Below are 72,089 nucleotides of genomic sequence, written 5' to 3'. Positions count from 1 at the left end.
TAAAATTTATTGGAGATTGACAAACATAGCATTGGTCAATGATGCAATTCATGAAAGAATTAATAAGGGAAGAGAAGATTCACATGCAAATGCACTATCTTGGACATCTTTCATGATTGTGAGCCCCATCAAATATTATATGTCAAAATTGTTGACGTTGGACAAGGAAGACAACGTAATTATTTATGTTTGTTCATATTCACATAGAAGTTACATTGCCATAGATCTTTTAACATGTGGTGCTTGCTTAATATCTTTGCTAGCCAAAAATTCCGCACTAAGTAGAGATACTACTTGTGCATCCCAAAACCCTTAAACCCAAAATCTTGTTTTGAGAGTCCACCATACCTACCTATGGATTGAGTAAGATCCTTCAAGTAAGTTCTCATCGGTGCAATAATGCAATAAAAATAGCTTGTAAATGTGTTGAATTATTTATTGTAAGTGAAAATTGAGCATTGTACGAACTTGTGATGGCAAAATAATAAAGGCGACAGACTGCATAATAAAGGTTGCTATTATAAGAGGCAATATAAGGTGACATTCTTTTGCACTAAGAGATTGAGCATACAAACCAAAAAGCGCATGACAACCTCTGCTTCCCTCTGCGAAGGGCCTATCTTTTTAGTTTTATGTATTTACTTTTATGCAAGAGTCAAAGTATTCTTCCCTATTCCTTTTTATTTTTCTCCTTTTGCAAGCATCATGTGGTGAGGCAAGATCTAGGCACATATATCCAGTTGGATATGAGTGAGCATGAATTATTATTGTTGACATCACCCTTGAGGTGAATATGTTGGGAGGCGAAACTATAAGCCCCTATCTTTCTATGTGTCCGGTTGAAACGTTTTGCTCATGTGTATGAGGTGAGTATTAGCAATCATGGAAGACTATATGATGTTTGAGTATGTGGACTTGCCAAAAGGCTCCGGTATGAGACCCTTTCCTGAAAAGATGATGAATTGTAGTTGCAAAGTTGACTGAGAACATATTTTGTTGGTTTTCAATAGAGTTTATGCTTTTACTTCGATGTCGTGATGAATTGTTGCTTGTTCATGAGAAGTTATATGATAAGGTTATGTGATAAAGTTTGTTGCTGTTATAATAATAAGCATTATGCTTCTATGTCCCTATTTTGTTTTTATCGCAACACTCTCATAATAAGCATGAAAGCATGTGGGCATGTTTTTCGATATCGATTATTCACTTGAGGACAAGCGAGGTCTAAGCTTGAGGGAGTTGATACATCCATTTTGCATCGTGTTTTCCTACTGTTATTTACAACGTTTTTATGCATAATAATGCTTTGTGGAGTGATTCTAATGCCTTTTCTCTCATAATATGACAGGTTTACGCAAAGAGGGAGAATGCCGGCAGCTGGAATTCTGGACCTGAAAAAGCTATGTCAAAGTTACCTATTCTGCACATCTCCAAATGAGCTTAAAATTTACGGAGAGTTGTTTTGGAATATATAAAAAATACTGGAGCAAATAACTACCGGAGGGGGCCACCTGGTGAGCACAAGACACCAGGGCGTGCCAGGCCCCCCAGGCGTGCCCTGGTGGGTTGTGCTCAGCCCAGGCCACCTCCGGTGCCCATCTTCTAGTATATAGGTCATTTTTACCTAGAAAAAAATAAGGAGAGGACTTTCGGGAAGGAGCGCCTCCGTCTCGAGGCGGAACTTGGGCAGGAGCACTTTTTCCCTCCAGCGAAGCGATTCTGTCGGCAGAACTTCCCTCCCAGATGGGGAAATCGAAGCCATCGTCATCACCAACAACCCTCTCATCTATGGGAGGCCAATCTCCATCAATATCTTCAACAGCTCCATCTCCTCTCAAACTCTAGTTCATATCTTGTGTTCAATCTTTGTACCGGAACCTCAGACTGGTACTTGTGGGTGACTAGTAGTGTTGATTACATCTTGTCGTTGATTACTATATGGTTTATTTGGTGGAAGATTATATGTTTAGATACATTATGCTATTTAATACCCCTCTGATCTTGAGCATGACTATCATTTGTGAGTAGTACTTTTTTTCTTGAGGTCACGGGAGAAATCTTGTTGCAAGTAATCATGTGAACTTGATATGTGTTCAATATTTTGATGATATGTATTTTGCGATTCCCTTAGTGGTGTCATGTGAACGTCGACTACATGTGACTTCACCATCTTTGGGCCTAAGGGAAGGCATTGCAGAGTAGTTATTAGATGATGGGTTGTTAGAGTGACAGAATCTTAAACCCTAGTTTATGCGCTACTTCATAAGGGACCAGTTTGAGATCCAAAAGTTTTCTATGGTTAAATTTTATCTTAATACTTTTCTGATAGTTGCGGATGCTTGCGAGGGGGTTAATCATAAGTAGGAGGTTTGTTCAAGTAAGAACAACACCTAAGCACCGGTCCACCCACATATCAAATTATCAAAGTAGCAAACACAAATCAAACCAACATGATGAAAGTGACTAGATGAAATTCCCGTGTACCCTCAAGAATGCTTTGTCTATATAAGAGAGCGTTTTGGCCTGTCCTTTGATACGTCTCCAACGTATCTATAATTTATGAAGTATTCATGCCATGTTTACAACAATTTTGTATGGTTTTGGTATGATTTGATTAGAACTAACCCAGACTGACGCTGTCTGTAGCAAAACTACCGTGGTGTCATTTTTTGTGCAGAAATAAAAGTTCCCGGAATGGGCTGAAAATTTATGGTGATTTTTTATGGACCAAAAGAGAACCCTGAAGCACAAGAGTTGGACCAAAAGAGTCCTGAGGCGATGACAAGGTAGGGGGAGCGCCCTACCCCCCAGGAGGGTGCTCCTACCTTCACTACTAGGAAAAGGCCTACTAGTGGCGCACCAGTTTTGCCTACTAATACCGCACTACTGGTGCGCCACTAGTACCACGCCACTAGTATTTTTTACTAATGGCGCACCAGGCAGTGCACCATTAGTATAGGCCACGGTGCGCCATTAGTATGCCTCCCAGGGGGCCATATTTACCCATGTGCTTTGCCATACTAATGGCGCACTGCGGGGTGATGCGCCATTAGTATCCTTTGGCATACTAATGGCGCACGTTGGGGTGATGCGCCATTAGTATTCTTTGGCATACTAATGGCGCACGTCTGTGTGATGCGCCATTAGTATCCTTTGGCATACTAATGGCGCACGTTGGGGTGATGCGCCATTAGTATGTATATTAGGGATTTTTTTCTTTTCTGACATTTGCACAGATTACAAAATATATTATTGGACAGAATATAAACAGCACCACACAACAACAGCAGATTCATCGAATACAATAGAAGATTAGTCTTCGAATACAATTCATCATATTAGTCTCCGAATTCAAAAGACCGAACAAAGATAGAACATTACAAGTCTCGAGACCGCGAGTAGCGAGTTTGTCTTCACATTACAAGTCGATATCGATCATCTAAACTACCATCACATAGAAGAGATCTGCGGTCATCATGATGAGCATCATCGCGATGAAACTGGTCTTCATCTGGTTCCTCCAACGCTCCCTCCCCTCTCCCGCTAGATAGCGCGCGTATCTAGATTCCGCCTCCGCCCTAGTGGTGTACCCTTTGTAACTGTTACCGCTGAAACGGTGAACCTGTCTCCGACACTCCTCCCAGTCGTCGTAGACTCCGGGAACCTTACCCTTGTACACGACATACGACGGCATCTCTATGCACTAGCCAAACAACAGACAATACATAAGCAATATATAAGTATGTAACAAAAGGATCGGAAGAGAAAAGCAAGACATTAATAGCACGATTCATGGTCCTACTAATAAATAGCATCGATTACATCTAAGTTGAACGACTGTCCAAACCAAAGAGACATACAAGTTCATTAAAGTTTAATTACAACATGAGCTAATCAATGTTTCAGAACTACACATAGCATCACTACTTTCGACTCGACTCATGGGACCGGAGCGTGGATGAAGCCGCCGTCTGTCGTGATGGTCATGAAGTCGCGGGCGTTGTCAGCCTGCATTTGTAGCGTTGTGTCTATCTCACTGTTGGACGGTTGAAATTTGAGGTAGAACTGCCCCGAGGTACGAAGGACATCTTGATGGATGATTTCTGCAAACTCCGACTGGATGCGAAAGAATTCTTGTCGGATGTCCGCGTCCTGGATTGCCGCCAAGCTTGCGGCCCAATCTTTGAGATTATTTGGTAGCAGAAGGTGATTATGGTCCCGTACGATCGCCCGCATGTGATGGAGGGCGTAGTAGGCATCCTTCTGACCGCCAGGCGGCTGCTTGACGCAGGGGAACGTCGTATTGTGGGTGAACACGTGCCTGCCGTACCTACGAGCTGGCCTCTTAAAGGTGCCTCCAGATGCGGCGTAGCCGGGGAGAGCATCATCAAGAACTTTCTTGATATTTGTGTAGTCTATCTTGGAGTCACGGTCCGGGTCGAAATACGTGGCCATGGAATATTTCGGGCTTAAGAGGATGAGTGTGCAATGTGTGTCACTGCACAGAACACGGAATGTTAGAAAAAAAGAACGATCGAAATCTAAGAAATCATATGTTACGGGGCGGTTAGGAGATGACTTACTCGGGAAAGTAAGGCACGAGGAAGTTATCCTTATCTGGGTTTGCCAGAATGACGCCTTCGAGGTGTGAACTCGCGACTTGCCGGTCCCCAGCGCTGCCCAAGATCTTGGCACGCATGTAGAAGGGGTCGACTATCACAATGTCCGGGGTCTTGTCTCTAATGATCCGCATCTGCATACTCAGCGAAAATAGCCGAACGAAGGTGTAGTGCAGCGGATGAAGGTTAAGCATAGCAAAGATGTCATCAAACCGCAGGACGATCGTACCCCCGACGGCGCTATCCACAAAGCCCTTGCCCTCTGGCACCTTGGCCACGAAAACCGGGTATGCCACATCATTCTCTCTGAGACGCTGCTTCTCCAAAGAAAGAACACTGTCATGCAGACTCCGCATAGCACCGGTTGCAGCATTGAGCATATTTGTCGGTAGCATCGCCCTACCCGCCACATGCACCCTCCTCGAGATATCCTTAGGTGAAGGTGGCCCGTCCTGAGCACGGATCGTACTCGGTGCCGGCTGGCTCGCACTGGCGCCCTTGTTAGTCTTTCGTTTCCGTCCCTTCTTCCTGATCTGCTGTAATGGGATCGAGTTCTGCTCACAGACCGCCTTCTTGAGCGTGTTGGGGCTGATAATATTTCGCACCTCAGCTATCTGAGGCTCGGTGAAGGCGGCAGCTGGAGGCGTCTCCTGAGAACTGAACGCCAGACGACGCCTGTTGCAATTGGGTTTCTCCGCCGTACCAGCTAGATCGCGGTCGTCTTTTTCAGGGTTGGGTTCTTGAGAAGGAGGCCCGCAGAACTCGTCACCGTACCCATGTTCGGCAAAGTACTTATCGACGTTGGAAAATGTACCGCCGTCGTTGTCGTCGTCGTCCGGATCCTGTGCCATATGCATGTCCGGATCCTGTGCCATAGGGATGTCCGGCATGTCCGGTAGCGTTGCGGCGTTCTTGCCATGGCTTGGCGCTGGCACGACTGGCGGTCTTGTCTGTGGGGTGGTGTCCCCCGCCCCCAAACGAATCTGGCTCTTCGGCCAAAGCAGGGGCCAGCTTACGCAGGCGCTGAGGGTCATCACATCATCTTCGTCGGCCCCAGCGGGTCGAATCGGAGGTAACAACTCGTCGCAGCCTGGCAGCACCCGAACCAGTTCAACCCTATACAAGCTGGGTGGCATCGGATTACCGTGGAACACGCGGTTGCCCGGTTGAACGATTCTGCCCTTGGCGACATCGACCAACTCGCCGCCCACGAAGTGCAGGAGAGTGCAAGGAACGTCGGCGGCGCCCTGCGAAAACATGTAGGGCGTCAGGGATGCCCAGTCAAAGGCAAGGAGATGAAGTCATCGGCCGAGAGGCTTAGTTACCGTGATGCCGTCGAGCTCGGCTAATGTCGAGGCACCGCCAACGGCGGGCGTGCAACTGACGGAGGGGCCGCTTGCTGGCGAGGTGCCGGCCGGCGTACACCCGGGTGCATTAAGCTCCAATGCCCGTGCCGGCGCCGGAGACACGAATACCGCCTCCGCCGGAGACACCAATGGCGCCGCCTGCGCGTTGTGCGAGTTGCTGGCCGTGAAGCTGGGAACCGGGGGAGGCCCCTGTTGGCCGCCCGCAATCCACGTCGTCAGCCCCTGAATCAAGGTAGGCACTATGGCGGTGAGCGTCGTTCCCAGTTGTTGTTGCACTTGCTCTTGGACAATCTCCGGAATCCGCGCCACTTGTGCCTTGAGTTCTTGAACCTCGCGCGACTGGCTTTCCGAGCTGGTCTTTTTCTCCTTTCGCCCACCAGCGGTATAGTATGACGACCATTTTGTGGACAAGCCTTTGCCGGCCACACGACCAGCTGACGACGGCTTACTGAGCTTATCCTTGTTTTTCATTACGTTCAACGCCCTATTTAAAGGGGTGTCAAAAGGGGAGCTCTGAGACGACCCCGCGCTACTGCTTTCAGCCTCCTGCGGAAGGAATGTGAACCATTTAGAAATTTGGCTTCATTAATTAGAATGCAACCATATGGAGCTAATTACGCGGGGGTGTATTCCTTACCAGAACAAGCTCAAGCGCCCTGGTCTTCGGATCCGTGGTAAGCTCCTTTGTTACCGGGTCCTCCTTGTACCGGGCCCTGACAAAGTTCCTGGTCTGCTTGTCACGTAATTTCTCGAAGCGGGGCGGTAGGCCTTGCTCGGCACGCTCCGCGTCCTCCTTGTCCCATATAGGCTCCGCCACTCTGTAACCGCCGGGACCGAGTTGGTGGACCCCTAAGTTCAACTCCCGCATTTCTTTCCCCCACTGACTTGATTCGGAGGTTGCGCTGCTCTCGCACTTGATCTTGAACTCCTTGTAGTCATCTTCGCTCATCAAAGGATATTTCGCCTTGATCTTCTCATAACTATCACCTTTTTCAATCATTGCCTTCACCGTGCTTCTCCATGTAGACAGGGCCGTGCTCATCCTCGTGAGGGCGGCACTGTTCACTTTATTCCCTGAGAGGCGTGTGTTTGCAAACTCAGCGGGGAACTTGTATCGTTCGTGCAGCTTCGTGAAGAGGAGGCTGCGCAAATTCCCTCGGTCCTTATGCCTTAGGTTCTCGGTGTTGATCGAGACGGTGCTCCGGAGAATGCACCCGAGCTGAACCGAGTACCCCTTGACTACTTGTTTGGGCGCCGTTGGATGCCCGTCGGAGTTCACTTCAGTAAATTCCTCCTTGACGGTGCCGAGCACGTTCGGGCGCCGGTCCTTCCGTTGCCTCTTCGGTTGGCTGCCATCTGTGCGTGCGCCGCCATCATCAGTGGTGGCATCCTCGGCGGCACCATCAGTGGTGTCATCCCCGACCCCACTAGGGGTTGTGTAGTCAGGATCGGTGTCTTCCGCGGCATCGTCCCGATAGCGGTGAGGTTCTTCCTCCAGCTCCTGGGACAGCTCCCAGAATTGCTTGCCGCCCGAACCGCCGGCCTCATCGTTGTGGGCCATGTTTCGCTCTAAATAGGAAAAAAGTTTGGTCAAAAAGTTGGTTATTGTCAAGGAACAAGATCATGGTCTCATCATTTAGGGTTTGTCGACACCGAGAGGCATCCTAAAAGCTAAGCTTTTATCATTTAGGGTTTGTCGACGCCAAGGCACCCTAAAAGCCTAAGCTTTCATCATTTGGGCCTAATCACTTGGCTCTATTGCCACCTATGGTTTAATGCAGCAAGAATAAAGGGGCAATTGATCCTACTTAATTAAGTACTAAGATACCCCGGCCCATGCATTAGTCGCAAGTACCCCATATGTCCTATTTTTAGCAAAGTCATGCTAAAATTCACGGAAAATTTCAGCATGACCTTTGCTGAAAATAGGACATATGGAGTACCCGAATTTGCCGGAACGGAAGTTAATCGACATTCCGGCAAACTCAAGGGCCTCTCGGGGTACCTGCAAAATCATCACGACACGATGGTCGGAGACAAAACCCAGCAAACTAGCACCACAATGTGCCTCTACTTCATATGGATGAAAGGCCACAATGTGCCTCTACTAGCACCACAATCTTAGTTAACTTCTGGGGACATCAGAAAGTTAACATCCGCCTGATTATTATGAGGACTTCACTGCCACTGTTTACTCAAACTTAAGTTAGTAATTAAAAATATAAAATAGGATAACCCAGTGACAGGACTGTTGGTTGATGTCACAAAAAAGTTGCTAGTCTCAACATGTTCTACAGTTGTTAAAATTATCTTACTGTATTTAGAACAAACTAACACCACAGAGTCTACTAATTCAGGTAGAAGCCATCATTCATTACAAATTTGAATATATGATATTCCAGAAAATAATCTGTCTACAAAATGAGATACATCCCGTTTGAACTACCAAAACTGTAACCAACGTTATTACCTAATTATGAAAAAAGTGCAGTACATATAAATTATTTCATCACTGAGAGGAGATAACCAAAAGTTTCCAAGCAATATGATTAAGAAAATGGGATTTAGGCATCCAAATGCCACAAAAGACCAAATCACATTTTTAAACCAAGTTACACAAAGAAAATGCACCTAAGCACCAAGAGGAACTGTTACAACTCCATAAGGTATATCCAAGTCACTGCTGCTCATATTCAAAAAACCTAACTCCAATATAACCAGAAAGATTTTAAAACATTATATCTCCCTGCTGACACGAACTGAAAGCGTAACAAAAATACCATCTTCTTTTGTTGATGCATTGGTGTTTCAGAGCAGAGGTAAGAAAACCGGAGACCATATATGTAGTTTCTAACATATGCAAGATTACTTAAAAATTGGAGAGCCATGTCGTTTCTACTGGACCTAAATAGAGCTAGCTGCTGGTGTTGAACAATAAACAGCCACACCACACACTAAGACAAGTAACTGAAATGACTCTCTTTGTATTGTAGTAGAAGAAGAAACAAGAGAGAGATGCAAGATAGTAGTATATATAGGTGAGTCAACCTATTATTCTAGGCAGCTGCCTTGCTGGTGATTCGGTGTCGTCGCAACTGGATCCCTCCCACTCGACCTGCGATCTTCTACAAGGAAAAAGTAGCAGCTCAGTCAACCACCATATAATTATACAAGGAAAAAATGTTACTTGGCACAAGTGTAAACGAGAAGCTTGAGGTAGCAGCAGATTGAAGTGATAAAGTGCAAAGGAGAAGCTTGAGCTAGTAAACAATTTCTGAATGTTATAAAGTGGGGAAAGTAAAATAAAATTCATGACTAGTCATGGCAGTAGAAAAGAGATGAGATTTCACAAAACCAGAGCCAAGCATAGTCCAGAATGTCAAATTTTCAGTTAGTTAATTATTACAGTCCTTTGCTAAAAGAGATGATCCGTCCAAGAAATTTAATACTAGATGCATGCAGTCTGTTGAGGATCTTTTAGTGAATGACTAACAACAAGTAGCCGAGCTTGCCCAAGAAAGATTAGATTCAGAAGTGCTGGCTGCTGCTAGTGAATGGAGCTGACAGTTATACAGTGTCAATTGACAGTAAGTAGAGTGAGATGATCAAACGTTTGTGCTGAATAGCAGTGGCAGTGTAATGTTAACTAAATACAGTTGGCAGTGTATAGAGTGTTAATTGACAGTGGCTTGTCCTGGATATAACTCATTTTCTAGGTTTACCTTGGGTAGATAGCCCATGAATGCGGAACAGATACTTACATTCATGCCGTGAGATAAACTTATTTTCAGGTATAAACCATGGACAATTACCCGATGATACAGTGCATTTTTCTTCAGTGTATGTCCAGTGCATTTTTCTTCTTCTTTCGTTGAGTAGCATAAATTAGACCTATCATTGTGTAAGATGCAGGAGTACTTCTTATACTCTGTGGCATTGCCATACTTAGCCAAGAGTCCCCATTTCTTATATTCTGTGAGATGCAGTCATCTTTTACTCCAGTTCTTATAGTATTTTGGAGTACATTGCCTGTTATGCTGCTTGCAAGGTTAGCATAGGTTCAGAAATGGGGACTAAAAAACAGTGATTTAATTCTCCAATTCAATTTTCATTTTCAAGTTTAAATTTGAATTTCAACAGTAGTGATTTTACACCCAGTTCAACAGTGATTTTACCTCGATTTCAACGGTAATTTCAGCAGCAGAGTCGGGGGCGGGGACTAAAAAAATCTTAACCCTAACAGCATAGTGGAGCGCGTGGAAGACGAGGTGGGGCGGCGGGTAGACGGGCACCTTGGCGTGCAGGCGCTCGAGGGCGACGAACTGGCGCTCGAGGGCGGCGGGTAGACGGGCACCTCCCCGGAGAGCGCCTCCAGCCACGTCTCCTCCACGAGCAGCTCCGGACTCGGCGAGGCGGAGGTTGCGGCGCGCGCGGGCGAGGGCGAGGTTGGTGTCGGCCCTGCGGCGCTGCTCCGGCGAGAGTGGGGTGGGGTCGGAGGGGAGGAAGGGGAGGATGGGGAGAGGGAGGCGGCAGGGGCGCGGATTGGGAGCGGACGGAGAGGAACTGGCGCGAGGGAGAGGGACGAAGGGGAACTGGCGAGGGAGAGGGAGGAATTAGCTATAGGGGGGAAACTTACTAATGGCGCACCCAGAAGCGGTGCGCCATTAGAATGTTTTTTTATATAGCAATGGCGCACCCACGATCGGTGCGACCATTAGTAAACTTTTTTTATATAGCAATGGCGCACCAGCCAGAGGTGCGCCATTAGTAATCTTTTTATTATTATTATTTTTGTTGCATCTAATAATTTTTTAGAAAATGAATATGAATATGAAACAGTAATAATTTTTTATAAAAACAGTAATAATTTTTTTTAAAATATAATCAAATTTGTTATTTGAAAATATTTATGAATATGAAAAAAATCATCAAATTTATTATTTGAAAATATAATCAAATTTGTTTTTTTGCAATTTTAGTTGCATTCATTTGTGACGGTGGAGCGGGCCGGGGAGGGTGCGGGGGGTGCTCGGCGGCGAGGGGGACCGGATCTGGCGAGGTGGGATAGCGATCGAGATGGAGGGGGATCGAGATCGAGTGTCCATGAAATTTAAAAATATTCATGAGTTCAAAAAGTGCCCATGAAATACAATCGAGAAATGAAGGCTACAATTTAAATACAATCGATCTTAGCTAGCTATCTGTTCACAATCTTCTTGCCCTTATTTTTCGTAAATGGAGTTCTTCTCTTGAACGGACGTCCTTTAGGTAGGGTGGTCCTGCTTCTTCTTGTGGTGTATGCTGATACTTCATCGTCGTCGTCATGTTCCATCTTCGGGTCGCCGTACTTGTCGAAGTCTTGCTCATTGGCGACTCCATCCATTCCGATGATCTTCCTTTTGCCTCTCCTCACGACAACACGACTGGGCTTTGACGGGTCGGTAATGAAGAAGCATTGGTCCACTTGGGAAGCCAGTACCCATGGCTCATTTTTCGCGGTGACGTTCGCGCCTGCGGTCTTGGATTTGGCTTCGGGTATAACCATGGTGGTGAAATACCGGTCTTCTTTTATGACGCTCTTGGCCCATCTGACACGGAACATCGGGACCTTCTCTCCAGCGTAGCTCAGCTCCCAGATCTCCTCGATCCTTCCGTAGTATCTGTCCTTGTCGTTACCGGTGTAGGATTCCATCGTTACCCCGGAGTTCTGATAACCATCGCTCTTCATGTCCTTGTCCTCGGTGTAGAATGTGTAGCCGTTGATATCGTACGCCTCATACGTCATCAGGTTGTGCTCGGCGCCCTGTGACAAGGCGAATATGAGTTGTTCTTCCGCGGAAGAATCCTCATGTAAAGGGTACGACAGAAGCTTCTGCTTGAACCAACGCGTGAAACATGAGTTGTGCTCTTTGATTATATCTCCGTCCGTCCTCTGTTGGCCTCGGTCATTGTACGTCTTCTCAATAAAGGTTTTGTGCTCTACCACCCAAGGATCGACCACGTCTATGTGTTGTAGCGCGACTAGGTTTGCTCTTTCAAAGTCGGCGAGTCGACCATCGAAGTCGACATGCATTTCGCGGCGACCCTCACGGTGACCCCATCCAGCGAGCCTGCCGAGGTGCCTGTTGACGGGCAGACCAACGGGGTTCTCGATGCCTAGATAATTCGTGCAGTAGGAGATGCACTCTTCGGTCAGAAAGCCCCTGGCTATGCTTCCCTCTGGACGTGACATGTTGCGAACGTATCCTTTGATGACACCATTCATCCTTTCGAACGGCATCATGCTGTGCAGGAACGTCGGCCCGAGTTGGATGATATCCTCCACGATATGGACCAGCAGATGCACCATAACGTCGAAGAATGCGGGCGGGAAGTACATCTCAAGCTCGCATAGTATCACCACGATCTCTTCCTGTAGCCTTCTGAGTTGCCTCACGCCAACCGACTTCCGAGAGATGACGTCGAAAAAGTTGCATAGGCCAAATAGCGTTTCACGGACGTGCGCGTCCATGATCCCACGGATTGCAACTGGAAGTATCTGCGTCATCAGCACGTGACAGTCGTGAGACTTCATCCCGCTGAACTTCTGCTTCGCTGAGTCTAGGTATCTGCTTATCTTCCCCGCGTAACCGTAAGGAAGTTTTACTCCTACGAGGCAGGTGAAAAATTGATCGATCTCCTCCTGACTTAGAGTGAAGCACGCGGGAGGGAAGTCATTTCCGGTCTTCTTGGCCTTTTTGCCTTTGCGACGACTTTCCGTGTCCTGCTTCGCCTCATCATCATCATCATCATTAGCGTGAAGCTCCTCCCTGATGCCCATTGATTTCAAGTCTGCCCTTGCTTTCGGCCCATCTTTGGTCCTCTCTGGCATGTTGAGCAGGGTACCAAGCAGACTCTCGCACACGTTCTTTGTGATATGCATGACATCAAGGCTGTGAGGCACACGGTGGATCTTCCAGTACGGCAAGTCCCAGAAAACAGACCTCGTTTTCCATACCTTCAGCAGCGGCTCTGGCGCCTTTCGCTTCTTTCCCGGCTCTGGCGCCTTTTGCTTCTTTCCCGGCAGTGGGCAATCTTTCCAATTTTTCAACAGCTCGTCTATTTCCTCGCCGCTCCTCGTACGCGGGCGTCTTCGGGGTTCGGTTTCACCATCGAACAGATCCTTGCGTTTCCTCCACGGGTCATCGTCGCGAAGCCACCTTCGATGTCCCATGAACACGGTTTTCGAAGACCCGGGATCTCTATCTAGCTGGCGATACGTTGTGTCATCCATGCACCTGACGCATCCAGAAAATCCGTGGACCACCTGCCCCGCGAGATATCCGTAACCGAGATAGTCGTGCACCGTCGTGAGCAGTGCGGCTCTCATAGGGAAATATTCTTTCTCTGCGGCGTCCCACGTATTGGCTGGCGTTTTCCACAGCGTGTCTAGCTCCTCTTTCAGCAGCCCCAGATACAGATTGATGTCGTTCCCTGGTTGTTTCGGCCCTTCAATTAGCATACTCATGTGAATGTACTTCCTCTTCATGCACAACCAGGGGGGAAGGTTGTACATCCACACAAACACAGGCCAGGTGCTATGTGTGCTTCTCTGGCTACCAAACGGATTGACTCCATCGGTGCTCGCGCCCAGCACGATGTTCCTTGGATCCTTCCCAAATTCTCGGTGTTCGAAGTTCAACGCTTGCCACTGGCTCCCATCCTTAGGGTGACTCAGCATCTTGTCTTTTTTATTTATCTCCGGATCATTTGCGTCATCTTCTCGCTTCTTCTCCTCCCTATCCGCGTGCCAACGCAGGAGCTTTGCTACCTTAGGGTCCGCGAAATACCGCTGCAGACGAGGAGTGATCGGAAAGTACCACACCACTTTTCGAGGAGCTTTCTTCCTCTTCTTGTATCGAGTGACGCCGCACACCGGACATATGGTAGACTCCGCGTGCTCGTCCCGATAAATGATGCAATTGTTCATGCACACATGGTATTTCACGTGCGGTAAATCCAGAGGACACACGATTTTCTTCGCCTCCTCGAAACTGGTCGGGCACTTGTTCCCCTTGGGAAGACGTTCGTGCCAGAATGACATGTTCTCGTCGAAGCATGCGTCGGTCATTTTGTGTTTTACCTTCATCTCCAGAGCCATGAGCGTTACTTTCAGGCGGGTATCCTCGGGCCTGCATCCTTCATACAATGGAGTAACCGCGTCTATCTCCAGTTGATCCAGCTTGGCTTTCTCTCGGGCGGCAGCTCTTGCGTTATCCGTCTGCTTGAGAAGCAGCTCTTGAATATGAGGGTCCTGCACCCAGCCCATCGATGGTCCATCGTCGTCTGCTCCGCCGGCATCTTCATCTTCATGATCATGCCCTTCGTCTGCTCCCGCATCTTCCTCATCATCATGTCCGGCATCTTCTACATGATGACTGTGTACAGCATCACCGTCGTGATCATGTCCTGGAGATTCTTCGTCTTCTCGCCCGCCCGAGACGCGGTGGTTGTCTTGCTGCCCTTCCTCATTTCTTGCCCGGCCCCCATGGACGACTTCATAGTCATCTTCATCACCTTGCCACCGATAACCATCCATGAAACCACGCAAGAGCAGGTGGTCCCGCACCTGCCCGGAATCCGGGTCCGCAATAAGGCTCTTCAGCTTGCATCTTCGACACGGACATCTTATCTCCGTCTCGTTCTTTTCAAGCATCTCGGCCTTCGCGGAGCTCAAAAACCTATTCACGATGCCTTCGGTCATCGTGCGGACCATGGTCGCCTGCGGGGTAGAGCAAAACGATATTTTAGAACCAAGAAAAAATTTGGCATGACTTTCCCTAAAAATAGGACCAAAAAGAATGCATAGTGCCAAAATTCTCGCCGAAACGGAAATGAATCAACATTCCGGCAAAATATTGGCAACTATCGCATTTCAAATACCGGTACCTGGAAACACAAACATAGATGCAACACCACAAACATATGCAACACCACAAACATACATAGATCTAGCTAGGCCATAAAAAGTGCATGTGCACGTTGTTGGAGGGAGAACAACATAAAGATAGCTTCCCCCTTACTTACCTATCAAAAAAAGGTAATTTAACCACTTAATTTGGATGAATTTATGGTGCAAATGAGGTGAGGAGGAGGAGGCAGCCGAGACAAGCTTGGAGGAGGAGGTGGAGAGAATGAAGTGGGGAAAGTGACTGGGTAGGTGTGGCTGTCCAAAATATCTAGCTCGTCCCAGGTTACTAATGGCGCACCACCAACAAATGCGCCATTAGTAACCCTGGTTACTAATGGCGCACCTGCTGGTGGTGCGCCATTAGTAGTTTTGCAAAAAAAATAACACTAATGGCGCACCAGGGAACAGTGCGCCATTACTAGTTTAAACTAGTAATGGCGCACTGTTCCCTGGTGCGCCATTAGTAGTTTCGCAAAAAAAAAAATAAAAATATAGTAGTGGCGCACTATGAGGCTGGTGCGCCATTACTAGTTAGAACTAGTAATGGCGCACTGTGCCCTGGTGCGCCATTAGTATGTTTGGAAAAAAAAATTGTTACTAATGGTGCACCTTGCGTCTGGTGCGCCATTAGTGTCTTCCACACTAATGGCGCACCAGACCGTGGTGCGCCACTGCTATATAGTAGTGGCGCACCACATGTCTGGTGCGCCATTAGTGGCCATTCCATCTATAGCCCTTTTCCTAGTAGTGCTTGTCGCTGCCTCGTGGACCCCCTTGACATGAGACCGGTGCCAAAAATTCCTATAAATACCGAAACCGCCAAAAATAAACCTAGATCGGGAGTTCCGCCGCCGCAAGCCTCTGTATCCACAAAAAATCAATCTAGACCCTCTCCGACACCTTATCGGATGGGGCCATCATCACCGGAGGCCATGGAGGAGGATCCCGGAGGGGGCCATCATCACCATGGAGGCCAAGGACCAGAGGTGTAACGCCCCGAGAATCTTGCTACAGTAATCTCCCCCTGATGGTGGCCATGTCTTCGTGATTACTAAGCAAGTTTCCGCTTGTTTGAAAATCAAATTCAAATTCAAATTTAATTTGCAGGTGAAATTTAAAGTTTCACTGATATGGTTGCAAAATAGTCCATCATTTAGCAACTAATCCATAACAAATAATTGTTAAGGAAAACTACATCACCACAATGCTAAATGGACTATAGCAATTAAAACAATACCAATTCAACCCATTTAATCACTTTTCCAATTATGAAAAATTCAAATGAACTCCTATGTCTCCCAAACTTTTCGTGTCGGTACAAAAGACTGCAATATAATTAAATGCCCAAGCTCCATAATTTTACAAAGTCATTTGATGGCTTATTTAATTGCAAATAGTGGTTGTTTTAAATGTCAGTAAAAGAAAAGGAAAAGTAGAGGGGAGAGAGAGAAATCCCCTGCCCCACTTGGGCCGCGGCCCACTGGAGTCGGCCCACTCCCCCGTCCTTGTCGTGTTCTCTCCCCGCGCACTGCTCTACCGACCGCGCCCGAACAGGGGCGCGTCCCCGCCGAACCCACCTCGCCGGCGCCGCCCCGAAGGGATATGGGCGACGCCTCGGCCTCCCCCTGCCACCTCTCCCACTCGCCTCTCCCAGATCCACTCCCCTCTCTCCCTCGCTCGCGCTCGCTATTTCTCCCTAATTCCCGAGCGCACCCGCCGCCGTCCTCCATCGTCACCACGGCCACCGTCACCTCTCCGCCGCCTCGCCGTGCCACAACGATGCGCCGTCCTTGGCTACTCCCTCTGCACCCACCGGAGCGAGACGGGAGCCACCACCGCGAGCCCGACGACCCCCTCTTCCTCCTGCGACCGTCTTCGTCTCCGGCGCCAATTCGCCGCCGTTCGTCGTCCCCGCGCCTCGCCAACACGTTCGTCGTCTCCGCCATTGTCTTCCTCGTCGACCGGTGGCCACAGCTGGAGCTCGGAGGCACTGCTGCTCCGGTTCCCCTTCGTCCACATCTCCGGTTGCCGCCGCTCATCCCCGGCTCCGGCGACGTCTCTGCTGCTCCTAAACCACCACGGGCCATCGTGTGAGCCACTCGGTGAGCCTCTCTTCCTCCCTCATCTATCTGGCCGTCCTTGCACGCGCTAGGTCCGGCGATGCCACCACAACCACTCGACGCGCGGTCGAGTGGCTGTTCGAATGCGCCTAGCCGCACCTCTTTCCGTGCCCCGTACGCGTTTTCGGCCAACTCCGGCAACGCACCGCCGCGGGTAGGCTCGCCGGCGTTACTCCGGCTGCCGTGCTGACCTGGCGCCGACGTGGCCCTATGGGGGCCACCCTAGTGAGGCTACCAGGGGCCTCCGGCGCCCCAGTTGACCACGTTGACTCTGGTCAATGCAGTTACTTTGCATGACATGTGGGCCCCCTTTGTTAATTTGTCTAATTAAACTTTTTATAAATAAAAATAATTAGTTAAACTAAATAGTCACTGACTAATGGGGTCCACACCTCTAACTAGTACTGTTAGTCATTTTAATCCACTGTTAGTGCCACAGTCGCTGACATGTGGGACCCACTGGTCAGTTTGACCAGTAAGCTAGTCTGTTGACCTGCTGATGTCATGCTGACACTCTGCTGATGTCATAATTCAATTTCTGTTAATTTAAATAATTTCTGGAAATGCTAAAATCTTTAGAAATTTGTAGTAAATAAACTGCAGCTCAGATGACAATGTTTTCTACATGAAAGTTGCTCAGAAAAACGAGGCGAACCCGAATACGCTACTAACATATCTGTCACATGCCTCTAACTATATGAACATGGAATATTCCCCCTCCGGTCATTTGTCTGACACAGGTCCGGAACCGGTAAAACATTCCTGGTTGAATTCCCCCTTCACCTATATCATGTAGCCATACGTTAGGTCACACCCCGCACATCATATTGCCATGTTATGCGTTGTGATGCTATGTTTGCTTTATATTTATTGTTTCTTCCCCATCTTCTCTCCGGTAGACCCCGAGACCGATGCTGCCTCTGTGATCGACTACGTCGACGACGACCCTTCTTCCTTTTCAGCAGAGCTTCCAGGCAAGCCCCCCTTTGATAATTCCGATATCGCCTATTCCATTCTCTCATGCTTGCATTAGATTTTGCTATTGTTATTGTTTGCTCCTATTCTGATGCATAGCCTGCTTTTGTAACCTGCTCATTGTACCTTAACTGCTTATCCAAAACTGCTTAGTATAGGCTGGTTAGTGATCCATCAGTGACCCCCACCTTGTCCTTGTTGCCCCTGCTTCATCATCGAAGACCCGTTCAACGGGATCGAAGACCAGAGCCCGACACCTCACATCACTTCACGCCCCTTTTGTTGCTCGACTCCGTAGAGTTACCATCGAGTGCCGAGGGTGGAACCTCATACATCACTCCTGATGAGATCTCTGTAGTGTAGCTATTCGGTCGTGGTCATCGAGGGTGATTTCCAACTTAACCACTTCCGATACCACTCTGCCGTGCAACCCATCAAGTGTGAACCTCGAGGGTGGATCCTCTTACATTAAACTTGATGATTACATCGAGTGGAATTCATCGGGGGTGCTTCCTCGGGTTTTCCCGTTGATGTTGGGACACACGGATACTTGAACTTTACAACTGTTACTTGGAAAGGCGGGTCGACCCTGAGGGGTACCCGCGAGTGATGTGGAGACGGGTTGACCTGGAGGGTGCCCGCGAGATAATTACGAGGCGTGGCCGGGCATTCCTAGCCCTTGCCGCAAGTCCTCGAGACGGGGCAACAGGGTCACATCTTTCGTGAGTCTCTGCTTGTTACCGCGCATTCCTAATCCATTACGATTTGGATATTTGATCCGAGGGGCCTCTGGCCTGATAGCACTAACCATCACGTGGGCATAGGATGGGCGTTCTGCATCGTATGCATCAGCCGAAGCTTATTAGACGTCAGCGACTGAGCGGCGCGCGCCGGCTTGGACTGGTAAGCACCTGCCTTTTTTAACGAGGTAGCTAGGTCTGCTCACCGGTCGCCCTCGCAATGTGCAGGAGTTCCCGGGGCGATGGCCCAAGACCCCTGGGGGCATAGGTTTAGTACGGCGTGCTGACCTCTCTATTAAGCCTAGGTCGGGTTGCGGTGTATTATTTGGCCGAGGCCGGGCATGAGCTAGGAAAGTGTGTCCGGCCGGAGTTAATCGAGCGTGGTGGGTAAGTTGGTGCACCCCTGCAGGGAAGAAACCATCTGTCGATAGCCTGTCCTACGGTAATGGACACTTGGAGTTGTATCCCGATCGATACAACTAGAACTGGATACTTGAGGTGATAACTGGATAGTATGACTCTGGGATTGCTTTCTCGCAGGGTCTCGAGAAAGGATCTATGGCCGAGGTTGATAACACTACTACTACTTTACTTTATGCTACTCTTATGTCTCTTCTGATGCTGCAAGATGCTAGAGCTGCTTGAAGATGCTAGTCTTCGATAGGCTAGGCTTTCCCTTTCTCTTCTGGTATTCTGCAGTTCAGTCCACATATACTACCCGTTTCATTGACATCGATGCATATGTAGTGTAGATCCTTGCTTGCGAGTACTTTGGATGAGTACTCATGGTTGCTTTGGTCCCCCTTTTTCCACCTCTTTCCATTCTTCCTGGATGCTCCAACTAGATGGTGGAGCCCAGGATCCAGATGCCACCTTCTACAACGACTGCTACTACACTGAGGGTGGCTACTACTACGTGGAGTCCGCCGACGACCAGGAGTAGTTAGGAGGCTCCCAGGCAGGAGGCCTTGCCTTTTCGATCGATGTTGCTTTTGTGCTAGCCTTCTTAAGGCAAACTTGTCTAACTTATGTCTGTACTCAGATATTGTTGCTTCCGCTGACTGTTGTGTATTCGAGCTTATGTATTCGAGCCCTTGAGGCCCCTGGCTTGTAATATAAAGCTTGTATTATTTTAATTTGTGTCTAGAGTTGTGTTGTGATATCTTCCCGTGAGTCCTTGATCTTGATCATACACATTTGCGTGTATGATTAGTGTACGATTGAATCGAGGGCGTCACAAGTTGGTATCAGAGCCGACTGCCTGTAGGTAGCCCCTTTCCAACTCTTTGGCCGAAGTCGAGTCTAGTGACTACAAAAACTTTTACTAACTTGGCTGTGTGGCTTACGGGCCCACGTGGCCAATTGGGTGGTATTAGGATCTTTTAATCCTAGCCTATACTCTGGGATTCTAAACTCTCTTCTATTCCGGTTAAATGATTTTATTCACTCTAACATTAGGTTCTCGTAACCATTTCCTCTCGGAGAGCCCTTCATTCTAGATGATCGCTTGGTGCACCAGAAGATTTCGAAGATCCTCTCCGATGTTTTTCCCAAGACCCTTGTGCCCTTCGCCGTTGTAATTCCCTACCACCGATAAATCCCCATGGATAGCTACATACACTTGCCGTCCATACCTTCATTTCCAATTGCTCTTGTTACTACAAGATATCCTGAAATACTTTGCGATTTTTCTGAGAATCCTTTGCGCCTACTGCCTTGCAACTCCTTTTCCGTCTGAATACCCCTACGAATAATTCCTCACACTTACCGGGGATTCGTTCATCCCCAGTTGATCATATGTCTCACAAAATTCTTCGAATGCAATTCAATCTCCCGAAGGTCCTCTGTAGCCTAGTGCTCCCGAAAGTCTTGTCTGCCTGCATTATGGTTAAATCCATATGTCCGGCAATATTCATTAACATCCTTTGTCATTGTCATCCTGAGCCTATTGATTCAATATGCTGCGTTGCTCACAATCATCAGTCGAACCCTGAAATTTGACCTTCCTACTCATACGTCATTTTGGACATGAGTTGGATCTCGGCCAATCATGTTGTAATTGATTGTCCACCTAGTCCCCTTCTACTTGAACGCCGAAATATTCAGCTATTTCTATAATATGATGCCTCTTTGCATTCTTTCCTTCTTTTGATTGAGTACTGATACTCACATCAGATCCATTGAGGACCGCTGAATCCTTTGTTGGATTATTATCCGGCAATGTCCTTCATATTCAAAACTTTGTGCGCTCTTCCCCTGATACATATTGCCTTCGATAAATTGTATTCTCTGCTTTGTCAACCTTGCTCTGCTCTCGAGCTTGAGTTATTTACTCCTGAAGTTCGTGGTATATGTTCCTAAGATGCCCCAATGGGTTGAACCTATGTTTTCCCTAATCCGTGTGAACTCGAAAGTTATGCGATTCATACTCTTCTGGTGCTTCACCAGATAAAATTTTAGCACTACAATTTCTTTGAAAAATGAGCAGTGAATGAAAGGTTATGCACTGAAGAAGTGGGAGTCGATCTTGAAACCTTGTGTTCATGCCCATGGACCCGATGTAGAACTTATCATGGAAGCTGCTCGTAAAAATAATTATTTCTTTGGTACAAGCTCATCTTGTATCTATGAATTGATCCTTTGCAATCATGGTTCCGACCATATTTCCTCCTTGATTCCATTTACCAGATAAGTTAAAATACTTATCCTCTGCAAATCATTCCCCCCGTCCAACCTCTACTCCGATTTACCTTCCGGCATTACACCTAGTACCTGATATTGGGAAGTTTTATACCCCATCACATCATTCCTAGCCTGATCGGCTAATTTTTTTATCGTGCCAACTTTTAACTGTGCTACCTGGTCCTTATGCCCGGAGCAACTTCCGACGATGAGCGAAGCTTACATCGATCTTCTTTATCTTATCATTTCACCTCGAACAACAAGCTTTATTTCGAGCTTGTGTCGTATCCGTGGTTCCAATAGCCTTTCGCTTCATCCTTCCTGTTGCTTGATGTCGTCGCTCCTTGATGGCATCTTCGTAGAGCCTCTCGACAAATGTGTCATGATCAGCATCAACATTTTGACTTCTGTTGAGATGACAATTGAATTCATGGTGAGAAATACCATCCTTGACCTTCGATGATTTGATTTATCATCGACAACCCCCCTTGTCTTCTTTCCAACACATGTTTGATCATGTCTTGGTTATACCTTGGACTCCTTGCTATTCCTGCAATTGTTCCTTGAGTATTTCTTGTGATCTTCAACTCCAACCCCTACTTGTAACACCATGTTAATGCTACCTCGAAGCATGCTGAGGTATTCCGAATATCAACAAAAACATTGGAAGCGCATTGCCTAATGTTTCTTGATCTATTATCCAAACACCGTTGTATGGGTAATATCATGATTCTTCCCTCGCCCCTTTATCTAAATGTTTTTTGGTCTTGCTGGCCTATCATGTATATCGTGCTCCGCCTTTCCTTGGAAGGATATACTTCCAATTCTGGAGTGTAAACACATTTTCCTTTCCATTGGTTGGTTAATCTTCTTTTGATCTATATGATATAAGTAGAAACAATTCCTTGCTTATAAACAAAAACACCTCGAGGTACAATTTGTCAGTAAGACCTTGTTACTATTGTTGATGACATTCCGGTAACCACCAATGGACGAGAACTTTGCCTATTGGTCCGCCTCGTTAAACGAGCAGGAAAATAGTTCTCTCAGTCCCTCGCCCTTGGTACCAATGTTGTTGACAACATAACTAACGGTCTATCATCTGACATGCCTTGCTATCGGCCCCCTTTCTACTTTTAACCCACATGGTGGGCTCATAACCCACAGTTCCACAGGATCGGAACCTGACTCTCCTGTATATCCTTTATTCTGAAGTATCATTTGCTCTTGGCTTTGTGTGTTGTCACGAGCCACCGTCCGAGAGATGATCTATTCCCGATGCTCTGAACCCCCTTCTCACACTCTGTTCAGGCATCGATCGTTTGTCCATTCGCTTGAAACTTCCTGTTGTAACTTCATATTTTGCTCTCGATGTTTTCTTAAGTTTCAACTCGAGAGATACTTCTGCCACATTCCCTGAATTGTTCTCCAGATAATTAACCCTATAAGGGTCAGTTCTCCCGAAGTTACTCTTTACTTCCGCACTTAAATCTCGGGACGAGATTTCTTGTAGTGGAGGAGATTTGTAACGCCCCGAGAATCTTGCTACAGTAATCTCCCCCTGATGGTGGCCATGTCATCGTGATTACTAAGCAAGTTTCCGCTTGTTTGAAAATCAAATTCAAATTCAAATTTAATTTGCAGGTGAAATTTAAAGTTTCACTGATATGGTTGCAAAATAGTCCACCATTTAGCAACTAATCCATAACAAATAATTGTTAAGGAAAACTACATCACCACAATGCTAAATGGACTATAGCAATTAAAACAATACCAATTCAGCCCATTTAATCACTTTTCCTATTATGAAAAATTCAAATGAACTCCTATGTCTCCCAAACTTTTCGTGTCAGTACAAAAGACTGCAATATATTTAAATGCCCAAGCTCCATAATTTTACAAAGTCATTTGATGGCTTATTTAATTGCAAATAGTGGTTGTTTTAAATGTCAGTAAAAGAAAAGGAAAAGTAGAGGGGAGAGAGAGAAAGCCCCTGCCCCACTTGGGCTGCGGCCCACTGGAGTCGGCCCGCTCCCCCGTCCTTGTCGTGTTCTCTCTCCGCGCACTGCTCCACGACCGCGCCCGAATAGGGGCGCGTCCCCGCCGAACCCACCTCGCCGGCGCCGCCCCGAGGGGGTAAAGGCGATGCCTCGGCCTCCCCCTGCCACCTCTCCCACTCGCCTCTCCCAGATCCACTCCCCTCTCTCCCTCGCTCGCGCTCGCTCTTTCTCCCTAATGCCCGAGCGCGCCCGCCCCCGTCCTCCGTCGTCACTGTGGCCACCGTCACCTCTCCGCCGCCTCGCCGTGCCACAATGACGCGCCTTCCTTGGCTACTCCCTCTACACCCACTAGAGCGAGACGGGAGCCACCACCGCGAGCCCGACGACCCCTTCTTCCTGCTGCGGCCATCTTCGTCTCCGGCGCCGATTCGCCGCCGTTGGTCCTCCCCGCGCCTCGCCAACGTGTCCATCGTGTTCCTCGTTGATCGGTGGCTGCAGCTGGAGCTCGGAGGCACTGCTGCACCGGTTCCCCTTCGTCCACATCTCCGGTCGCCGCCGCTCATCCCCGGCTCCGGCGACGTCTCTGCTGCTCCTAAACCACCACGCGCCATCGTGTGAGCCACTCGGTGAGCCTCTCTTCCTCCCTCATCTCTCTGGCCATTCTCGCACGCGCTAGCTACTTTCCTCACGCGCGCCCGAACGCAGCGCCGCGGAGCTCGTCGCCGGCGAGTCTCCGGTGACCAAATGGTCACGGGCGTATGCCCGTTAGCCTCACCGCGTCGCGCAGCACGCGCCTAGCCCTTTCGCCTGAGCAGTAGCGCGCTGTAGCACCTTTTCTGCCGTCGACCGTAACCGCTCTGCCGCGGCCCTCATCGTCTGCAACGTTTCCGGCCAGGTCCGGCGATGCCACCACAACCACTCGACGCGCGGTCGAGTGGCCATTCGAACGCGCCTAGCCGCACCTCTTTCCGTGCCCCGTACGCGTTTTCCGGCTAACTCCGGCAACACACCGTCGCGGGTAGGCTCGCCGGCGTTGCTTCGGCCGCCGTGCTGACCTGGCGCTGATGTGGCCCTATGGGGGCCACCCCAGTGAGGCTACCAGGGGCCCCCGGCGCCCGAGTTGACCACGTTGACTCTGGTCAACGCAGTTACTGTGCATGACATATGGGCCCCCTTTGTTAATTAGGCTAATTAAACATTTTTATAAATAAAAATAATTAGTTAAACTAAATAGTCACTGACTAATGGGGCCCACACCTCTAACTAGTATGTTAGTCATTTCAATCCACTATTAGTGCCACAGTCAGTGACATGTGGGCCCCACTAGTCTGTTTGACCAGTAAGCCAGTCTGTTGGCCTGCTGATGTCATGCTGACACTCTGTTGACTTCATAATTCCATTTCTGTTAATTTAAATAATTTCTGGAAATGCTAAAATATTTAGAAATTCGTAGTAAATAAACCGTAGCTCAGATGACAATGTTTTCTACATAAAAGTTGCTCAGAAAAACAAGGCGAACCCGAATACGCTACCCACATATCTGTCACATGCCTCTAACTATCTGGACATGGAACATTCCCTCTCCTGTCATCTATCTGACACAAGTCCGGAACCGGTAAAACATTCCCGGTTGAATTCCCCCTTCACCTATATCATGTAGCCATACGTTAGGTCACACCCGACACATCATATTGCCATGTTATGCTTTGTGATGCTATGTTTGCTTTATTTTTATTGTTTCTTTCCCCTCTTCTCTCCGGTAGTCCCCGAGACCGATGCTGCCCCTGTGATCGACTACGTCGACGACGACCCTTCTTCCTTTTCAGCAGAGCTTCCAGGCAAGCCCCCCCTTTGATCATTCCGATATCGCCCATTCCATTCTCTCATGCTTGCATTAGATTTTGCTATTGTTATTGTTTGCTCCTATTCTGATGCATAGCCTGCTTTTGTAACCTGCTCATTGTACCTTAACTGCTTATCCAAAACTGCTTAGTATAGGCTGGTTAGTGATCCATCAGTGACCCCCACCTTGTCCTTGTTGCCCCTGCTTCATCACCGAAGACCCGTTCAACGGGATCGAAGACCAGAGCCCAACACCTCACATCACTTCACGCCCCGTTTGTTGCTCGACTCTGCAGAGTTACCATCGAGTGCCGAGGGTGGAACCTCATACATCACTCCTGATGAGATCTCTGTAGTGTAGCTATTCGGTCGTGGTCATTGAGGGTGATTTCCTCCTTAACCACTTCTGATACCACTTTGTCGTGCAACCCATCAAGTGTGAACCTCGAGGGTGGATCCTCTTACGTTCACGTTGATGATTACATCGAGTGGAATTCACCGGGGGTGCTTCCTTGGGTTTTCCCCTTGATGTTTGGACACATGGATACTTGAACTTTACAACTGTTACTTGGAAAGGCGGGTCGACCCTGAGGGGTACCCGCGAGTGATGTGGAGGCGGGTTGACCTGGAGGGTGCCCGCGAGATAATTATGAGGCGTGGCTGGGCATTCCTAGCCATTGCCGCAAGTCCTTGAGACGGGGCAACGGGGTCACATCTTTCATGAGTCTCTGCTTGTTACCGCGTGTTCATAATCCACTACGATTTGGATATTTGATCCGAGGGGCCTCTGGCCTGATATCACTAACCATCATGTGGGCATAGTATGGGCGTTCTGCGTCGTATGCATCAGCCGAAGCTTATTAGACGTCCGCGACTGAGCGGCGCCTGCCGGCTTGGACTGGTAAGCACCTGCCTTTTTTAAGGAGGTAGCTAGGTCTGCTCACTGGCTGCCCTCGCAACGTGCAGGAGTTCCCGGGGTGATGGCTCAAGACCCCTGGGGGCATAGGTTTAGTCCGGCGTGCTGACCTCTCTATTAAGCCTAGGTCGGGTTGTGGCGTATTGTTTGGCCGAGGCCGGACATGACCCAGGAAAGTGTGTCCGGCCAGAGTTAATCGAGCGTGGTGGGTAAGTTGGTGCACCCCTGCAGGGAAGAAAACATCCACTACTAGGAAAAGGCCTACTAATGGCGCACCTAATTTGGCCATTAATGGCGCATTAGTGGTGCGCCATTAGTAGCACGCCATTAGTATATTTTACTAATGGCGCACCACTGGTGCGCCATTAGTATCTGGTATACTAATGGCGCACCCCAGATGCGCCATTAGTATATACAACAGTGCGCCATTAGTATGCCTCCCAGGGGGCCATGTATACCCAGGTGCTTTGGCATACTAATGGCGCACAACAACAGGATGCGCCATTAGTAACTTCGGCATACTAATGGCGCACTGTTTAGTGATGCGCCATCAGTATCCTTTGGCATACAAATGGCGCACTATGATGTGATGCGCCATTAGTATGAATATTAGGTTTTTTTTATTTTTTAATTTTCTGTTTTTTGCACAGGTTACAAAATGTATAATTGGACAAAATATAGACAGCACACATCAACAACAGATTCATCGAATACAATAGAAGATTAGTCTCTGAATACAATTCATCATTTTAGTCTCCGAATACAATTCATCATATTAGTCTCCGAATTGAAAAGACCGAACAAAGATAGAACATTATATTACAAGTCTCGAGACCGCGAGTTTGTCTTCACATTACAAGTCGATATCGATCATCTAAACTACCATCACATAGAAGAGAGCTGCGGTCATCACGATGAGCATCATCACGATGAAACTCGTCTTCATCCGGTTCCTCCAACGCTCCCTCCCCTCTCCCGCTAGATAGCGGGCGTATCTAGATTCGGCCTCGGCCCTAGTGGCGTACCCTTTGTAACTGTTACCGCTGAATCGGTGAACCTGTCTCCGACACTCCTCCCAGTCGTCGTAGACTCCGGGAACCTTACCCTTGTACACGACATACCACGGCATCGCTATGCAGTAGCCAAACGAAACGTTAGTACCAATTCACAGACAATACATAAGCAATATATAAGTATGCAACAGAACGATCGGAAGAGAAAAGCAAGACATTAATAGCATCGATTACATCTAAGTTGAAGGACTCTCGAAACCAAAGAGACATACTACAAGTTCATTAAAGTTTAATTACAACATGAGCCAATCGATGTTTCAGAACTAGACACAGCATCACTGCTTTCGACTCGACTCAAGGGACCGGAGCGTGGATGAAGCCGCCGTCTATCGTGGGAGTCATGAAACAACGGGCGTTGTCAGCCTGCATTTGTAGGATTGTGTCGATGTCACTGTTGGACGGTTGATTTCTGAGGTAGAACTGCCCCGAGGTACGAAGGACATCTTGATGGATGATTTCCGCAAACTCCGACTGGATGCGAAAGAATTCTTGTCTGATGTCCGCGTCCTGGATTGCCGACACGCTCGCGGCCCAATCTTTGAGTCTACTCGGTAGCAGTAGTTGATGATGGTCCCGTACGATCGCCCGCATGTGATGGATGGCGTAGTAGGCACCCTTCTGACCGCCAGGCGGCTGCTTGACGCAGCAGAACGTCGTATTGTGGGAGAACACGTGCTTGCCGTACTTACGAATAGGCCTGGTGAAGGTGCCTCCAGATTTGACGTAGCCGGGGAGAACATCATCAAGAACCTTCTTGACATTTGTGTAGTCTACGTTCGACTGACGGTCCGGGTCGAAATACGTGGCCATGGAATATTTGGGGCTTAGGAGGATGAGCGTGCAATGTGTGTCACTGCAGAAAACACGGAATGTTAAAAGAAAAACGATCGAAATCTAAGAATTCATATGTTACGGGGCGGTTGAGGGGAGGACTTACTCGGGAAAGTAAGGCACGAGGAAGTTGTCCTTATCTTGGTTTGCCAGAATGACGCCTTCGAGGTAAGAACTCGCGACTTGCCGGTCCCCAGCGCTGCCCAAGATCTTGGCACGCATGTAGAAGGGGTCGACTATCACGATGTCCGGGGTCTTGTCGCGAATGATCCGCATCTCCATACTCAGCGAAAATAGCCGAACGAAGGTGTAGTGCAGCGGATGAAGGTTCAACATAGCGTGGATGTCATCAAACCGCAGGACGATCGTACCCCCGATGGAGTTATCCACAAAGCCCTTGCCCTCTGGCACCTTGGCCGCGAAAACCGGGTATGCCACATCCTTCTCTCGGAGACGCCGCTTCTCCAAAGAAAGAACACTGTCATGCAGACTCCGCATAGCACCGGTTGCAGCATCGAGCATATTTCTCGGTAGCATCGGCCTACCCGCCACATGCACCCTCCTCGAGATATCCGCAGTTGAAGGTGGCCCGTCCTGAGCACGGATCGTACTCGGTGCCGGCTGGCCCGCACCCTTGTTAGTCTTTCTTTTGCGTGCCTTCTTCTTGATCTCCTGTAATGGGACCGAGTTCTGCTCACAGACCGCCTTCTTGAGTGTGTTGGGGCTGATCATATTTCGCACCTCGCCTATCTGAGGCTCGGTGAAGTCGGCAGCTGGAGGCGTCTCCTGAGAGCTGAACTGCAGACGACGCCTGTTGCAACTTGGCTTCTCCGCGGTACCAGCTAGATCGCACACGTCTTTTGTTGGGTTGGGTTCTTGAGAAGGAGGCCCCATGAAGTCGCCACCGTCCCATGATCGGCAAAGTACTGATCGACGTTGGCAAATGTATCGTCGTCGTCGTCGTTCTGATCCTGTGCCATATGCATGTTTGGATCCAGTGGCATAGGGATGTCCGGCACCGTTGCGGCGGTCTTGCCATGGGGCCGACTTGGCGCCGGCACGACTGGCGGTGTTGTCTTTGGGGTGGTGTCCCCCGCCCCCAAACGAATCTGGCTCTTCGGCCAAAGCAGGGGCCAGCTCAGGCAGGCGCTGAGGTTCATCACGTCATCATCGTCGGCCCCGATGGGTCGAATCGGAGGTAACACCTCGTCGCAGCCTGGCAGCACCCGAACCAGTTGAACCCTAAACAAGTTGGGTGGCATCTGGGTACCGTGGAACAAGGGGTTGCCCGGTTGAACGATTTTGCCCTTGGCGACATCGACCAACTCGTTGTTCACGAAGTGCAGGAGAGTGCACGGAACGTCGGCGGCGCCCTGCGAAAACATGTAGGGCGTTAGGGATGCCCAGTCAAAGGCAAGGAGATGAAGTCCTCGGCCGAGAGAGGCTTAATTAGTTACCGTGATGATGGCGTCGAGCTCGGCTAATGTCGAGGCACCGCCAACGGCGGGCGTGCAGTTGACGGAGGGGCCGCTTGCTGCAGAGGTGCCGGCCGGCGTACACCCGGGTGCATTAAGCTCCCGTGCCGGCGTCGGAGACACCAATGCCGGCTCCGCCGGAGACACCAATGGCCCCGCCATCGCGTTCTGCGAGTTGCTGGCCGTGAAGCTAGGAATCGGGGGCGGCCCCTGTTGGCCGCCCGCAATCCACGCACTAATCCCCTGGATCAAGGTAGGCACAATGGCGGTGATCGTCGCTCCGAGTTGTTGTTGCACTTGCTCTTGGACAATCTCCGGAATCCGCGCCACCTGTGCCCTGAGTTCTTGAACCTCGCGCGCCTGGCTTTCCGAGCTGGTCTTTTTCTCCTTTCGCCCAGCAGTGTCATAGTATGACGACCATTTTGTCGACAAGCCTTTGCCGGCCACACGACCAGCTGACGTCGGCTTACTGAGCTTATCCTTGTTCTTCATTACATTCAACGCCCTATTTAGAGTGGTGTCCCAAGGGTTGCTCTTAGTCGACCCCGCGCTACTGCTTTCAGTCGCCTGCGGAAGGAATGTGAACCATTTAGAAATTTGGCTTCATTAATTAGAATGCAACCATATGGAGCTAATTACGAGGGGGTGTATTCCTTACCAGAACAAGCTCAAGCGCCCTGGTCTTCGGATCCGTGGTAAGCTCCTTTGTTTTCGGGTCCTTCTTGTACCGGGCCCTGACAAAGTTCCTGGTCTGCTTGTCACCGTATTTATCGAAGAGGGGCGGTAGGCCTTGCTCGGCACGGTCCGCCTCCTCCTTGTCCCATATAGGCTCCGCCACTCTGTAACCGCCGGGACCGAGTGTGTGTTCCCCTAAGTTCAGCTCCCGCATTTCTTTCCCCCACTTACTTGATTCGGAGTTTGCGGTGCTCGAGCAATTGATCTTGAAGTCGTTGTAGTCATCTTCGGTGATCGAAGGATTTTTCTCCTTGATCTTCTCATAACTCTCACCTTTCTCGATCATTCTCTTCACATTGCTTTTCCAAGTAGACAGGGCCTTGCTCATCTTCGTGAGGGCAGCATTGTTCACTTTATTCCCTTTGAGGCTTGTGTTTTCAAATTCAGCGGGGAACTTGTATCGTTCGTGCAGCTTCGTGAAGAGGAGGTTGCGCAAATTCCCTCGGTCAGGATGCCTCAGGTTCTCGGTGTTGATCGAGACGGTGCTCCGGAGAATGCACCCGAGCTGAAGCGAGTACCCCTTGACTATTCGTTCGGGCGCCGTTGGATTCCCGTCGGAGTCCACTTCAGTAACTTCCTCCTTGAGGGTGCGGAGCACGGTCGGGCGCCGGTCCTTCCGTTGCCTCTTCGGTTGGCTGCCATCTGTGCGTGCGCCGCCATCATCAGTGGTGGCATCCTCGGCGGCACCATCAGTGGTGGCATCAGTGGGGTCATCCTCGGCGGTACCATCAGTGGTCTCAGGATCGGTGGGGAAGGCGGCGTCCTCATACAAGTGAGGTTGTTCCTCCATCTCCTGGGACAGCTTCCAGAATGGCTTGACGCTCGAACCCCCGGCCTCATCGTTGTTGGCCATGTTTCTCTCTAAATAGGAACAAAGTTTGGTCAAAAAGTTGGTTATTGTCAAGGAACAAGATCATGGTCTCATCATTTAGGGTTTGTCGACACCGAGGCATCCTAAAAGCTAAGCTTTTATCATTGAGGGTTTTTCGACGCCGAGGCACCCTAAAAGCCTAAGCTTTCATCATTTCGGTTTTTATCGACACCGAGGCACCCTAAAAGCCATGCATTAGTCACAAGTACGCCGGGGCACTTGATCCTACTTAATTAACTACTAAGATACCCCGGCCCATGCATTAGTCACAAGTACCCCATATGTCCTATTTTTAGCAAAGTCATGCTAAAATTCACGGAAAATTTCAGCATGACCTTTGCTGAAAATAGGACATATGGAGTACCCGAATTTGCCGGAACGGAAGTTAATCGACATTCCGGCAAACTCAAGGGCCTCTCGGGTGGACAAGGCAAAAAAGGCCTCCATCACAACATGGAAAATACATTGGCATGTGAAGAGGTGAAACAATATATGCATCTCCAAGCAGTATCATTCAACATTTTGGACAAAACACTACAAGCAACATGAGACACTGAAAACAATTGCTACCAATGAATCTACACTTCTATAACAAAATAAATCAGAAACTTAGTCTGTCATCATTAGGCAGCCACAGCCACTGGACACGCAAAATAAACGGCGCCCACGGTCATTCTATCAACACTTAAAATTTTGAGGAATGTCAAACTGCTGTACATGACTAGAACACATAGTAACAGAGCTTTGTGAACCCAACACTTATGTAACATGATTCAGACTATTGCAGCACAATGGAATTTTAAGTGTTGATCTCACCATACTATGTGCTGGATATGATCTCAACTAGTACTGCTGCAGATCACTTGGCTCCTTCTCCTTCTGGCTAAACTAGGATGGCTTGTGTGACAGCAAGTAACCAGTTTAGCGGCTAAATATTACTCCCTCCGTCCACAAATATAATATGTTCATGGTCATTCTACCAGAAGTTCAGTTATGGTGTCCAGATGGGGGTATATCTGAGCCATTTTCTTATGCATGTCCCTGTTTTTGTGTCGCCAGATAATGATTTGGTCCCGATGTAGTGATTCTTTCTGCTTTCACCGATTCTTGTGTGGTTTCTGGTCATATTTGGTTCTTTGACAATTGGCTTCTCCCTGTTATTCTTTTTTTTGGGATTGGCGGTAAGTGCAGTTGATGGAGATGACGAATAAGGCTCATTTAGCGGTGTACCGAGATCAGATACCATCACTTGTTTTTGTGGTATGGGTTATGGTTACTGTTGGCAGTGATGTACATTCAAGTTGGCCAGTTGTCAATATTTTGTCTACTGTTGTCCAGCACAGCAACTGCTAACTGGCCTCAAATTTGCTTTCTGCTGATGATCATATTAATGCTTATAGAAGCCCATACGTGGAAAATCACAATATTGTCATACACCTGCATTTACTTCTTATAACCTCTTGTTGCGAAAATACCATACCACCTTCTATAAATGGGCCAACTCCGAGCCTCTTGCTAAATAGAGCTACTTCTGAGTACAAATGATCGTTTCCTCAACAAAATTTGAACTGATCTTTTCCTTTTTGAGAATTTTTATTCTTGCTCACTGGCATCCATGTATAGATAAAATATATGTTGATAGTTCGGTTATGATATTAGTTCTTTCGGTAAAATCATGTTCTGGTGGATACAAAGGACTGTTTTGCAAGTTTATATTTTACCTATTTCTTAACATTTTGTTGGTTTTGCAGTATGTCAACCAGTTCTGTTGTTTGAGAAATAGTACTGCAGCTGCACTTATTCTTGTCTTCTGTTCTTCCTTTTTCTTGAATTGCTATGCTGATTCTGCTGTTCCTAAGTCCCTTGGATAGTATTTGAAACTATCTTATTTGGTGCTGGGTCAGTTTGCTTGTTTCAATTGCTATTTGACTTGATAATTTCATTCTTTTCTACCCTACTCTTTATCTACTTATCAGTTTGTACTTTTGGTTACTCTTTACTGGTTTCAATTTAAGGGACGTATAGGGCAAGTTCAGATGTCAAGATTACTGATTCTTTCGTGTCATGTTCATGAATGGCTGTGATGATATAAGTTGGTACTTGACAAACAGAATGGGGTTTGTAGCATTTTCACAGAGTATAGAATGCTGTAGAGTAGGCCGGGTGGCGGGGTACCTGGAGGAAGGCGGGGAGGAGCGCGAACTTGTCGACGGGGCTGGCCACGGGCGCGGCGCCGAGGAGACGAGGACGACGGGGCGGCGGGGCTGCGGCGTCGGGAGAGGAGAGGGCGGCGTCGCGGCGTCGGGGCAGAGATGAGGACGACGGGGCGGCGTCGAGGCGGCGGGGCAGCGGCGTCGGGAGAGGAGAGGGTGGCGTCGCGGCGGAGACGAGGACGACGGGGCGGCGGGGCGGCGGTGTCGGGAGAGGAGAGGGCGGCGTCGGGGCGTCGGGGCGCGGAGACGAGGACGACGGGGCGGCGTCGAGGCGGCGGGGCAGCGGCGTCGGGAGAGGAGAGGGGAAGGGGATCGAGGGCAAGGGCGAGGGAGAGAGAGGGGATAGGTTTGGGCCAGGGATAGGAGAGGGGAAGGGGATCGAGGGCCGGGCGAGGGCACAATACTAATGGCGCACCACCCCTCGGTGCGCCATAAGTACATCCATACTAATGGCGCACCTCACCCTGGTGCGCCATTAGTATTTTTTTTTGATTTATGCTCGAGCCAACAGGTTATCTTCCACCTGACCTGGTCCACACCAAGTTCCCTCTACTAGCTCGACTGGTCAGCAGCCAGTTCTCACACCAGGAGGTCCTGGGTTTGATTCCTAGGCTCCACAATTTTTTTTATGCATTTAAAATGCTGTTTCATATTTATTTGTGTTTAAATATGTTCAAACTTGTTTAAATTCTAACAGTAATATTTTTTTATAAGACAGTAATAATTTTTTAAAAAATATCATCAAACAGTAATGCCGGTGGAGCGGGGGAGGGTGCGCGGGGTGCGGGGGGCCGGTGGACCGGGGGGTGCTCGACGGCGAGGGGGACCGGATCTGGCGAGGTGGGATAGCGATCGAGATGGAGGGGGGTCGAGATCGAGTGTCCATGAAATTTAAAAATATTCATGATAGTTCAAAAAGTGCCCATGAAATACAATCGAGAAATGAAGGCTACGATTTAAATACAATCGATCTTAGCTAGCTATCTGTTCACAATCTTCTTGCCCTTCTTTTTCGCAAATGGAGTTCTTCTGTGGAACGGACGTCCTTTAGGTAGGGTGGTCCTGCTTCTTCTTGTGGTGTATGCTGCTACTTCATCATCGTCGTCATGTTCGATTCTCGGGTCGCCGTACTTGTCGAAGTCTTGCTCATTGGCTACTCCATCCATTCCGATGATCTTCCTTTTGCCTCTCCTCACGACAACACGACTGGGCTTTGACGGGTCGGTAATGAAGAAGCATTGGTCCACTTGGGAAGCCAGTACCCATGGCTCATTTTTCGCGGTGACGTTTGCGCCTGCGGTCTTGGATTTGGCTTCGGGTATAACCATGGTGGTGAAATACCGGTCTTCTTTTAGGACGCTCTTGGCCCATCTGACACGGAACATCGGGACCTTCTCTCCAGCGTAGCTCAGCTCCCAGATCTCCTCGATCCTTCCGTAGTATCTGTCCTTGTCGTTACCGGTGTAGGATTCCATCGTTACCCCGGAGTTCTGATAACCATCGCTCTTCATGTCCTTGGCCTCGGTGTAGAATGTGTAGCCGTTGATATCGTACGCCTCATAGGTCATCAGGTTGTGCTCGGCGCCCTGTGACAAGGCGAATATGAGTTGTTCTTCCGCGGAAGAATCCTCATGTAAAGGGTACGACAGAAGCTTCTGCTTGAACCAACGCGTGAAACATGAGTTGTGCTCTTTGAGTATATCTCCGTCCGTCCTCTGTTGGCCTCGGTCATTGTACGTCTTCTTAATAAAGGTTTTGTGCTCTACCACCCAAGGATCGACCACGTCTATGTGTTGTAGCGCGACTAGGTTTGCTCTTTCAAAGTCGGCGAGTCGACCCTCGAAGTCGACATGCATTTCGCGGCGACCCTCACGGTGACCCCATCCAGCGAGCCTGCCGAGGTGCCTGTTGACGGGCAGACCAACGGGGTTCTCGATGCCTAGATAATTCGTGCAGTAGGAGATGCACTCTTCGGTCAGAAAGCCCCTGGCTATGCTTCCCTCTGGACGTGACATGTTGCGAACGTATCCTTTGATGACACCATTCATCCTTTCGAACGGCATCATGCTGTGCAGGAACGTCGGCCCGAGTTGGATGATATCGTCCACGATATGGACCAGCAGATGCACCATAACGTCGAAGAATGCGGGCGGGAAGTACATCTCAAGCTCGCATAGTATCACCACGATCTCTTCCTGTAGCCTTCTGAGTTGCCTCACGCCAACAGACTTCCGAGAGATGACGTCGAAAAAGTTGCATAGGCCAAATAGCGTTTCACGGACGTGCGCGTCCATGATCCCACGGATTGCAACTGGAAGTATCTGCGTCATCAGCACGTGACAGTCGTGAGACTTCATCCCGCTGAACTTCAGCTTCGCTAGGTCTAGGTATCTGCTTATCTTCCCCGCGTAACCGTAAGGAAGTTTTACTCCTACGAGGCAGGTGAAAAACTGCTCGATCTCCTCCTGACTTAGAGTGAAGCACGCGGGAGGGTAGTCATTTCCGGTCTTCTTGGCCTTTTTGCCTTTGCGACGACTTTCCGTGTCCTGCTTCGCCTCATCATCATCATCATCATCATCATCATATATAGCGTGAAGCTCCTGCCTGATGCCCATTGATTTCAAGTCTGCCCTTGCTTTCGGCCCATCTTTGGTCCTCTCTGGCATGTTGAGCAGGGTACCAAGCAGACTCTCGCACACGTTCTTCGTGATATGCATGACATCAAGGCTGTGAGGCACACGGTGGATCTTCCAGTACGGCAAGTCCCAGAAAACAGACCTCGTTTTCCATACCTTCAGCAGCGGCTCTGGCGCCTTTCGCTTCTTTCCCGGCTCTGGCGCCTTTTGCTTCTTTCCCGGCAGTGGGCAGTCTTTCCAATTTTTCAACAGCTCGTCTATTTCCTCGCCGCTCCTCGTACGCGGGCGTCCTCGGGGTTCGGTTTCACCATCGAATAGATCCTTGCGTTTTCTCCACGGGTCATCGTCGCGAAGCCACCTTCGATGTCCCATGAACACGGTTTTCGAAGACCCGGGATCTCTATCTAGCTGGCGATACGTTGTGTCATCCATGCACCTGACGCATCCAGAAAATCCGTGGACCACCTGCCCCGCGACATATCCGTAACCGAGATAGTCGTGCACCGTCGTGAGCAGCGCGGCTCTCATAGGGAAATATTCTTTCTCTGCGGCGTCCCACGTATTGGCTGGCGTTTTCCACAGCGTGTCAAGCTCCTCTTTCAGCAGCCCCAGATACAGATTGATGTCGTTCCCTGGTTGTTTCGGTCCTTCAATTAGCATACTCATGTGAATGTACTTCCTCTTCATGCACAACCAGGGGGGAAGGTTGTACATCCACACAAACACAGGCCAGGTGCTATGTGTGCTTCTCTGGCTGCCAAACGGATTGACTCCATCGGTGCTCGCGCCCAGCACGATGTTCCTTGGATCGTTCCCAAATTCTAGGTCTTCGAAGTTCAACGCTTGCCACTGGCTCGCATCCTTAGGGTGACTCAGCATCTTGTCTTTTTTATCTATCTCCGGATCATTTGCGTCATCTTCTCGCTTCTTCTCCTCCCTATCCGCGTGCCAACGCAGGAGCTTTGCTACCTTAGGGTCCGCGAAATACCGCTGCAGACGAGGAGTGATCGGAAAGTACCACACCACTTTTCGAGGAGCTTTCTTCCTCTTCTTGTATCGAGTGACGCCGCACACCGGACATATGGTAGACTCCGCGTGCTCGTCCCGATAAATGATGCAATTGTTCATGCACACATGGTATTTCACGTGCGGTAAATCCAGAGGACACACGATTTTCTTCGCCTCCTCCAAACTGGTCGGGCACTTGTTCCCCTTGGGAAGACGTTCGTGCCAGAATGACATGTTCTCGTCGAAGCATGCGTCGGTCATTTTGTGTTTTACCTTCATCTCCAGAGCCATGAGCGTTACTTTCAGGCGGGTATCCTCGGGCCTGCATCCTTCATACAATGGAGTAACCGCGTCTAACTCAAGTTGATCCATCTTGGCTTTCTCTCGGGCGGCAGCTCTTGCGTTATCCGTCTGCTTGAGAAGCAGCTCTTGAATATGAGGGTCCTGCACCCAGCCCATCGATGGTCCAGCGTCGTCTGCTCCGCCGGCATCATCATCTTCATGATCATGCCCGTCGTCTGCTCCGGCATCTTCCTCATCATCATGTCCTGCATCTTCTACATGATGACTGTGTACAGCATCACCGTCGTGATCATCTCCTGGGGATTCTTCGTCTTCTCGCCCGCCCGAGCCGCGGTGGTTGTCTTGCTGCCCTTCCTCATTTCTTGCCCGGCCCCCATGGACGACTTCGTAGTCATCTTCATCACCTTGCCACCGATAGCCATCCATGAAACCACGCAAGAGCAGGTGGTCCCGCACCTGCCAGGATTCCGGGTCCGCAATAAGGCTCTTCAGCTTGCATCTTCGACACGGACATCTTATCTCCGTCTCGTTCTTTTGAAGCATCTCGGCCTTCGCGGACCTCAAAAACCTATTCACGATGCCTTCGGTCATCATGCGGACCATGGTCGCCTGCGGGGTAGAGCAAAACGATATTTTAGAACCAAGAAAAAATTTGGCATGACTTTCCCTAAAAATAGGACCAAAAAGAATGCTTAATGCCAAAATTCTCGCCGAAACGGAAATGAATCAACATTCCGGCAAAATATTGGCAACTATCGCATTTCAAATACCGGTACACCTCCAAACACAAACACATATGCAACACCACAAACATATGCAACACCACGAACATACATAGATCTAGCTAGGCCATAAAAAGTGCATGTGCACATTGTTGTAGGGAGAACAACATAAATATAGCTTCCCCCCTTACTTACCTATCAAAACAAGGTAATTTAACCACTTAAATTGAATGAATCTATGGTGGAAATGAGGTGAAAAAGAGGAGGCACCCGAGACAAGGAGGAGGTGGAGAGAATGAAGTGGGGAGAAAGTGAGTGTGGGTAGGAGAGGCTGTCCAAAATATCTTGTTGCTGCCCACTTACTAATGGCGCACCAACTCTAAATGCGCCATTAGTAATCCAGGTTACTAATGGCGCACCTTCTGGTGGTGCGCCATTAGTATGTTTGGACAGGCGCACTAGTTAAAAAATTTTTTGATACTAATGGCGCACCCAGGGCCAGGTGCGCCATTACTAGTTACAACTAGTAATGGCGCACTGTGTCTGGATGCGCCATTAGTATGTTTGGACAGGCGCACTAGTTAAAAAAAATTTGATACTAATGGCGCACCCTGGGCCAGGTGCGCCATTACTAGTTACAACTAGTAATGGCGCACTGTGTCTGGATGCGCCATTAGTATGTTTGGACAGGCGCACTAGTTAAAAAAAACTTTTTTGATACTAATGGCGCACCCTGGGCCAGGTGCGCCATTACTAGTTACAACTATTAATGGCGCACTGTGTCTGGATGCGCCATTAGTATGTTTGGACATGCGCACTAGTTAAATTTTTTTTTGATACTAATGGCGCACCCTGCGCCAGGTGCGCCATCAGTAGTTTCAACTCTAATGGCGTATCAGAAGGTGGTGCGCCATTAGTATATACTAATGGCGCACCGCTTGCCTGGTGCGCCATTAGTGTCAATCCCATCTATAGCCCTTTTTCTAGTAGTGATCTGTCGATAGCCTGTCCTACGGTAATGGACACTTGGAGTTGTATCCCGATCGATACAACTAGAACTGGATACTTGAGGTGATAACTGGATAGTATGGCTCTAGGATTGCTTTCTCGCAGGGAGTCGAGAAAGGATCTCTGGCCGAGGTTGATAACACTACTACTACTTTACTTTATGCTACTCTTATCTCTCTTCTGATGCTGCAAGATGCTTGGAGCTGCTTGAAGATGCTAGTCTTCAATAGGCTAGGCTTTCCCCTTCTCTTCTGGCATTCTGTAGTTCAGTCCACATATACTACCCGTTTCATTGACACCGATGCATATGTAGTGTAGATCCTTGCTTGCGAGTACTTTGGATGAGTACTCACGGTTGCTTTGATCCCCCTTTTTCCACCTCTTTCCATTCTTCCCGGATGCTGCAACCAGATGGTGGAGCCCAGGATCCATACGCCACCTTCGACGACGACTGCTACTACACCGAGGGTGTCTACTACTACGTGGAGGCCGCCGACGACCAGGAGTAGTTAGGAGGCTCCCAAGCAGGAGGCCTTGCCTTTTCGATCGATGTTGCTTTTGTGCTAGCCTTCTTAAGGCAAAGTTGTCTAACTTATGTCTGTACTCAGATATTGTTGCTTCCGCTGACTGTTGAGTATTCGAGCTTATGTATTCGAGCCCTCGAGGTCCCTGGCTTGTAATATAAAGCTTGTATTATTTTAATTTGTGTCTAGAGTTGTGTTGTGATATCTTCCCGTGAGTCCTTGATCTTGATCATACACATTTGCGTGTATGATTAGTGTATGATTGAACCGAGGGCGTCACAAGAGGGAGAACCTCTCCCCATCTAGGGGGGTGGGAGGCCATGGAGGAGGAAGCACAAGGGGGAGACTATCTCCCCCTCTCTCTCGGTGGCGCCGGAGTGCCGCCGGGGGAACAATCGCCGCGGTGATCGTCTTCATCAACTTCACCATCTTCATCACCTTCCTCATCTCTTTTACGTGATCCACTCTCCCGCACCCCGCTGTAATCCCCTACTTGAACATGGTGCTTTATGCCACATATTATGATCCAATGCTGTGTTGCCATCCTATGATGTTTTGAGTAGATTTCTTTTGTCTTTTGGGTTGATTGATGATCTAGGTTGGTTTGAGTTGTATGTTTTATTTTGGTGCTGTCCTATGGTGCCTTCCGAGCCGCACACATGTGAAGGATTCCTCTTTTAGGGTGTTGCAATACGTTCACGATTCGCTTATAGTGGGTTGCTTGAGTGACAGAAGCATAAACCCGAGTAAGGCGGTTGTTGCGTATGGGACAAAGGGGACTTGATACTCTAATGCTATGGTTGGGTTTTACCTTAATGATCTTTAGTAGTTGCGGATGCTTGCTAGAGTTCCAATCATAAGTGCATATGATCCAAGAAGAGAAAGTATGTTAGCTTATGCCTCTCCCTCATATGAAATTGCAATGACGACTACCGATCTTGTTAACAATTGCCTCGGATAATTCCGCACACCGACCCATCATTATTCCACACTTGCTATCTACAATATATAGTATAACTTCATGTTATCAACACCTATTTTTATATTTTATTTCTCCAATATCATGCAAAGTTATCCTCTTCATACCCACAACGTAGTTTTATTTCTTGTTTGTAGATGGAAATAAACGTTCGGTGTACGTAGAGTCGTATCAGTGGCAGATAGGACTTGAGAGAATATTGATCTTACCTTTAGCTCCTTGTGGGTTCGACACTCCATACTTATCACTTCCACCTTTGGAAATTGCTACGATGATTCCTTGCACTTGGGGATTATCAAGCTCTTTTCCGGCGTCGTTGCCTGGGAGCAATAGCGTGGGGTTGATATTCTCGTGTGTGCTTGTTTGATTTCTTCACTAAGTAGATTTTGTTTTCCCTTTTGTTTTTGTTTTCTTTAGTTGTGGGTGAAACATACAAAAAAATAAAAGAATGAAATATACAAAAAAAATTGCTTGCCCCTTATGCCTAAAAAACTTTTTCAAAAAGGGAAGTGATTGGAAGGTTATGCATTGGAGAAGTGAGGGTCGACCTTGAACACTTGTGTTCATGCTCATGGAAACAATGTAGAATTTTTCATGGAAGTTTCTCAAAAATAATCATCCCCTAGTATATATCCATTGTATTATAAAAATAATGTGCCAAGATTTGGTTTTAGGATGTCTAGATTGCTTGTTTGCTATATTTGGTGCAAAAACAGAAACTTTGGCTGTAGTGCGTGAATTTACATTTTTTACTGGAATGGCAAAAGCTTCGAAAACTTTTTGCAAAGTACTTCTATACAATTTTTTTAGATTGTCCTATTTTTTTTAGAATTTTTGGAGTTACAGAAGTATATGAAGTTTCCAGATTACTACACACTGTCCTATTTTTGGCAGATTTTGTTTTTCTATGTCTTGTTCACTTATTTTGATGAATCTATGGGTAGTATCGGGGGGTATGAACCATGGTGAAGTTGGAATAGAGTAGATATAATGCTAATATGAAATTGGAATGAGTTTACAACAGTACCTAAAGGTAGTGATTTGCTTTATTATACTAACGGATCTCATGAGGGTTTTGTTAAGTTTTGTGTGGATGAACTGTTCGAAGATCAAGGAGTTATCAATATGAGAAGAATAAAGAGAGGCAAGAGTTCAAGCTTGGGGATGCCCAAGGCACCCCAAGTAAATATTTTCCAAGGATACTGAACCATCTAAGCTTGGGGATGCCCCGGTTGGCATCCCATCTTTCTTCCTCAACAATTATCGGTATACCTCGGTTTTTGTTTTGTTGACACGATATGCGTATTTTTTGTTTATTTTTCTTTTCTTTTCCTTTATGCACCATGCTAGTATGAGATAGTCCCTCATTGATTTATAGAATGCTTTATGTTCTTCACTTAAATCTTTTTAGTATGGCTTTATAGAATGCTCTTTGTGCTTCACTTAAATCTTTTCAGTATGACTTTATAGAATGCTTCGTGTGCTTCACTTATATATTTTGAGCTTGGATGACATATCAATCTATATTAATTTTAGAATGATCTATGAACTTCACTTATAAATTTTAGAGTATGAACAAAATTATCATTGGAATTGGGCTTGGAAAAGTATCATTAAAATGACATGCCTAGCTAAAAAGGCATTAAAGAAAGGCGCTTGTTGGGAGACAACCCAATATTTACCCCTACTATTTTTGTGTGTTCTCATGATTATGATACTTTAGTAATTATGTTTTATAGCTTTTGTTTCAATAAAGTGCCAAGTAAGACCTTTGGGATGATCTATGGTGATAGTTGATTTGATCTTACTGAAAAACAGAAAATTTTACGCTCATTGCCAGAATTTTAAAAAATCACAAAAGCGTGATTTTGATCTTATTTTTTTACACAAGATTGATATACAAATTTCTTAGGTTGTCCTAAATTTTCAGGATTTTTGGAGTAGCATAACTTTGATTGCTGTTCATATCATTACAGACTATTCTGTTTCTGACAGATTCTATTTTCAATGCATAGTTTGCTTGTTTTCTAGTTTCTATGGCTTATATTGCTCAATATAAATTGAAGAAATGATATGGTACAGTAGGCATTGTGCGAGAAAAATTATGAATCTTATCTTGACAGTACCAAATTGAATGATTTGCTCTTTATCATACTAACCCATCTCACGAAGTTCCGTTAAGTTTTGTTGATTGAAGTTTTCAAGTTTTGGGTGAGATATCGATAGGAGGAGAATAAGGAGTGGAAAGACCCTAAGCTTAGGGATGCCCAAGGCACCCCAAGGTAATATTCAAGGAAGACTCAAGCGCCTAAGCTTGGGGATGCCCCGGAAGTCATCCCCTCTTTCGTCTTCAAAACCATTGATATACCTTACTCGGAGCTATATTTTTATTCGTCACATGATATGTGTTTTGCTTGGAGCGTATTTTCATTTTAGTTGACCTTGGAATAAAATCATTGGATCTGAAATCTTGAATGAGAGAGAGTCCTCCCATGGCTATTTAACTATTTTACTACTCATTGATCTTCACTTATATCTTTATGGAGTAGTTTTGTCATTTACTCTCGTGCTTCACTTATATCCTATGAGTAAAGGGTTGAATGAATTGAATATCATAAATCTAAAATTATATATGCTTCATATGCTTATCCCATGGGGAGTAATGAATTCACGTATAAGAAGTATAGGTGGTAAAATTTATTGAAAGTTAGCAAACTCAACATTGGTCGCTTGAACAATTCATGAATGAATATTGAAGGAAGAGAGATTTCACATATAAATATACTATCTTGTGTTGGGAACGTAGTAATTTCAAAAACATTCCTACGCACACACAGGATCATGGTGATGCATAGCAACGAGAGGGGAGAGTGTTGTCTACGTACCCTCGTAGACCGTAAGCGGAAGCGTTTATCAACGCGGTTAATGTAGTCATACGTCTTCATGATCCGACCGATCCAAGTACCGAACGCACGGCACCTCCAAGTTCTGCACACGTTCAGCTTGATGACGTCCTCGCCTTCTTGATCCAGCAAGACGGGTGAAGTAGTAGATCAGTTCCGGCAGCACGACGGCGTGGTGACGGTGTTGGTGAAGAACAATCTCCGCAGGGCTTCGCCTAAGCACTACGAAAACTATGACGGAGGATAAACTAGAGGGGACGGGGTTGCCGGCACACGGCTTGGTGTTTCTTGATGTGTCTTGGGTGCTAGCCCTACCCCTCTATTTATAAGTTGAGGCTTGGGGTCGAAACTTGGAGTAAAAGCCTCCACAAAGTCGGTTTCACCCGAAAGGCAAGAGTCCTTCTCGGACTCCAGGGCCAGACGCCAGGGTTCCCGGCGTCTGGACCTAGACGCCAGGGACCCTGGCGTCTGGCCCCTGGACTCCGCAAAACTTCCTTTTGCGCTTTCCAAAAACCTCGTGGGCTTTCCCCTTTGCCCCAGATAAAGTGTTCTCGTGCCCAAACATTTCGGGAAACATCCGGAACCCCTTCCGATGGATTCCGGAACCCTTTTGGAGATCAAACAGTACTATCCAGATATCAATCTTTACTTCCGGACCATTCCGGAGTTCCTCGTCATATCCGTGATCTCATCCAAAACTCCAAACAACATTCGGTCACCAACATATATAACTCATAACAACATATTGGCTACTACATATTCTGCGAAGATCTTTATCGGTCGAACCGCATAACAACATACGTTGTTCCCTTTGTCATCGGTATGTTACTTGCCCGAGATTTGATCGTCGGTATCTCAATACCTAGTTCAATCTCGTTACCGGCAAGCCTCTTTACTCGTTCTGTAATACATCATCCCGCAACTAACTCATTAGTTACAATGCTTGCAAGGCTTATAGTGATGTGCATTACCGAGTGGGCCCAGAGATACCTCTCCGACAATCGGAGTGACAAATCCTAATCTCGAAATACGCCAACCCAACAAGTACCTTTGGAGACACCTGTACAGCACCTTTATAATCACCGAGTTACGTTGTGACATTTGGTAGCACACAAAGTGTTCCTCCGGTAAACGGGAGTTGCATAATCTCATAGTCATAGGAACATGTATAAGTCATGAAGAAAGCAATAGTAGAATACTAAACGATCAAGTGCTAAGCTAACGGAATGGGTCAAGTCAATCACATCATTCTCCTAATGATGTGATCCCGTTAATCAAATGACAACTCATGTCTATGGCTAGGAAACATAACCATGTTTGATCAACGAGCTAGTCAAGTAGAGCCATACTAGTGACACTCTGTTTGTCTATGTATCCACACATGTATTATGTTTCCGGTTAATACAATTCTAGCATGAATAATAAACATTTATCATGAAATAAGGAAATAAATAATAACTTTATTATTGCCTCTAGGGCATATTTCCTTCAGTCTCCCACTTGCACTAGAGTCAATAATCTAGTTCACATCGCCATGTGATTTAACATCAATAGTTCACATCTTTATGTGGTTAACACCCACAGTTGGCATCGACATGTGACCAACACCCAAAGGGTTTACTAGAGTCAGTAATCTAGTTCACATCGCTATGTGATTAACACCCGAAGAGTACTAAGGTGTGATCATGTTTTGCTTCTGAGATAATTTTAGTCAACGGGTCTGTCACATTCAGATCCGCAAGTATTTTGCAAATTTCTATGTCCACAGTGCTCTGCACGGAGCTACTTTAGCTAATTGCTCCCACTTTCAATATGTATCCAGATTGAGACTTAGAGTCATCTGGATCAGTATCAAAAACTTGCATCGACGTAACCTTTTACGACGAACCTTTTGTCACCTCCATAACCGAGAAATATTTCCTTATTCCACTAAGGATAATTTTTGACCGCTGTCCAGTGATCTACTCCTAGATCACTATTGTACCCTCTTGCCAAACTCTTGGTGAGGTACACAATAAGTCTGGTACATAGCATAGCATACTTTATAGAACCTATGACTGAGGCATAGGGAATGACTTTTCATTCTCTTTCTATTTTCTGCTGTGGTCGGGTTTTGATTCTTACTCAACTTCACACCTTGCAGCACAGGCAAGAACTCTTTCTTTGACTGTTCCATTTTGAACTACTTCAAAAACTTGTCAAGGTATGTACTCATTGAAAAAATTTATTAGGCGTCTTGATCTATCTCTATAGATCTTGATGCTTAATATGTAAGCAGCTTCACTGAGGTCTTTCTTTGAAAAACTCCTTTCAAACACTCCTTTATGCTTTACAGATAATTCTACATCATTTCCGATCAACAATATGTCATTCACATATACTTATCAAAAAGGCTGTAGTGCTCCCACTCACTTTCTTGTAAATACAGGCTTCACCACAAGTCTGTATAAAACTATATGCTTTGATCAATTCATCAAAGCGTATATTCCAACTCCGAGATGCTTGCACCAGTCCATAGATGGATCGCTGGAACTTGCACACTTTGTTAGCAACTTTAGGATCGACAAAACCTTCTGGTTGCATCATATACAACTCTTCTTCCAGAAATCCATTCAGGAATGCAGTCTTTACATCCATTTGCCAAATTTCATTATCATAAAATGCGGCAATTGCTAACATGATTCAGACGGACTTAAGCATCGCTAAGGATGAAAAGGTCTCATCGTAGTCAACTCCTTGAACTTGTCGAAAACCTTTCGCAACAAGTCGAGCTTTGTAGACAGCAACATTACCGTCAACGTCTGTCTTCTTCTTGAAGATCCATTTATTTTCGATGGCTTGCCGATCATTGGGCAAGTCAACCAAAGTCCACTCTTTGTTCTCATACATGGATCCCATCTCAGATTTCATGGCCTCAAGCCATTTTTGCGGAATCTGGGCTCATCATCGCTTCCTCATAGTTCGTAGGTTCGTCATGGTCAAGTAATATGACCTCTAGAATAGGATTACCATACCACTCTGGTGCGGATCTCACTCTGGTTGACCTACGAGGTTTGGTAGTAGCTTGATCTGAAGTTACATGATCATCATCATTAGCTTCCTCACTAATTTGTGTAGGAGTCACAGGAACAGATTTCTGTGATGAACTACTTTCCAATTTAGGGAGCAGGTACAGTTACCTCATCAAGTTCTACTTTCCTCCCACTCACTTCTTTTGAGAGATACTCCTTCTCTAGAAAGGATCCACTCTTAGCAATGAATGTCTTGCCTTCGGATCTGTGATAGAAGGTGTACCCAACTGTCTCCTTTGGGTATCCTATGAAGACACAATTCTCCGATTTGGGTTTGAGCTTATCAGGATGAAAACTTTTTCACATAAGCATCGCAACCCCAAACTTTAAGAAACGACAGCTTAGGTTTGTTGCTAAACCACAGTTCATATGGTGTCGTCTCAACGGATTTAGATGGTGCCCTTTTTAACGTGAATGCAGTTGTCTCTAATGCATAACCCCAAAACGATAGTGGTAAATCGGTAAGAAATATCATAGATTGCACTATATCCAATAAAGTACGATTATGACATTCGGACACACCATTATGCTGTGGTGTTCCAGGTGGCACGAATTTGTGAAACTATTCCACATTGTTTTAATTGAAGACCAAACTCGTTCAAATATTCATCTCCACGATCAGATCGTAGAAACTTTATTTTCTTGTTACGATGATTTTCCACTATACTCTGAAATTATATGAACTTTTCAAATGTTTCAGACTTATGTTTCATCAAGTAGATATACCCATATCTGCTCAAATCATCTATGGAGGTTAGAAAATAACGATACCCGCCGCGAGCCTCAATATTCATCGGACCACATACATCAGTATGTATGATTTCCAACAAATCTGTTGCTCGCTCCATTGTTCCGGAGAACGGCATTTTAGTCATCTTGCCCAAGAGGCATGGTTCGCAAGCATCAAGTGATTCCAAAATCCCATCAGCATGGAGTTTGTTCATGCGCTTTACACCAATATGACCTAAACGGCAGTGCCACAAATAAGTTGCACTATCATTATTAACTTTGCATCTTTTGGTTTCAATATTATGAATATGTGTATCACTACGGTCGAGATCCAACAAACCATTTTCATTGGGTGTGTAACCATATAAGGTTTTATTCATGTAAACAGAACAACAATTATTCTCTAACTTAAATGAATAACCGTATTGCAATAAACATGATCAAATCATATTCATGCTCAACGCAAACACTAAATAACACTTATTTAGGTTCAACACTAATCCCGAAAGTATAGGGAGTGTGCGATGATGATCATATCAATCTTGGAACTACTTCCAACACACATCGTCACCTCGCCCTTAACTAGTTTCTGTTCATTCTGCAACTCCCGTTTTGAGTTACTAATCTTAGCAACTGAACTAGTATCAAATACTGCGGGGTTGCTATAAACACTAGTAAGGTACACATCAATAACATATATATCGAATATACCTTTGTTCACTTTGCCATCCTTCTTATCCGCCAAATACTTGGGGCAGTTCCGCTTCCAGTGACTAGTTCCTTTGCAGTAGAAGCACTTAGTCTCAGGCTTAGGTCCAGACTTGGGCTTCTTCACTTGAGCAGCAACTTGCTTGCCGTTCTTTTTGAAGTTCCCCTTCTTCCCTTTGCCCTTTTCTTGAAACTAGTGGTCTTGTTAACCATCAATACTTGATGTTTTTCTTGATTTCTACCTTCGTTGATTTCACCATCATGAAGAGCTTGGGAATCATTTCCGTTTTCCCTTGCATATTATAGTTCATCACGAAGTTCTAGCAACTTGGTGATAGTGACTAGAGAACTCTGTCAATCACTATCTTATCTAGAAGATTAACTCCCACTTGATTCAAGTGATTGTAGTACTCAGACAATCTGAGCATATGCTTACTGGTTGAGCTATTCTCCTCCATCTTGTAGGCAAAGTAATGTCAGAGGTCTCATACCTCTCGACACGAGCATGAGTATGAAATACCAATTTCAACTCTTAGAACATCTTATATGCTCCATGGCGTTCAAAACATTTTTGAAGTCCCGGTTCTAAGCCGTAAGGCATGGTGCACTAAACTATCAAGTAGTCATCATACCGAGCTTTTGTCAAAATGTTCAAAACGTCTGCATCTGCTCCTGCAATAGTTCTGTCACGTAGCGGTGCATCAAGTTCATAATTCTTCTGTGCAGCAATGAGGATAAACCTCAGATCACGGACCAAGTCCGCATCATTGCTACTATCATCTTTCAACATATTTTTCTCTAGGAACATATCAAAATAATAACGGGGAGCAACATCGCGAGCTATTGATCTACAACATAGTTATGCAAATACTATCAGGACTAAGTTCATGATAAATTAAAGTTCAATTAATCATATTACTTAAGAACTCCCACTTAGATAGACATCCCTCTAATCATCTAAGTGATCACGTGATCCATATCAACTAAACCATGTCCGATCATCACGTGAGATGGAGTAGTTTTCAATGGTGAACATCACTATGTTGATCATATCTACTATATGATTCACACTCGACCTTTCGGTCTCCAGTGTTCCGAGGCCATATCTGCATATGCTAGGCTCATCAAGTTTAACCTAAGTATTCTGCATGTGCAACTATTTTGCACCCATTGTATTTGAACGTAGAGCTTATCACACCCGATCATCACATGGTGTCTCAACACGAAGAACTTTCGCAACAATGCATACTCAGGGAGAACACTTATACCTTGAAATTTAGTGAGAGATCATCTTATAATGCTACCATCGATCTAAGCAAAATAAGATGCATAAAAGATAAACATCATATGCAATCAAAATATGTGACATGATATGGCCATGATCATCTTGCGCCTTTGATCTCCATCTCCAAAGTACCGTCATGATTTCTATCGTTACCGGCATGACACCATGATCTCCATCATCTTGATCTATATCAATGTGTCGTCACATGGTCGTCTCGCCAACTATTGCTCTTGCAACTATTGCTATCGCATAGCGATAAAGTAAAGCAATTATTTGGCGCTTGCATCTTATGTAATAAAGAGACAACCATAAGGCTTCTGCCAGTTGCCGATAACTTCAACAAAACATGATCATCTCATACAACAACTTATATCTCATCACGTCTTGACCATATCACATCACAACAAGCCCCGCAAAAAGAAGTTAGACGTCCTCTACTTTGTTGTTGCAAGTTTTACGTGGCTGCTACGGGCTGAGCAAGAACCGTTCTTACCTACGCATCAAAACCACAACGATAGTTCGTCAAGTTAGTGCTGTTTTAACCTTCTCAAGGACCGGGCGTAGCCACACTCGGTTCAACTAAAGTTGGAGAAACTGACACCCGCCAGCCACCTGTGTGCAAAGCACGTCGGTAGAACCAGTCTCGCGTTAGCGTACGCGTAATGTCGGTCCGGGCCGCTTCATCCAGCAATACTGCCGAACCAAAGTGTGACATGCTGGTAAGCAGTATGACTTGTATCGCCCACAACTCACTTGTGTTCTACTCGTGCATATAACATCTACGCATAAAACCAGGCTCTCATACCATTGTTGGGGAACGTAGTAATTTCAAAAAAATTCCTACGCGCACACAGGATCATGGTGATGCATAGCAACGAGAGGGGAGAGTGTTGTCTACGTACCCTCGTAGACCGTAAGAGGAAGCGTTTATCAACGCGTTTGATGTAGTCGTACGTCTTCATGATCCGACCGATCCAAGTACCGAACGCACGGCAGCTTCGAGTTCTGCACACGTTCAGCTCGATGACGTCCTCGCCTTCTTGATCCAACAAGACGGGCGAAGTAGTAGATGAGTTCCGGCAGCATGACGGCGTGGTGACGGTGTTGGTGAAGAACAATCTCCGCAGGGCTTCGCCTAAGCACGACGAAAACTATGACGGAGGATAAACAAGAGGGGACGGGGTTGCCAGCACACGGCTTGGTGTTTCTTGATGTGTCTTGGGTGCTAGCCCTACCCCTCTATTTATATGTTGAGCCTTGGGGTCGAAACTTGGAGTAAAAGCCTCCACAAAGTCGGTTTCACCCAAAAGGCAAGAGTCCTTCTCGGACTCCGGGGCCAGACGCCAGGGTTCCCGGCATCTGGACCTAGACGCCAGGGACCCTGGCGTCTGGCCCCTAGACTCCGCAAAACTTCCTTTTGCACTTTCCAAAAACCTCGTGGGCTTTCCCCTTTGGCCCAGATAAAGTGTTCTCGTGCCCAAACATTTCAGGAAACATCCGGAACCCCTTTCGATGGATTCCAGAACCCTTCCGGAGATCAAACACTACTATCCACATATCAATCTTTACTTCTGGACCATTCCGGAGTTCCTCGTCATATCCGTGATCTCATCCAAAACTCCGAACAACATTCAGTCACCAACATACATAAATCATAAATACTATATCATCAACGAACGTTAAGCGTGCGGACCCTACGGGTTCGAGAACTATGTAGACATGACCGAGACACTTCTCTGGTCAATAACCAATAGCGGAACCTGGATGCCCATATTAGCTCCTACATATTCTACGAAGATCTTTATCGGTCGAACCGCATAACAACATACGTTGTTCCCTTTGTCATCGGTATGTTACTTGCCCGAGATTTGATCGTCGGTATCTCAATACCTAGTTCAATCTCGTTACCGGCAAGTCTCTTTACTCGTTCTGTAATACATCATCCCGCAACTAACTCATTAGTTACAATGCTTGCAAGGCTTATAGTGATGTGCATTACCGAGTGGGCCCAGAGATACCTCTCCGACAATCGGAGTGACAAATCCTAATCTCGAAATACGCCAACCCAACAAGTACCTTTGGAGACACCTGTAGAGCACCTTTATAATCACCCAGTTACGTTGTGACGTTTGGTAGCACACAAAGTGTTCCTCCGGTAAACGGGAGTTGCATAATCTCATAGTCATAGGAGCATGTATAAGTCATGAAGAAAACAATAGCAGAATACTAAACGATCAAGTGCTAAGCTAACGGAATGGGTCAAGTCAATCACATCATTCTCCTAATGATGTGATCCCAATAATCAAATGACAACTCGTGTCTATGGCTAGGAAACATAACCATCTTTGATCAACGAGCTAGTCAAGTAGAGGCATACTAGTGACACTCTGTTTGTCTATGTATCCACACATGTATTATGTTTCCGGTTAATACAATTCTAGCATGAATAATAAACATTTATCATGAAATAAGGAAATGAATAATAACTTTATTATTGCCTCTAGGGCATATTTCCTTCATCTTGGACATCTTCTATGATTGTGAGCCCAATTAATTATTTTCAAACTTGAGCAAATTAGTTGAAGTTGGACAAGGAAGACAACTTAATGAGTTATGTTTGGGTATATTTGTATAGAAGTTATATTGCTATAGATCCTCCAATATGTGGTGCTTTCTTAGGATCTTTTGCTAGCCAAAATTTTGTACTAAGTAGAGATACTACTTGTGCATCCAAAACCCTTAAACTCCGTTTCTTGCCATGAGTGTCCACCATATCTACCTATGGATTGAATAAGATCGTTCAAGTAAGTTGTCCTCGGTGCAAAAAGCAATAAAAAATTGCTCCTAAATATGTATGATATTTTATTGTAAGGGAAAATAAGCGTTGTACGAACTTGTGACGGTAAAGAAATAAAAGCGAAGGACTGGATAATAAAGGTTGCTATCACAAAGGGCAATACAACGTGACGTTCCTTTGCATTAAGGGTTTGCACATCCAAAATTAAAAAGCGCATGACAATCTCTGCTTCGCTCTGTGAAGGGCCTATCTTTTACTTTCATGTATTTACTTTTATGCAAGTGTCAATAGTATTCCTTCTTATTTCAACCTCAATTATTCTTTAGTTGGCAAGCGTCATGTGGTGGGGAAAGATCCAAGCATATATGGCCATTCAAATATATTTGATCATGAATTATTATTATTGACAATTATCTACATGATAAATAAGTTGGGAGGCGAAACATTAAGCCCCTATCTTCCTCTGTGTTTGATGGATGCTGTATTTTCTAAAAATATGCTTTGAGTGTTAGCAATCATGGAAGACTATATGATAGTTGAGCATGTGAAATTTGCTAAATCAAAGCTCTTACATAGACCCTTCCTGAAAATAAGATGAATTGCAATTGTTTGGTGACTGAAAGCCTAGTTTGTTAGTTTTCAAGAAACTTTATGGTCTATACTTTAACATGTGGATAGCTTGTTACTTGATCATGAGAAGTTTTATGAGATGAGCTACTGTTTATGATACAGAATAATGCTAGAAAAAGTGTTTGGAACAATCATTGATCCAATTTATGCACTATGCTAACATTCACACTTCATAAATTATTTCTTTTATCATTTACCTACTCGAGGATGAGCAGGAATTAAGCTTGGGGATGCTGATATGTCTCCGACGTATCTATAATTTATGAAGTATTCATGCCATGTTTACAACAATTTTATATGGTTTTGGTATGATTTGATTAGAACTAACCCAGACTGACGCTGTTTTCAGCAGAATTACCGTGGTGTTGTTTTTTCTGCAGAAATAAAAGTTCTTGGAATGGGCTTTTTAGGTGATTTTTGATGGACCAAAAGAGAACCCCCGAAGCACAAGAGTTGGAAAAGAAGAGTCCCGAGGCCATGACAAGGTAGGGGGCCACCCTACCCCCCGGGAGGGTGCTCCTACCTTGTCGCTGCCTCGTGGACCCCCTTAACGTGAGACTGACCCCAACAATTCCTATAAATACCGAAACCCCTAGAAATAAACCTAGATAGGGATTTCCGCCGTCGAAAGCCTCTTTATCCACGAAAATTGATCTAGGCCCTCTCCGGCACCTTGCCGGAGGGGGCCATCATCACCGGAGGCCATGGAGGAGGATCCCGGAGGGGGCCCTCATCACCATGGAGGCCAAGGACCAGAGGGAGAACCTCTCCCCATCTAGGGGGAGGCCATGGTGGAGGAAGCACAAGGGGGAGACTCTCTTCCCCTCTCTCTTGGTGACGCCGGAGTGCCGCCGGGGGAACAATCGCCGCGGTGATCGTCTTCATCAACAACACCATCAGCATCACCTTTCTCATCTCTTTTACGTGGTCCACTCTCCCGCACCCCGCTGTAATCCCCTACTTGAACATGGTGCTTTATGCCACATATTTTGATCGAATGATGTGTTGCCATCCTATGATGTTTTGAGTAGATTTCTTTTGTCATGTGGGTTGATTGATGATCTAGGTTGGTTTGAGTTGTATGTTTTATTTTGGTGCTGTCCTATGGTGCCTTCCGTGCCGCGCACACGTGAAGGATTCCCGCTATAGAGTGTTGCAATACGTTCATGATTCGCTTATAGTGGGTTGCTTGAGTGACATAAGCATAAACCCGAGTAAGGGGGTTGTTGCGTATGGGATAAAGGGGTGATACTTTAATGCTATGGTTGGGTTTTACCTTAATGATCTTTAGTAGTTGCGGATGCTTGCTAGAGTTCCAATCATAAGTGCATATGATCCAAGAAGAGAAAGTATGTTAGCTTATGCCTCTTCCTCATATGAAATAGCAATGACGACTACCAACTTCGTTAACAATTGCCTCCGATAATTCTGCACACCAACCCATCATTATTCCACACTCGCTATCTATAATATAGTAATATATTCTAACTTTATGTTAACATCGCCTATTTTTATATTTTAGTTCTCCGATATCATGCAAAGTTATCCTCTTCATACCCACAACGTAGTTTTATTTCTCGTTTCTAGATGGAAGCAAATGTTCGGTGTACGTAGAGTCATATCAGTGGCAGATAGGACTTGAGAGAATATTGATCTTACCTTTAGCTCCTTGTGGGTTTGACACTCCATACTTATCACTTCCACCTTTAGAAATTGCTACGATGATTCCATGCACTTGGGGATTATTATCCTTTGCCACAAAAGGATTGGGTACCTTGCTGCACTTTACTTACCATTACCGTTACTTGCGTGTTGCAAATTATCTTGCTATCAAACTATCTATTACAGACTATTTCAGTGCTTGAAGAAAATACCTTGCTGGAAACCACTTGTCATTTCCTTCTGCTCCTCGTTGAGTTAGACACCCTTACTTATCTAAAGGGCTACAATTGATCCCCTATACTTGTGGGTCATCACACAACTATCCATATGCATATACTCAAAATAGGCTTTCGCCCTGCTTTATATATAGCAACACCATAACAAAGTACACGGTCGAACGATACAATATGGTGGGGATGCCCCTTACAAAGCAGATCAAAAGATAAACGAGAAACTAGAACAAGCCTAACACCTAGATGAGGTCCGACCAAGGACACCTGAGCACCACGACGACACCCCCAAGAGGGTGATCCACGACGACACGCCGCTGCCGAGTTCACAGACTAGAGTTTACACTCGGAGCCCTGCCACAAGGACGAGATCCATGACGATGTCTTCAAGAAGAAAGCGACACCCACAAGCGCTGCTACTTCTTGAGCTTGCGTTGATTTTTGCCTTGAAGAGGAAAGGGTGATGCAGCAAAGTAGAGATAAGTATTTCCCTCAGTTAAGAACCAAGGTATCAATCCAGTAGGAGGCACAAGCAAGTCCCCAATATATGCACCTGCACAAACTAACAAACATTTCCACTCAACGCGAAAAAGGGGTTGTCAATCCCTTCACGGTCACTTGCAAGAGTGAGATCTAATAGAGATAGATATAAAAGATAAGTAAAAGGCAAAATAAATTGCAGCAAAGTATTTTTGGGTTTTTGGTTTTACAGATCTGAAAATATATGATGGAAATAGACCCGGGGGCCATAGGTTTCACTTGAGGCTTCTCTCTTGAAGAAAACATACGGTGGGTAAACAAATTACTATTGAGCAATTGATAGAAAAGTGCAAAGTTATGACGATATCTAAGGAAATGATCCTGAATATAGGCATCACGTCTGTGACAAGTAGACCGACTCCTGCCTGCATCTACAACTATTACTCCACACATCGACCGCTATCCAGCATGCATCTAGAATATTAAGTTCATAAGAACGGAGTAGCGCCTTAAGCAAGATGACATGATGTAGAGGGATAAACTCAAGCAATATGATATAAAACCCATCTTTTTATCCTTAACGACAACAATACAATACGTGCCTCCCTATCCCTACTGTGACTTGGTGAGGACACCGCAAGATTGAACCCATCACAAAGCACCTCTCCCATTGCAAGAAAAACCAATCTAGTAGGCCAAACCAAATCGATAGATCAGAGAGAAATACAAAGCTATCTTAATCATGTGTAAAAGAGTTCAGAAAATACTCAAATAATATTCATAGATAATGTGATCATAAATCCACAATTCATCAGATCTCAACAAACGCACCGCAAAAGAAGATTACATCGAATAGATCTCCAAGAAAATTGAGGAAAACATTTTATTGAAGATTAAAGAGAGAGAGAAGAAGCCATCTGGCTACTAGCTATGGACCCTTAGGTCTATGGTAAACTACTCACGCATCATCAAAAGGGCAGCAAGTTTGGTGTAGAGGCCCTCCGTGATCGAATCCCCCTCCGGCGGAGTGCCGGAAAAGGCCCCAAGATGGGATCTCACGAGAATAGAAGCTTGCGGCGGTGGAAAAGTATTTTTGGTGTGCCTTCTGACGTAAGGGGAATATTTGGGAATTTATAGTGCTAGAGTTAGGGTTAGGAGAGCCAGAAGGGCCCCACAAGCCTAGGGGGCTTGTGGCCTCATCGTGGGTCGTCTGTCCTCCTCCCGAAGCTTCCTAGGTGTCTTTTGGTCCAAGAAAAATCATCGTAAAGTTTTATTCCGTTTGGACTCCGTTTGGTATTGATTTTCTGTAAAAGACAAAAACATGAAAAAAAACAGCAACTGGCACTGGGCAACTAGGTTAATAGGTTAGTACCAAAAATGTTATAAAATAGCATATGAATGCATATAAAACATCCAAAATAGATAATATTATAACATGGTACAATAAAAAATTATAGATACGTTGGAGACGTATCAGGCGCCACCGGCGCCGGCGTCAGAAATGCAAAGCTTTCTCTCGAACCTCGCCACCACCCTTTGAGGGATCCCAGTCACCACCGCAATTAGGGTCGGCTCATCCACACCAGATCTGGGCACTGCCAGAACAACCAGAGCCTCCTACCACTACATCTCTCGCTGCCGACACGACCAAGAGGTGTAGCCACCACTGCCGCCATGGAGCCTGACGGAAAGCCAGCCGTGGAGCCCGCTGTCTAGGACCACCTCCCTAGCATCCAAGTCCCAAGGCACTACCAACCATCCACATCATGACCACCCAACCACGGTAGTAGAAGCGAAGGATGTCGTCTTTCACCCCTAGCCCGGTGATACGTCTCCAACGTATCTATATTTTTTGATTGGTCCATGCTATTATATTATCAATCTTGGATGTTTTATCTACACTTTCAAGCAATTATATATCATTTTTTGGGACTAAAACTATTAACTTAGTGCCCAATGCCAGTTGTTGTTTTTTTCTTGTTTTTGGTTTTGCAGAATATCAGTACCAAACGAATTCCAAATGCCACGAAACTTTTTGGAGACTTTTTCTAGCAGTAAGGGACCCTGGAAGCTTCGGGGGGGCGAGAGGATGGAGCCATGGCCCACGAGGCACCAGGGCATGCCTAGGGGGTGGGGTGCGTCCTGGTGGCTTGTGGGGCCCACGTGGCTCCGTTTGACCTAATCCGCCTCTGTAAATTCTCTAAAATCGTGAAACCAACAGCGGAGTCCACGAAATACTCTTTCCGCCACCGCAAGTTCCAGAACCACGAGATCCCATCTGGAGGGGGAATCGATCACGGAGGAGGTCTACATCATCCTTGCTGCCCTTTCAATGATGCATGAGTAGTTTACCACAGACCTTCGGGTCCATAGTTAGTAGCTAGATGGCTTCTTATCTCTATTTGATCTTCAATACAATGTTCTCCTTGATGTTCTTGGAGTTCTATCCGATATAATCACTTTTTGTGGTGTGTCTGTTGGGATTCGATGAATTGTGAGTTTATGATCAGACTATCCATGAATATTATTTGAGTTTTCTCTGAACTCGTTTATGCATTATTACTATAGCTTCGTATTTCTCTCCGACCTATTGATTTGGTTTGGCCAACTTGATTGATTTTTCTTGCAATGGGAGAGGTGCTTTGTAATGGGTTCGATCTTGCGGTGCCCAATACCAGTGACAGAAGGGGACATGAGACGTATGTATCATTTCTATTAAGGGTAAAAAGACGGGGTTCATTCATACGTGAGTTTATCTTGTCTACATCATGTCATCTTGCTTAAGGCGTGATACGTCTCCAACTTAACTATAATTTATGAAGTATTCATGCTGTTATATTATCATTCTTAGATGTTTTATAATCATTTTATAGCAACTTTATATCATTTTTTGGGACTAACCTATTGACATAGTGCCCAGTGCCAGTTGTTGTTTTTGCTTGTTTTTTACATCGCAGAATACCAAACGGAGTCTAAACGCAGCGAAACTTTTTGGAGATTTTTTCTGGACCAGAAGACACCTGGTGGGCCAAAGAAGTACCAGAGGGGAGCTCCGAGGGGAGCACAACCCACCAGGGCGCGTCTGGGGGCCCAAGCATGCCCAGGTGGGTTGTGCCCACCTCTGTGGCCTCCCGCACTGCCTCTTAGCCCTATAAATTGTCAAATATTCCAAAAACCCTCGGGGGAACCCTATATCAGAAGTTCCGCCACCGCAAGCCTCTGTAGTCACGAAAAAACAATCTAGAACCCATTATGGCACTCCGCCAGAGGGGGCAATCATCACCGGTGGCCATCTTCATCATCCCAACGACCACCATGATGAGGAGGGAGTAGTCCACCCTTGGGGCTGAGGGTTTGTACCAGTAGCTATGTGTTTAGTCTCTCTCTCGTGTTCTTGAGATGTCACGATCTTGATGTATCGCGGGCTTTGTTAATATAGTTGGATCATATCGTGTTTTCCCCTATCTATCTTGTTGTGAATTGAGTTTTCTCTTTGAGATTTTGTTTTATCGGATTGAGTACTTTTATGGATTTGAGAGCACTTGATGTATGTCTTGCTATGATACCCGTGGTGACAATGGGGTATCATATTGATTCACTTGATATGTGTGTTGGCACTCAACTTGCGGATTCCCGAGATGACATTGGGGTAATCTATGCATAGGGGTTGATGCACGTTCTCGTCTTTGTTTCTCTGATAGAAATCTTGGGGCACTCTTTGATGTTCTTTGTGTTGGATTGAGTATTATGAATCTGAAATTGTTTGATGCATATCATATAATCAACTCACGGATACTCGCGGTGACATTGGAGTATCTAGGTGACATTAGAGTTGGTTGATGTGTATCTAGGTGACATCTATCAACCCTAATGTCACCTAGATACTCCAATGTCACCACAAGTATCCGTGGGTCAATTATATGATATGCATCAAACAACTTCAGATTCATAATATATAATCCAATACAAAGAACCTCAAAGAGTGCCCCAAGATTTCTACCGGAGAAACAAGGACGAAAACGTGCAACAACCCCTATGCATAGATTACCCCAATGTCACCTCGGGAATCCGCGAGTTGAGTGCCAAAACATACATTAAGTGAATCAATAGAATACCCCATTGTCACCACGGGTATCCCACACAAGACATACATCAAGTGTTCTCAAATCCAAAATAGTATTCAATCCGATAATAGTGAAACCTCAAAGGTAAAACTCAATTCATCATAAGAAGGTAGAGGGGGAGAAACACCATATGATCCAACTATAATAACAAAGCTCATGGTACATCAAGATCGTGCCATGTCAAGAACACAAGAGAGAGAGAGATCAAACACATAGCTACTGGTACATACCCTCAGCCCCGAGGGTGAACTCCTCCCTCCTTGTCATGGAGAGCGTCGGGATAATGAAGATGGCCACGGTGATGATTGCTACCTCTTGAGCATGCGTTGGTTTTCCCTTGAAGAGGAAAGGGTGATGCAGCAAAGTAGCGTAAGTATTTCCCTCAGTTTTTGAGAACCAATGTATCAATCTAGTAGGAGACGACACGCAAATCCCTCATACCTGCACAAACAAATAAGAACCTTGCAACCAACGCGATAAAGGGGTTGTCAATCCCTTCACGGCCACTTGCAAAAGTGAGATCTGATAAAGATAATAAGATAAATATTTTTGGTATTTTTGTTGTATAGATTGAAAAGTAAAAATTGCAACAATAAACGGCGACAGAAATAGCACGTTGGTGGAAGATTAATATGATGGAAGATAGACCCCGGGGCCATAGGTTTCACTAGTGGTTTCTCTCAAGATAGCATATTCTACGGTGGGTGAACAAATTACTGTCGAGCAATTGATAGAAAAGCGCATAGTTATGAGAATATCTAGGCATGATCATGTATACAGGCATCACGTCCATGACAAGTAGACCGAAACGATTCTGCATCTACTACTATTACTCTGCACATCGACCGCTATCCAGCATGCATCTAGAGTATTAAGTTCATAAGAACATAGTAACGCATTAAGCAAGATGACATGATGTAGAGGGATAAACTCAAGCAATATGATATAAACCCCATCCTTTTATCCTCGATGGCAACAATACTATACGTGCCTTGCTGCCCCTGCTGTCACTGGGAAAGGACACCGCAAGATTGAACCCAAAGCTAAGCACTTCTCCCATTGCAAGAAAGATCAATCTAGTAGGCCAAACCAAACTGATAATTCAAAGAGACTTGCAAAGATATTAAATCATGCATATAAGAATTCAGAGAAGAACCAAATATTGTTCATAGATAATCTTGATCATAGACCCAAAATTCATCATATCTCGACAAACACACCGCAAAAAGAATTACATCGAATAGATCTCCAAGAGAATCGAGGAGAACTTTGTATTGAGATCCAAAGAGAGAGAAGAAGCCATCTAGCTAATAATTGTGGACCCGAAGGTCTGTGGTAAACTACTCACGCATCATCGGAGAGGCCATGGTGTTGATGTAGAAGCCCTCCGTGATCGATTCCCCCTCCGGCGGAGCGCCGGAAAAGGCTCCAAGATGGGATCTCACAGGTACAGACGGTTGCCGCGGTGGAAATAGGGTTTTGTGGTGCTCCTCGATGTTTTCAGGGGATAAGAGTATATATAGGCGAAGGAAGTAGGTCGGTGGAGCCACGAGGGGCCCACGAGGGTGGGGGGGCGCCAACCCCCTGGGCGCGCCCTCCTACCTCGTGGCCGCCTCGTTGCTTCCTTGACGTCCACTCCAAGTCTCCTGGATTGCGTTTGTTCCAAAAATGATCCTCGCGAAGGTTTCATTCCGTTTGGACTCCGTTTGATATTCCTTTTCTATGAAACACTGAAATAGGCAAAAAAAAACAACAATTTGCACTGGGCCTCTGGCTAGTAGGTTAGTCCCAAAAATAATATAAAAGTGCATAATAAATCCCATTAAACATCCAAAACAGATAATATAATAGCATGGAACAATAAAAAATTATAGATACGTTGGAGACGTATCAAGCATCCCCAAGCTTAATTCTTGCTCGCCCTCGAGTAGGTAAATGATAAAAACAGAATTTTGATGTGGAATGCTAGCTAGCATAATTTTCAATGTAATTTCCTTTATTGTGGCATGAATGTTCAGATCTGAAAGATTCAAATTAAAAGTTTAATATTGACATAAAAATAATAATACTTCAAGCATACTAACAAAGCAATCATGTCTTCTCAAAATAACATGGCCAAAGAGAGTTATCCCTACAAAATCATATAGTCTGGCTATGCTCTATCTTCATCACACAAAATATTTAAATCACGCACAAACCCGATGACAAGCCAAGCAATTGTTTCATACTTTTGATGTTCTCAAACTTTTTCAATCTTCACGCAATAGATGAGCGTGAGCCATGGACATAGCACTATATGTGGAATAGAATGGTGGTTGTGGAGAAGACAAAAAAGAAGAAGATAGTCTCACATCAACTAGGCGTATCAACGTGCTATGGAGATGCCCATCAATAGATATCAATGTGAGTGAGTAGGGATTGCCATGCAATGGATGCACTAGAGCTATAAGTGTATGAAAGCTCAAAAGAAACTAAGTGGGTGTGCATCCAACTCGCTTGCTCACGAAGACCTAGGGCATTTTGAGGAAGCCCATCATTGGAATATACAAGCCAAGTTCTATAATGAAAAATTCCCACTAGTATATGAAAGCGACAACATAGGAGACTCTATCATGAAGATCACGGTGCTACTTTGAAGCACAAGTGTGGTAAAAGGATAGTAACATTGTCCCTTCTCTCTTTTTCTCTCATTTATTTGTTTGGGCCTTTTTCTTTCTCTTTTTTTCTCCTTTTTTAAATTTTTAGTCCGGAGTCCCATCCCGACTTGTGGGGGAATCATAGTTTCCATCATCCTTTCCTCTTGGTACAATGCTCTAATGATGATCATCACACTTTTATTTACTTACAACTCAAGAATTACAACTCAATACTTAGAACAAAATATGATTCTATGTGAATGCCTCCGGCGGTGTACAAGGATATGCAATGAATCAAGAGTGACATGTATGAAAGAATTATAAAGGTGGCTTTGCCACAAATACGATGTCAACTACATGATCATGCAAAGCAATATGACAATGATGGAGTGTGTCATAATAACGGAACGGTGGAAAGTTGCATGGCAATATATCTCGGAATGGCTATGGAAATGCCATAATAGGTAGGTATGGTGGCTGTTTTGAGGAAGGTATATGGTGGGTGTATGATACCGGCGAAAGGTGCGCGGTATTAGAGAGGCTAGCAATGGTGGAAGGGTGAGAGTGCGTATAATCCATGGACTCAACATTAGTCATAAAGAACTCACATACTTATTGCAAAAATCTATTAGTTATCGAAATGAAGTACTACGTGCATGCTCCTAGGGGGATAGATTTGTAGGAAAAGACCATCGCTCGTCCCTGACCGCCACTCATAAGGAAGACAATCAATAAATAAATCATGCTCCGACTTCATCACATAACGGTTCACCATACGTGCATGCTACGGGAATCACAAACTTTAACACAAGTATTTCTCAATTTCACAACTACTCAACTATCATGACTCTAATATCACCATCTTCATATCTCAAAAGAATCATAAAGAATCAAACTTCTCATAGTATTCAATGCACTTTATATGATAGTTTTTATTATACCTATCTTAGATGCTCATCACTTTAGGACTAAAATTTTAACCAAGGAAAATTACCATGATGTTTAAGACTCTCAAAATAATATAAGTGAAGCATGAGAGATCAATAATTTCTATAAAATAAACCACCACCGTGCTCTAAAAAGATATAAGCGAAGCACTAGAGCAAAATTATCTAGCTCAAAAGATTTAAGTGAAGCACATAGAGTATTCTAATAAATTCCGATTCATGTGTGTCTCTCCAAAAGGTGTGTACAGAAAGGATGATTGTGGTAAACTAAAAAGCAAAGACTCAAATCATACAAGACGCTCCAAGCAAAACACATATCATGTGGTGAATAAAAATATAGCCTCAAGTAAAGTTACCGATAGACGAGGACGAAAGAGGGGATGCCTTCCGGGGCATCCCCAAGCTTAGGATTTTGGTTGTCCTTGAATTTTACCTTGGGGTTCCTTGGGCATCCCCAAGCTTAGGCTCTTGCCACTCCTTGTTCCAAAATCCATCAAATCTTTACCCAAAAAATTGAAAACTTCACAACACAAAATTCAACAGAAAATCTCATGAGCTCCGTTAGTGTAAGAAAACAAACCACCACATTAAGGTACTGTAATGAACTCATTCTTTATTTGAATTGGTGTTAAACCTACTGTATTCCAACTTCTCTACGGTTCATACCCCCCCCCCCCGATACTAGCCATAGATTCATTAAAATAAGCAAACAACACACGAAAAACAGAATCTGTCAAAAACAGAACAGTCTGTAGCAATCTGATTCAAACGTATACTTCTGTAACTCAAAAAATTCTGAAATAAATTGGTGGACGTGAGAAATTTATATATTAATCATCTTCAAAAAGAATGAACCTAAAATCACTCTCCAGTAAAAAATGGCAGCTAATCTCGTGAGCGCTAAAGTTTCTGTTTTTTACAGCAAGATCACAAAGACTTCACCCAAGTCTTCCCAACGGTTCTACTTGGCACAAACACTAATTAAAACATAAAACCACATCTAACCAGAGGCTAGATGAATTATTTATTACTAAACAGGAACAAAAAGCAAGGAATACAAATAAAATTGGGTTGCCTCCCAACAAGCGCTATCGTTTAACGCCCCTAGCTACGCATTGATAATTTCGATGATGCTCACATGAAAGACAAGAATTGAAGCACAAAGAGAGCATCATATAGTATATGAAAAACACATCTAAGTCTAACATACTTCCTATGCATAGGCATCTTATAGTCAAACAAATTATCAAGGCAAGCAAAAACTAGCATATGCAAGGAAGCGGAAAGAAACAATAGCAATCTCAACATAACGAGAGGTAATTTAGTAACATGAAAATTTCTACAACCATATTTTCCTCTCTCATAATACTTACATGTAGGATCATAAGCAAATTCAACAATATAGCTATCACAAAACATATTCTTAAAACGATCCACATGTATGCAAAGTTGACACTCTTCCAGAATAGTGGGATTAACATTAACTAAAGTCATGACCTCTCCAAACCCACTTTTATCAAAAACTACATATGATTCAAGTTTCTCCAAATATGTGGGATCTAAAGTTGACACTCTTACAAACCCACTTTCAATATTATTGCAGACATGATTATCAATCTCATATTCATCATGGGGCTTAAATAAATTTTCATGATCATAAGAAGAATCACCCCAATCATGATCATTGCAACAAGTAGTAGACATAGCAAAACTAGCATCCCCAAGCTTAGGGTTTTGCATATTATTAGCACAATTGACATCAAGAGAATTTACAATAACATCATTGCAATCATGCTTTCCATCGGAGGAACTATCAAGTATGGGTGCAATAGCAATGATCTCATGTTTAACATAAGGAACTATAGCAAATTCATCTTCATAAATATTGGCATCATGGCCACAAGAATAGCAAGCATCATGTTCGTCAAGGGATATTTCAATCAAATCATCGGGATCATAATTATCTATAGATTCATGCATATCATTATTTTCTTCAGAAGCAACGGTCATTCTTTCAATAAATTCTTTGACATAGACATTATGAGCTTAGTTTTCATAGCAATATTTAAGTATGTCAAAATTTTCAGATTCGTAGAGAGTAATATCATACTTTTCAATCAAAGAAGCAACTTCATAAGCACCCTTAAAAGCAACAAATTCTTCAGTTTGTTCGATATCGTAGTAACAATAAACACCCTCTGCATAAGAAGATAAGATTTCATTATCATTAAACTCACATAGGTAGGGGAGGTGTTTTTTAGGGTTCTTAGAGCAACAAGTAAAATCATAAATTTCACAAAGATTCCAAGCATAACACAGCAATTTGTTTATTTGATCCCATAAGAGTCACCCTTTTTCAGACAAACGGTGACGCACAAAATGAGCATGCTCATCTAAAGATTTCCCATCAACTAGGCTAGTTGGAGTTTCAGCACGAGCGCATAAGGATCGAAGATGATCTAAGTAGAACACTTTAAGTGGATCCATATCAATAGATTTTTAGCAAGCAAAGATGCAAGCAAATAGAAGGCACATGGTAACACAAGAAAACAATAGATCTGGTGAGAAAAAGGCAAACGAAAAAGAAGGCGAATAAAATGGCAAAGGTGAAGTGGGGGAGAGGAAAACGAGAGGCAAATGGCAAATAATGTAATCCGAGGGATAAGAGTTTGTGATGGGTACTTGGTATGTCTTGACTTGTGCGTAGATCTCCCCGGCAACGGCGCCAGAAATGGCTCGTTGACAGGTGATCAAATCTTGACTTGACTTGGTGCAAATCTCCCCGGCAACGGCGCCAGAAATCCTTCTTGCTACCTCTTGAGCATGCGTTGGTTTTCCCTTGAAGAGGAAAGGGTGATGCAGCAAAGTAGCGTAAGTATTTCCCTCAGTTTTTGAGAACCAAGGTATCTATCCAGTAGGAGACTACACGCAAATCCCTCGTACCTGCACAAACAAATAAGAACCTTGCAACCAACGCGATAAAGGGGTTGTCAATCCCTTCACGGCCACTTGCAAAAGTGAGATCTGATAAAGATAATAAGATAAATATTTTTGGTATTTTTGTTGTATAGATTGAAAAGTAAAAATTGCAAAAATAAACGGCGACAGAAATAGCACGTTGGTGGAAGATTAATATGATGGAAGATAGACCCGAGGGCCATAGGATTCACTAGTGGCTTCTCTCAAGATAGCATATTCTACGGTGGGTGAACAAATTACTGTCGAGCAATTGATAGAAAAGCGCATAGTTATGAGAATATCTAGGAATGATCATGTATATAGGCATCATGTCTGTGACAAGTAGACCAAAACGATTCTGCATCTAGTACTATTACTCCACACATCGACCGCTATCCAGCATGCATCTAGAGTATTAAGTTCATAAGAACAGAGTAACGCATTAAGCAAGATGACATGATGTAGAGGGATAAACTCAAGCAATATGATATAAACCCCATCCTTTTATCCTCGATGGCAACAATACTATACGTGCCTTGCTGCCCCTGCTGTCACTGGGAAAGGACACCGCAAGATTGAACACAAAGCTAAGCACTTCTCCCGTTGCAAGAAAGATCAATCTAGTATGCCAAACCAAACTGATAATTCGAAGAGACTTGCAAAGATATTAAATCATGCATATAAGAATTCAGAGAAGAATCAAATATTTTTCATAGATAATCTTGATCATAAACCCACAATTCATCGGATCTCGACAAACACACCGCAAAAAGAATTACATCGAATAGATCTCCAAGAGAATCGAGGAGAACTTTGTATTGAGATCCAAAGAGAGAGAGATGAAGCCATCTAGCTAATAACTATGCACCCGAAGGTCTGTGGTAAACTACTCACGCATCATCGAAGAGGCCATGGTGTTGATGTAGAAGCCCTCCGTGATCGATTCCCCCTCCGGTGGAGCGCCAAAAAAGGCTCCAAGATGGGATCTCACGGGTACAGAAGGTTGCGGCAGTGGAAATAGGGTTTCGTGGTGCTCCTCGATGTTTTCAGGGTATAAGAGTATATATATAGGCGAAGGAAGTAGGTCAGTGGAGCTACAAGGGGCCCACGAGGGTGGGGGCGCGCCTACCCCCCTGGGCGCGCCCTCCTACCTCGTGGCCGCCTCATTGCTTCCTTGACGTCCACTCCAAGTCTCCTGGATTGTGTTTGTTCCAAAACTAATCCTCGAGAAGGTTTTATTCTATTTGGCCTCCGTTTGATATTCCTTTTCTGCGAAATACTGAAATAGGCAAAAAAACAACAATTTGCACTGGGCCTCCGGTTAGTAGGTTAGTCCCAAAAAATATATAAAAGTGCATAATAAAGCCCATTAAACATCCAAAACAGATAATATAATATCATGGAACAATCAAAAATTATAGATACATTGGAGACGTATCAATGGTTTCCCCCTCCGGCAGGGTGCCAGAACGGGCTCCCGTTTTTTTTCGTGGCTACAGAGGCTTGCGGCGGCGGAACTCCCAATCTAGATTTCTTTCTGGGGTTTCTGGATTTATAGGAATTTTGCCGTCGGTTTCACGTCAGGGGGGTCCACGAGTCCGCGACAAGGTAGGGGGCGCGCCCTAGGGGGGTGGGCGCACCCTCCACCCTTGTCGTTGACCCGGGACTCTTCTGTCCCAACTCTTTTGCTTCGGGGGCTTCTTCTGGTCCATAAAATCACTGTAAATTTTCAACTCATTTGGACTCTGTTTGATATTCCTTTTCTGCGAAACTCAAAAACAAGGAAAAAACAGAAACTGGCATTGGGCTCTAGGTTAATAGGTTAGTCCCAAAAATAATATAAAATAGCATATAAATGCATGTAAAACATCCAAAACATATAATATAATAGCATGGAACAATCAAAAATTATAGATACGTTGGAGACGTATCAAGCATCCCCAAGCTTAATTCCTGCTCATCCTTGAGTAGGTAAATGATAAAAACAGATTTTTGATGTGGAATGCTACCTAACATACTTATCTTTATTGTGGCAAGAATATTCAGATCCATAAGATTCAAAACAAAAGTTTAATATTGACATTAAAACAATAATACTTCAAGCATACTAATAAAGCAATCTTGTCTTCTCAAAATAACATGGCCAAAGAAAGCTATCCCTACAAAAACATATAGTCTGGCTATGCTCTATCTTCATCACACAAAGTATTCAAATCATGCACAACCCCGATTACAAGCCAAGCAATTGTTTCATACTTTTGATGTTCTCAAACTTTTTCAACTTTCACGCAATACATGAGCGTGAGCCATGGACATAGCACTATAGGTGGAATAGAATATAGTGGTTGTGGAGAAGACAAAAAGAAGGAGATAGTCTCACATCAACTAGGAGTATCAACGGGCTATGGAGATTCCCATCAATAGATATCAATTTGAGTGAGTAGGGATTGCCTTGCAACGGATGCACTAGAGCTATAAGTTTATGAAAGCTCAAAAGGAAACTAAGTGCGTGTGCATCTAACTTGCTTGCTCATGAAGACCTAGGGCAATTTGAGTAAGCCCATCGTTGGAATATACAAGCCAAGTTCTATAATGAAAAATTCCCACTAGTATATGAAAGTGACAACATAGGAGACTCTCTATCATGAAGATCATGGTGCTACTTTGAAGCACAAATGTGGAAAAAGGATAGTAACATTGCCCCTTCTCTCTCTTTTTCTCTCATTTTTTGTTTGGCTTCTTTGGCCTTCCTTTTTTTCCTCACATGGGACAATGCTCTAATAATCAAGATCATCACACTTTTATTTACTTACAACTCAAGAATTGCAACTCGATACTTAGAAAAATATATGACTCTATATGAATGCCTCCGATGGTGTACCGGGATGTGCAATGACTCAAGAGTGACATGTACGAAAGAATTATGAAAGGTGGCTTTGCCACAAATAGTATGTCAACTACATGATCATGCAAAGCAATATGACAAGGACGAAGTTTTTCATAATAAAACGGAATGGTGGAAAGTTGCATGGCAATATATCTCGGAATGGCTATGGAAATGCCATAATAGCTAGGTATGGTGGCTGTTTTGAGGAAGGTATATGGTCGGTGTATGGTACTGGCGGAAGTTGCGCGGCAATAGAGAGGCTAGCAATGGTGGAAGGTTGAGAGTGCGTATAATGCATGGACTCAACATTGATGCGGCTTGAAGCTACGTCGGTATTTCCCCAAAGAGGAAGGGATGATGCAGCACAGCAGCGGTAGGTCTTTCCCTCAGATGTGAAACCAAGGTTATCGAACTAGTAGGAGAACCAAGCAACACAACGTAAACAGCCCCTGCACACAGATAACAAATCCTCGCAACCCGACGTGTTAAAGGGGTTGTCAATCCCTTCCGGGTACGACACCTCAAGATCGGCAAACGGACGTGAGATAAATTGTAGTAGATTGATAGATTGAATGCCAAATAAAATAAATAAGAATAAATTGCAGCAAGGTATTTTTGTATTTTTGGTTTAATAGATCTGAAAATAAAAGCAAAGGAAAATAGATCGCAAAGGCAAATAGTATGAGAAAGAGACCCGGGGGCCGTTGGTTTCACTAGTGGCTTCTCTCGAGAAAAATAGCAAACGGTGGATGAACAAATTACTGTTGGGCGATTGATAGAACTTCAAATAATCATGATGATATCCGGGCAATGATCATTACATAGGCATCACGTCCAAGATTAGTAGACCGACTCCTGCCTGCATCTGCTACTATTACTCCACACATCGACCGCTATCCAGCATGCATCTAGTGTATTAAGTTCATGGACAAACGGATTAATGCAATAAGAACGATGACATGATGTAGACAAGATATATTTATGTAGAGATAGACCCCATCATTTTATCCTTAGTAGCAATGATACATACGTGTCGGTTCCCTTTCTATCACTGGGATCAAGCACCGTAAGATCGAACCCACTACAAAGCACCTCTTCCCATTGCAGGATAAATAGATCAAGTTGGCCAAACAAAACCCAAATATCGGAGAAGAAATACGAGGCTATAAGTAATCATGCATAAAAGAGATCAAAGAAAGTCAAATACTTTCATGGATATAAAAAGATAGATCTGATCATAAACTCAAAGTTCATCGATCCCAACAAACACACCGCAAAAGAGTTACATCATATGGATTTCCAAGAGACCATTGTATTGAGAATTCAGCGAGAGAGAGGAAGCCATCTAGCTAAGAACTACAGACCCAAAGGTCTACAAAGAACTACTCACGCATCATCGGAGAGGCACCAATGGAGGTGGTGAACCCCATCCGAGATGGTGTCTAGATTGGATCTGGTGGTTCTGGACTCTGCGGCGGCTGGATCAATATTTCGTCGACTCCTCTTGGGTTTTGGGAAGATTGGGGCATTTATAGAGCACAGAGGCGGTCCGGGGGGCACCCGAGGTGGGCGCCTGGGCCTCCTGGCGCGCCCTGGTGGGTTGTGCTCTCCTCGAAGCACCCCCAGGCACAGCCAGGGCCCATTATGTTCCTTCTGTTCCAAAAAAATCTCCATAAAGTTTCGTTGCGTTTGGAAACCTTTTGGTATTGATTTCCCGCGATGGAAAAACATGCAGAAAACAACAACTGGCACTTGGCACTATGTCAATAGGTTAGTACCAAAAAATGATATAAAATGATTATAAAACATCCAAGATTGATAATATAACAGCATGGAACAATCAAAAATTATAGATACGTTGGAGACGTATCAAGCATTAGTCATAAGGAACTCATATACTTATTGCAAAAATCTATTAGTCATCGAAACAAAGTACAACGCGCATGCTCCTAGGGGGATAGATTGGTAGGAAAAGACCATCGCTCGTCCCCGACCGCCACTCATAAGGAAGACAATCAATAAATACCTCATGCTCCAACTTCGTTACATAATGGTTCACCATACGTGCATGCTACGGGAATCACAAACCTTAACACAAGTATTCCTCCAATTGACAAAATTACTCACTAGCTTGACTCTAATATCACCATCTTTATATCTCAAAACAATCATAAGGAATCAAACTTCTCATAGTATTCAATGCACTTTATATGAAAGTTTTTATTATATCTCTCTTGGATGCCTATCATATTAGGACTAAATTCATAACCAAAGAAAATTACCATGCTATTTAGAGACTCTCAAAATAATATAAGTGAAGCATGAGAGTTCAATAATTTCTACAAAATAAAGCCACCGCCGTGCTCTAAAAAGATATAAGTGAAGCAGTAGAGCAAAATTGCCTAGCTCAAAAGATATAAGGGAAGAACATATAGTACTCGAATAATTATGTAACTATGTGAAGACTCTCTAACATTTAAGAATTTCAGATCTTGGGATATTATTCAAACAGCAAGAAAAACAAAATAAAATTACACTGCAAGGATAGCACATATCATGTGAAGAAGCAAAAACTTAGGCTCAACCAAAACTGACCGATAGTTGTTGAAGAAGAAAGGTGGGATGCCAACCGGGGCATCCCCAGGCTTAGATTCTTGAGACTTCTTGAAATATTAACTTGGGATGCCTTGGGCATCCCCAAGCTTGAGCTTTTGTGTCTCCTTAATTCCTTTCATATCGCAGTTTCCCTAAATCTTAAAAACTTCATCCACACAAAACTCAACAAGAACTCGTGAGATAAGTTAGTATAAATCAACGCAAAACCTTGTCATTCTCTACTGTAGAAAATCACTAAAATTATAATTTGACATTTCATACTAAATGCCCCTGCATACTTAATACTCCTATCCTCAAATAGAGTCATTAAACAAGAAAACACATGGAAACAATGCAAACATAACAGCAATCTGTCTAAACAGAGTAGTCTGTAAAGAATGCAAGAGGAATCATACTTCCCTAACTCCAAAAAGTCTGAAAATTTACCACACTGTAGATTTTTTTTGTTACTTATTGTGTAAAAATTTCAATATTTTATCATGTTCTGACTATTCACTAATATTCAAAACATAACAGCAAACTTTCTATTTTCAAACAGCAACATATAGACTTGCAAAATAAGCATCGTAAAGGCTATACTTTACATTTTTATTGAAATAAAAGATGCAAAACACTACTCTAAATAACAGCAAGAAAATCCTAATAAAATAAAATGATGCTCCAAGCAAAACACATATCATGTCGTGAATAAAAATATAGCTCCAAGTAAGGTTACCGATGAACGAAGACGAAAGAGGGGATGCCATCTGAGGCATCCCCAAGCTTAGGCTCTTGGTTGTCCTTGAATATTAACTTGGGGTGCCTTGGGCATCCCCAAGCTTAGGCTCTTGCCACTCC

Source organism: Triticum aestivum, chromosome 7D (genome assembly GCF_018294505.1).
Source record: "Triticum aestivum cultivar Chinese Spring chromosome 7D, IWGSC CS RefSeq v2.1, whole genome shotgun sequence".
Lineage (NCBI taxonomy): Eukaryota > Viridiplantae > Streptophyta > Magnoliopsida > Poales > Poaceae > Triticum > Triticum aestivum.
Note: the sequence above shows the minus strand (reverse complement) of the source record.